Source organism: Ptychodera flava, chromosome 18 (assembly GCF_041260155.1).
Source record: "Ptychodera flava strain L36383 chromosome 18, AS_Pfla_20210202, whole genome shotgun sequence".
In the NCBI taxonomy this organism is placed as follows: domain Eukaryota; kingdom Metazoa; phylum Hemichordata; class Enteropneusta; family Ptychoderidae; genus Ptychodera; species Ptychodera flava.
In genome coordinates this window covers 11,478,492-11,547,756 of record NC_091945.1, presented here as the reverse complement: position 1 = coordinate 11,547,756, position 69,265 = coordinate 11,478,492, and the positions used below count along the sequence as shown (strand labels likewise).

Sequence of the window (69,265 nt, the reverse complement as noted above, 5' to 3'; positions counted from 1 at the left end):
TGCCCAGAAAATTTACTTTTTGAATTTCCAGGGAAAAAAACTGGAAAATTCGACCATTTTCGGACTGTTTATCCGCGCTGGCGGAGCCTTATTTTTTGCCTTGGGTATCCAAAACCGCCCTCACACGGTCGAGTACTCGCCTCTGCTTTCTTGAAAGGGACAACATTTTCTGACACTAACTCCTCACCTCACTTTACACATCCGTAGGAGCATGAAGCGCATTTTATCACGTGTATTTCAAATGTTAATCTCAAGTTAAACAATAATTTATGCATGTCGGAAAACGAGAACTCAGTGCGAGAGGGGCTTTATGAAAGCCAGCTTACTTACCCCAGATCTAGACAAGAAATATACATTTGTGTAAAAGTAACATACGTACAGAGAAAGGGAGAGGATAAGTTAGTGTTCTTTTACAATTTAGAAAACATGAAAAACAACTCATCTACTCTATTTGATGTCATGCTTGTAAATTACCAGATTGTTTTCTGACTAAGATGTATACAAATTAGCATTAATTTTGAAAAGTGCTTTTCACCAAAATGATTTTTGATATTGTTTTCCAACTTTTTGTAGGTCAATACCGATTTCATTTTTGTAAAATGCAATTTCTTGTCAAGCCCAATGTTGAACTCGTCAGCTCTTATGTGTGTAATATTCACTGTTATTGTTGATAAAAGAATTTCCGTCCTGACTAGAAATAATTCCAAACAACAACACTGCACATTGTGATGTTATACGGCAAGTTTATCACGTTATATTTCAACATCTGAGAATGAGAAACAACATTTGGTTTGGAGAACAAAAAAAAAGGATTTCACTGTCAAAGGGCATGGTTATTCTCCCTCTAAAAATTATGTCAGGGAGACATTCATCTCAATAAATGCAACAAATGAGACGCCGTATACGCCTTGCCGATTTTCCGAGAAGTGCAGCGGCGCGGATTCAAGTTGAATTTCAAATGACGGCGTCGGAGGGCCTAGTAGGGCGCCCTCACTCGACTTAATATTCAGACCACTCATTGCAACATAGGACGCGTAAGTGGTATGTGATAAATGTTGTGTATTAGGAATGAGAAAATCTTTCAAATCAAATGTACCCGGTCAATGCACTCCTCGGTTCGATCTAAAATATACATTGCGTGGTGTTTCATATCTGTTTCCTGCCACACTCAATGCAGTCATGTAAAGTACTTTTCTGCAATGGATGATCAGTTTCCTTGAAGTGCACACAGAAAAACATTTTCAAAATACCAATCATGATAAACGAATGTTGAAAAGTAAATTGTTACTCTAAGGGATGGACCATTAGACCTTGGGAGGGGGGGGTGTCACAATGAAATTGTGAAAAATTTTTTTTACTATTGTAATTTCTGAATTTTTTTTTTTCCAATTGAGATTAGCTGTGCAAATTTTTTTTTTTCAGAGTAAACTTTCAGATTTATAATTTTTTTTAGTTCGTCGCTGTCTGAAGATATAGAGGGCAAAGATGTGGTGCCAAGCACCACAAGCGGCCACGCAAGCGGTCACGGGGGGGGGGAGAGGTCAGGAGAGGTGTGTCCCCTGCTGCTGTTGGAGCTTTTGAAAATAGAGATTAAAATGGTGTTATTTGGTGGCACTTGGGAGTATTTTTGCGGGGGTGGTCAGGAGGGGGACTCCGTTGGAGCTTTTGAAAAATAGAGATTAAAATGGTGTTATTTGGTGGCACTTGGGGAGTATTTTTGCGGGGGGGTGGTCAGGATGGGGAGTCCCCCTCCTGCCGTTGGAGCTTTTGAAAAATAGAGATTAAAATGATGTTATTTGGTGGCACTTGGGGAGTATTTTTACGGGGGGAGGTCAGGAGGGGGGGTGTCCCCCCTCCTGCTGTTGGAGCTTTAGAAAAATAGAGATAAAAATGGTGTTATTTGTGGCACTTTGGGAGCATTTTTTTCGGATTACACATCTTCCTCTGAAACATGGTCTTCTTGCTCCTTAGTAGCTTCCTATGGTTTTGAAATTGACTATTTTGGTTTCCTGGCTTCCCTTTCTACTGCGTGGTGAAATGCCTACATTCACCCCACCAAACATCATGCATCTCATGATTTACAATTGATTTTGACAAGCTGAGAAGCTAAAATAAGCTAAATAATATAGTTAAATTTGCATATTTGTGTTTTTAGAGCAATTGTTGCCCTTTTTTTATCAAAACATCTATTTCTCTGTAGCAGCATGTCCAAATTGATTGGATGTGTATAGATGTGTTGAAATTTCAATATTTGTCTTTTTAGGGCAATTTATGCCATTCATGGTCAAAAATCTGTATTCTCTGAAAGGGCTTGTCCAATTTCTTTGAAATTTGCTACACAAAAACCATTATTCATGCAGATTATTCAGTATTTGCTATCGAGAAACTTTCAAAGTTCAACCCTTTTGTGTGTTTTTGTTGGGATTTGTTGGATAGATGGCATTCTACGTAGTGTATTGTTGAATGTTAAAACATGTGTAGCTGTTGTTTTTTGAGGCTGTTTTTTGAGAAAAAAGAATTGAAAATGCCTTTTTAAAAGCAAAATAATACATAATGACTTGATATGTTGTTTTATCATTGTTGACGTGTTTCTACTTGTTCACCCATTCTTGCATTCATCATTGCAATAAAATGCTGTGAAAAAAATGAAACTGATGTGGCCTGCATCTGTTTACCTTGATCTTAAAAGGCAAATACAACTTTCTATCTTGACAACCATACCATAGTTTCAATGTTTTACCTGCTTGGTTTGTACGCAGGAAACAAGTAGAAAACAGGCTCTATAATTTCATAATTTTCAAGTGATCAGAATACAAAAGTCCTGAAAAGATAAGATAATCGCAACTTCCAGTATAAGTGATACAGTCACTCTAAATGTATAAATTAAAATTAAAAATGTGCCGGGAGGATAAACTAAAAATACAGAAAGTTGCTTTCTGTCGGTAAAATCTAAAAAATTCAAAATTTTAAAGAATTTTGCAGATTTTTTTTTTTACACCTTTGTCTTCTTATTTATTTTTTTTTATTTTGCAAACTAGTTTGAAAATTTTTTTTTCCTAACTTTCTGCTCTGAAAATTTTTTTTTTCTGTTTTGACCACCCCCCTCCCAAGATCTAATGGTCCATCCCTAAGCTGAATGTTATGGCAGTCGTTAAACCTCGTTTTCAGTGTCGTCTGGGTGACACTCTTAACACATACAAACATACAAGTGGAATGGTAAGGGTCTCAGTAATCCACTTGTATTTGATCTCGTCGTCACCATGGCAGTAGCACCTTCTTTGATGTCTGTAATTTACTTAACTCCGGTATTTGGCCGATATCGAGAATGTGAAATAGTACTGTAAAATATTACAAGTATTGAAGAGTGGTCAGTGATGTTCAGTTGCTAAGTGCGGGAGGACTCCCTCGTCAACTATGTATATGTACCAGGAAGTATAAGAAATCCATGAACAACTTTGAACAAGCGGTGATATTGACCGACAGAATAGATTTAGCTGTATTAACAAAGTAATACATTAATAATACAATCAGGCAAGAGAAGGTAATGAAGGCGAATATACCCAAGTAATTACATTGCACGGGGAACGATGACGTCATTGTAGGTTAACACCTGGTAAACTGACGGCGATTCAAATGCCGATTCCCGGTTTCTTGAAAGAACCTGAGAAAAGAACTACCGTGGAGATGAAAGTGCAACTCTAAACTGCCACGTTGGAAACTTATCTGAACTCAACTTTGGGAACAGGTTGACCTACAATCGCTGTCGATGAACCGATATGGGCATAGCCCACGACATTCTATAACTCGCGATAGATAAACATTTATTGCGCAATTCTGCCCGCAGATATCCGCCACTTCCTGTCATTAGCAGTTTGTATAGCCATATTCCTAAGGCAAGTTCTTAAATTGATTCATTTTTAAACGCATCAGTGGACTTTCGGATTTCAGTCTAAGTCGATTTGAGTTAATCAAACTCTAGCCAGGTCAATGGCACCTGTGCTTTAATCGCAAAGGTAATAATTCTATGTTGATCCGTCATATTGCAAACCTTCAGTTCATGGATGCAATTTAAACTCTACACCACACCACCAATATCACTCGTGATTCCACCCATAATAGTCCATGAAGGGGTGAACATTCAGACATACAAGATGTGAAAAAGCCATACACCTTGAACTTCAACGAGTTGTAAAGTCGCAGAAGCCTCAATCCAAATTCTTTGCTTCGACTGTAAATGAATTAGCCTTCTTGATACAGATTACGATTTATTCAACTTGACAACATCCTTTTAGCACAGATATTTCCCCAACTGTAATTCTTGCGGTAATATTGGTTTTGTTTCGGTTTTGTTAGTTTTAAAACTCTGACGTCTACAAACACAAGTCAGTCAGTTAACGACTTTATTAAGTAAAATCAAGGAACAAAATAATCCCCAATATTTTACCTCAACCCTCCCGAACTTCAATATCACCACCACATCATATTCGAATTCCTAGTGACAATGAAAGGTCTTCCTATTTCTATCATCTCACATATGTTAAATGAATTATTGCATCAAGATAACGATAAAGGTAGCATATATGTCCACAGTCCCCCACACAAACACATACATACATACATACATACATACATACATACATACATACATACATACATACATACATACATACATACATACATACATACATACATACATACATACATGCATGCATGCATGCATGCATGCATGCATGCATACATACATACATACATACATACATACATACCTACCTCCCTACCTACCTACCTACCTACCTACCTACCTACCTACCTACCTATCTACCTGCCTGCCTGCCTGCCTGCATGCATGCATGCATGCATGCATGCATGCCTGCCTGCCTGCCTGCCTGCCTGCATACATACATACATACATACATACATACATACATACATACATACATACATACATACATACATACATACATACATACATACATACATACATACATACATACATACATACATACATACATACATACATACGTGTGTGTGTGTTGTGTGTGTGTGTGTGTGTGTGTCCCAATTATCATCCAAAAATTTGTGAGAGACTAATAGCTTGCCTAATCAACAGAATGTGATAGAAATAAAAGGTAAGGAGGCCCTAAGTTGCCTGCCCTAGGTTGCCTGCCCTGGGTTGCCTGCCTTTAAGGTAGAACGAGCATTGGGACAGATATTCAGGCTTTCAAAACTTTATCAATTCTATTCTGATCTCAAACCAGCAAGACCAGCCCTGTTTTCAAGTATGTGTCTTAGGACATGTGAGATGTGATGTTGATATATTTCTTGAGGAAAGTTTGAGCAAAAGTTGAAGTCTTATATTATTCTGATCTACCACTTGTGAATTCATTTTAAAGCTCTTGGTAAAAGAAAACGTTTCACCGTTTTCATTTTTCGAAAATCGATTTTACTTCTTAGAGTTAACAAAGGTATGGCAGCCATTTTGAATTTCAAATAAATGTCAAGCAATTTGTTTCTCTTGTGCTAAAGTTTGCACATGTAAAGACGCCTGATTTTCAATCTTGATTTGTTGAAATGTTCCTTGAGGAAAGTTTGAGCAAAAGTTTCAGTCTTTTACTTTCGAGGTGAGCGACTCATAATTGAAAGACTTAAATTTTCGCTCAAATCTTTGATACAGGGAATTTTAAATCACTCTCTTTCAAAATTAAGAATAAAAAATCAGGGGTCACCATGCAAAATTTTGTAATAGAAATAAATTGCGCGATGTTTACCAACTCTTTTAAATTCAAAATGATCACCATCCATGTAGGAAAAACTTAAATTTTCGATTTTATCAACACTAAGCCAGTGAAAACATTTTTTCTTTGTGACATCAATGATAGTTACCTCTCTTGACTCGCTTCACAATTGTATTCAAGCAAAAAGCTACATCTGGCAAGGAACAATTAAATGTACAAGATATATACCTGGAATGAGTTACAGATTAACTGGTTTGAGTTACAGATACATTCGTATGAGTCACAGACAGAATAGCTTATGTACGTGCGCCCGATATTCTCTGTCACTGGACTGCTGGTTTCAGCAACTTCAAATAATTTATCCCTTGCTGTCTGTGTCATCGTCTTTGAGGGCGCCCTTGAGTCGACGACTGGTAAAGGTGATCTTATGGATGGGGGCGCTGTTTTGCTACCAAATAACCGAGCTTGTTAGTCAAACTATCGAAGCTGACTTCCTCCATTAACACTCTGAATTTTTCATATAGATATGTCTTTGTCTATACGCGACAGCTGCTGAAGTTTTTTACTCTGCTGTGTATTAATAATCAAACAGACCAGATAATTCGCAAAAGAAAAGTTTGTTATAAGTTTAATTTACTTCACAGTGGCTACCAACTTTCTCATATTTTGAACCACCGAAGTATTCCTCTGGTGGTCTAGCCGTGGATCGCCTCCTTGGAAGGTTCTTTACGGACTCGGGCTAATTATAATCAGTGATAATGGCTACTATAAAATCCGGGATATCATGGGAAAAACAATTTCGAAGTCAAACGTGGGAGGGCGTCCACGTCACCCTAGAATGTGCGAGATGAGACAAGGAGTCCTTTGCAATAAGTTGGCATACGACGGGATTGTAACACTCACTTGATACAGTGTAAAATTACAGGGAACTTGGCTATCTGGTTGCTGTTGTTTATATTGTTAGTTAATTTGTCGTTGCTATTGTTTAGTCAAATTTTCAAATGCTAGTAACGGAACACCATGACACTTCAGCTTCGCTAACCAAGGATGTTTTATTCGGGCAGGCACCCTCCCGCAAAACACTATTGGGGAGGCCATGCGCCGACCTAACCAAGCCGTGCGGAACGGACGAATGAGGCCCAATACTAGTGCATCCGTAGGGTGTCAGCAGCGGGGAGGTATATATCGAGCACAGGGCATCCCTTCCTAGAGGAAATTGTAACTGACGAGTCAGTATGCCCTCTAAACAGACTCAACCATGGAAACATTTGTTCATTTATATATAGTTTATTTCACTCTGTATATAATTATGATAATAATAATATAAGGACTATACAACACAAATAATGGTGATGGTCTTAACACAATATTTTCAAATTTGATCGCTTTTCACAGGTAAATAGAATTTCACGTAAATTCATCTAAAGATGAGGCATTTGTTAGTAATACTGATGCAGCAAAAATTTGACCTTACAACCATCGTGACAAATCGTGGAAAGTTGACTTGAATTCTAGCCTTCCAAAAGAAACATTTTTAAGACGACTGTAAATCTCAAAAAGCGCATGTGCAGGACGGTATAATGACGAAAGACAAATTCGGAACGTCGGAGTTGAAAACTTACGGCCGCACAGTCATAAAGATTTCGTGCACTCTCAACCATTAAAGTATATTTGGTATCAATACAGACATCTCCATCCATGGAGTGGCTGTTGGACTAGACGTGACTGGAGGTATATCGGATAAGTTATGCTCACAAACGGAGGTGGATGCGCAGAAACGTACAATAACGATAATTCTTCAAATTCCACATAATTTTTGGACTGCCCTACAGTATTTACGGCTACGCTACAGCTACACACGATTGAGACTAACTTGAAATTATTTTTCGCCCAATCGAATGGTTCCAATGTTCTTTTAACTGGTCAATTATGTTATGTAAAGGTAAAATTCTTGAAGGCATTCGTTCATGTTGAAAGCAATAAATTAAAAACCCGATGATGACCAACAACCCATGGAAGATGCCACAGATTACATGTACATCGGTTGTTTTGCTCTTGAAAAAATAAAACGTTGAAATTATTTCACAAACTCTTCGCAGATTTCTAGCGACCAAGAATAAATTGTCGACGTTTACACTTGGCTTTGTAATCAAAATAGATGTCTTTGACCAATAAGCCCCCAACAACTCACAATGAATGAAATTCATATCTCAATTATAAGAAAACAAATGTGTGTCGACCAATGGTACATAGCATATCGCCATTGTAATAACAATTGACACACTTTTACAAATTCTACGCAAAGATTGTCATTCTGTAATATTTAAAATATAAAATATTTTGATTTCTGCATAAATTAATATAAGGAACTTTGGTTTTATTAATCATCAACTTGGACGCATGTGCGCTACTTTATTTGGGAAAAAATGAACCTCAGATGAGATTACAGTATATCGGACACAGTTGTAAGCAATTGAGCAGATCAACTTTTACATGCGAGTTGACTTCTGAAAAAAAATTCTTTGTAAGTCCTTTAAGGACGGTAGCGATTTTAAACTGAAACACACATTATTATAAATTATCTGAAACATCATTGGTTCAGGTAAATGAAAATACTTTAGTAAATTGAAAGTTTGCAATAAATAAGAAGCGCCAAAAGTGGCTATGTTGTTTTCGTAGGTGGCTACTTTTCTTATCTCTCCTGAGGAAATATTACAGATGGTGGACTTCACCACTCGGAGTAAATGTACGATGGTATAGCATTTGGCGGGTGTTTTACGTGTGATTTAACTTCTCTGACATTTCTCGATGATTTTTGTGATTTTCCCTGGGATCCACCCATAGAGGGCGCGCTGACTTTCCGATGCCGTGTCGGTGTTGGACTGCCGGGCGGGCTTTTGGTGTGACTCGGTGGCATGCTGGGTAGCCGAGACGGTAGACTGATTTTCCTCTGTGGAGCTGTCGGGCTGCCTTGTCGCGGACTTCTTGGCGGACTCTTCGGAGTGCTACTGGGGGATGTGGGTACTACATGGCGCGATCCCACACCCACTTTTCGCTGGCGCGATGTTTCGGATTTTGGCGATGTCGAGAGTGAACCCGATCTCGGTGGCGAGGACGAAAGTTTCGATTGATTAGGCGGACTCCTGCTACAAGGACTTTGATTCACAGGTGGTAGTTTCACAGTTCCAGTTGTCCAAGCGCGAGCTCTGCCCTCGAAGCTAACGTCTTCGTTGCCAGGCAACGACTTGCTCAAAGGATTGTTCATGCGACGCTTAGTATCGTCAAGATCGGCTAAATTCGGAAGGGAGCCGGCATGTTGTCGTAGCTGCTCGTAGTACTCGTTCATTTCTTGTTCTTCGGTTTCTTCGGCGTCGGGTTGTTCGGTTAATCTCTGCATGACTTGCCGTCCCATCTGGAAAGTCACCCGGCGGGTGCACTGTATCTGTTCAGCGTTCATACCGTTCCTACTCACGACGAAAAAGCCATAGTCTTTTCTCGGGTCAGAAATCGGATGGCAACGAGTCGAGAGCGGCGTGCTGCGGGATGAGTTCGTGTAGTCCGATAATATTTTCCTGCCGCGCGCTTCGCGCGCTCTTCTCAGTTCGGTCTTCTTCTGGGCGATCGGTGATAAAATAAGAATGTCCGGAGTGTGGCAACGTCCACTCTCCATCGCATACTCCTCTGCTGTGCCGTAGTCAACCATGTCCCTTATTGTTAAGTCCGCATGGCCCATGGTTACTAGCACTCTTGAAATGTCATTGTAACCCATCTTTGCAGCTTCTAGAAGTGGTGTCACGCCTGTTAAGAGTTAAAAAGAAAGACAACAGAACTTACTACAGGTAACAAATGATATTGCCGTCAAAGTAGTGTGCGTCAGGTTTATGTGTACTGATCGTGTCAACTGATGATGATGATGATGATGATGATGATGATGATGATGATGATGATGATTACGATGGTTGCGGTTCCGGGATGTGTTCAAAGTGGCGGTCATTGAAAACAGACGATGGCGTCACGATGCTACAGACAGTGATACAATCATGAGCTATGAAACGTACCACAGTCGCCAAAAATTACATTTTAGGAACACTTACCCAGGTTATTTGCAAGGTCCACTTTGAGTCCAAACTTCTTGAAACAGTTTATAATTGCAATCACGACAGAGGTGTTTCCCGTTTGTGTGGCGGCCATCAGGGGAGTATTGCCCTCATTGTCCTGAATGTTCGGGTCAATGTCGATATCTTCCGAAAATACCCGAACAAGGTCCTCGTGCTCCATTGAACAGGCATGGTGCAGTGCTGTCTTGCCCTGGTTGTCCTGACTGTTGATGTCCAGCCGTGGTTCTTGAATCATCTGTCTCGCGAGTTCTCGTCTGTTCTTCGGCGTGATTTCGGTGTAACACAACTTCATAATGGGTATCATGTTCTCCTGTTTGGGGTCTTCGTAGTTCAGATCCACCCCTGACAGTTTCAGCGCCGTCCGCATCTGCGTGAAGCTGTTGCTTTTGAACGCTTCGGTCATGTGATAATTAGCCTCTTTAGACTTATTCTTCTGCATGACTGCTGATCTTTCGTCTCGCACCATTTGGACAATCTATCAGAAAGTACGCCTCACAAGAGATACGGCTCGAAAATTCAATTCAGATGTCTGGTTATGTTATGGTCAGAGACAGGCGTTGCTCAAAAGGTTTGCTCAAATTCTTGTTTTCTGTAGGGTATATCTGCGTTGTCACGGAGTTATCCTAAGGTTTACCTGCAAGGAACAAATAGAACAAATCGATTATTCATCAAATTGTAAAACGCTCTGCTTTTAATAAGTTACTATACCACACTTGTGTGTGCTGTTCAAGCGCTCAGACGTGCGTAACAAAACTACACATTGAAAGAAATATCTTTACAAAGTCAGAAGTCTGTCTAACTGAAGCCTAGAAGGCGCCCTGGTGGTGCGCATGCACAATGACTATTAAAACCTTGAGAAATTGTCTCTACTGTGGTTTGGTATATAGAGACGCGTTGACAAGAATTCCGTTCCAGCCCATTGCTATACCGTGGCGTGTCCTCTCAGCCGAACTGCCGTTGATCGAAACACTTCACATTTCCCGATACATAAAATTTGGGTACGGTATCTAACTGAGTTGTTCAAGGGGAATCTGTATCGCGAACGCACAGTCTACTTGCCTGTTGTCTCAAAAATTGTGAACGTGACGATGAACACATCAACTGCCGGAGCCCACATAAAAAAGAGTGTATCAAATACACGGAAATGGCGACCTGGCCCTCAAAATGTCCCTGAAGATTTAACCGCGGAAGTACATGTGTAAGTCCCCTTTCGTACGATACATGTATTTCCGACGAGCCGTCAAAGTTCAACTTCCTCGGACACGACTCACTCTCGGTCCCAGCGGTCTAACTTACCGCAGAATTCAAAGGCGGTAACCGACCCTGGTAACCAATAGCTGCTTGTGCAGTCGAGCTCTTCCCCAGCCCACAACGACCGAACGGCTTAGTACTAGACTGTGTTGTAGCGGTGAAAGTGGCCGACTATTAATGGCCCTACAAGCCGCGTGCAAAAAGAAAACATGTTTTGACCGCAAAATCCGATCAGATAAATACCCTATCCCCTGGCTCGTGTTTCAGCTCATTGCGTGACCTCTATTGTTCTGAGGTCACCGACGACACGCAACCAGCCCACTTTGATAGGGTAATTTCACGCCCCTGCGTCCTCATCGACGAATTGACTACCGTTTCCCCACAAGAAGTTTGAACTTCAGGGCAGATAAGGTACATGGTACAAATGCAATGTCTATATTTTAAGTGTAAACTGCAGAGTGGTACGTCAGGGCAGTACGCGCTCGAAATCGAAGTTTAAGAACTAATGCCTTCGTCAAGTTCTATGATAACTTTAGGGGAAAGAATGAAAATCGGCGAGCTCGAATCTTCGGACAAGCGAGCTTAAATTTAGGAAAATTTAAAGTTCAAATGGCGTCGGCCTCTTGACTCAATAGGGAAACATACATTTTGAATTTCAACAACTATAAGAATATGAATATGTTATTTTCTGGACACGTTTTAAAAACGAGGTCAGACAGCGTAGCATTGTTAGATTTTAAATTCTGGACGTTTCTCCCGAGGCTGATTCTGTAATTAGGAGCCAGCGAGAAGAAGTGTTTCGAAAACAATGCTAGGGGCATAGGCTTTCCGATTTACGATTGACATGTTTATACTGCAAAGGTTTCAGCATACACCAGAAGATCAGCGCAACAAATCACTGCACATGCGTCATTCTGCTTGCGAAGCGTGTTTTGTTGGCGATAACCGCATCACTTATCTGAAAAGCGAGTGGTACCAGAAGGCAGTCACAGAAAAAAAATTGACAGAGGAAGATCACATTTCGTACAAACACTTGTACGAACAGCTGGGCAGAGGTAGCAGTGGCCAATTATCCGTATCTGAATGACGTACATGTTATTGCGGGATCTATGTAAACACACTTATTACACAAACGCTTTCTTTGATAAGGACAGAGTGCGGCTTTTATCGGGTTTAATTTCAAGGGGTGAAAATAGTCAACTATCTTCAGATCGATTAAGTTGACAGGAACAAAACATCGTGATTTGCGTGCTGTAGCTTCAATCAATTCACGCAAACGGCGTCCATCTGCTGTCTTGTATGTGGCGACGTCACACAAGAGTTCAAAGTGACAAGAAGCTGTTACAAGATCAGGGGACAGCACAGGATTGTATGCCGTAGAGAGTAAATTTGTAAATGCGCCTTCATTACATCCGGGATATTAAGACAACTGGTGAACAACGTAGAGTGTGGTCCAGTGTCAAAAATTAATAGAGTTGAAATGGAACATGATTGTGGATATTTTACAAGACGCCCTCTAGTTGGCTTTGGTCGAAATACTCTGTTCTATTTCTATGGAATGAAATTAATAAATGCCTTATTAATGTGTCAATTGACAAGAAAATTAATCGATATTTTCATTTTATCAAATAGAATATTTACATACTATTCTCACTTTAATGAAGTGTGCTATAGATCATTAATCAAGCAAGTTTTGTTACAAGCATTTTAAGACGGGAAAATATTTCATCGATAAAGGCTGCCTTGCTCTGCGATCCAATAAGATGCTCTCTTTCAACTAAAGATGCTGTGGACCAGCAGTCACACTGAGCAAATCGTGTGACTCCTTCGCGACACTTTGCAATGTAAGCAAGGTTTTGCGTCACAGATTACACATCAGAATCGATGTAAAACACGGGGGCGCCATTGCTTCGCGTCGAAGGAAAACCATACACACCGTCCATTGTAACGACGAGTTGTGTATCAATGTTTTGACAGATCCTCATTGCTTGGTGATACTTAAAGTTCGTCTCTCAAGTCTACTCTACAAATAAACATGTTCGGGAATCGATTCGATTCGAGACAGTAAGAGCATAACAAACAGTGTCGCGTCTCTACATTCGCATATGATCTTGACCCATTCGTGAAAACAAACACTAGCCAGTTTGAACTAGAGAGGCAGAACGTGCATAGACGCCGGGGTTGTCTGTTCCATCAATGCGCCATTATCTATGCTCAGTCACAAAGCCTGATCGATCCCTTTTGTCAGAAACCTAATAAAACACCGTGATTGAGTTCGTAACTTGGGGGCAGGAGAGATGCTTTGTAATTCAAACAGACTGGCATCCTTTGTCTCAGCATTTCAGATGCTATGCCATACTTTGTGAAGTACCTGAGAATTCATGTATTTTCAAACCACTGCACAGGCTAACTGTGCATGTGACAATTCCTTTTCAATTACAAATCATATCATTTTCTGCATAACTGCCGAAATAAGTGCTTTTGGTTTGAACTTTAACCCTAAAGATTTAATTAACCATCGCTACTGTACTGGTCTACATGGAAACTTCGCGCACAAAAAGTCGACGCGACAATTTCCTTAAAAATGACAGAATTTGTCCGCCCGACAGTATGTCCAAGAACGCGCAGGCACACTGAGTCACATTGTCACTGGTATTCTACGCTAACTAAGTGCCTTAATGACGCCTAACAAATCCTTTGAACACCCTGACATCCGGGACACTGCCAGCGGTATAACGCAATAAACCATTGTCTTCCCACAATTGAGATATCTTGATTTATATTTTTTGCGAGGGTTCTCAAGTAGGGACCAGGCATCTCTAAGTCAACAAGCAACGAGTGTAAATCTAGTATGATATAAACGCCCATTAATTTGGGAATACCACGGCCGTTGGGTTTGGAACTGTACCATAGTGGCATGTCAGATGGCACTACAAGCTAAATGAATCCAGCTGGACAAAAGCGAAGGGTCCATGCACTTTTAATGAGTCTTTCCATTATTCTTTCTGAATAATGACAAAAAGTTTATATTTCTCGCCAGGGGGGAATACCCATTATTTAAACAACCAAAGCATGCTGCAAATTGCTCTTATTCAAAATATATTTCTACCCAAGACGAATTATTAATTAAATTTATCCACATATAATCGCGTTATGAATATTCCTACCGACCAAAGATGCACGAAGTGAAAAGATGGGAAAGCTCTTCGCAATATATGCAGTTTGAGTTTTCAAAACGTTACGACCGCTGTCGCTCTAAAGTCAATATTTTGACAGTATATCCTCGATCAAACTGTCCCACTGTACCAGTCAGTGTGAGGCAAACGGTCTGTTCCACTATCACCAGCAGGGATTAAGTCAGGTGTTTGTGCGAAATAGAGGGATAAATAAATCGTAGGTACTATTATTATTTTTTCAAATTGATTAAAACAACGTAGGCCTGAAAAATTACCTCCCCACGGCAAGAAACCTGATTTCTTCTCTTGACTATTTGAAAAACATGAGGGCATAACTCTGATGCATGATGGGTAGTCACGTCCTTAGGTCACACTGTTGCTTGTTTTCGCGAAAAGCCGAAAATGCATCCAAATAATCGGATTATCGGGTGCAAACTGTTTTTCCGCAGGTCGAGGAAAACAGCTCTAATCCTTTCATCGGGTGAGAAATATTTTCCATGCATTGTTCATATCAACAGAGCCACGCAACATTAAAGTCGTTTGTTTACGTCGAGCCTTGGAGATTTATTAAAGTTTATGCAACATGCCAGGATCACTTGGAAATTGAAGCATACAGATTAGATTGGATGCAAATGAAAAATCCAACGATTCTGATTCCAAGGCCTGTTTGTAATAGTTATAGCAATGCTGTGGTCGCGAGGTCTGCAAATAGGATCATAACAGGACAATTGAACTGTAATTTCCTCGTAAAAATCGATTAGTTTATTTTCTGTTAAATTGGTTTTTTCGTCGGTTGCGTGTTTTTGGATAAAGTGATAAAAATCCACGAAGCGTATTTTTTTTTCGGAATCGTCACGAATTAACATCGTCTGCAAAACTTGACACCGTGGCATTGTCAGGTTCAACTTGTTGTATTGAATGATAACTGAAAGTCAGGGAATATTGATTTGTTCGGTGTGACTTTAAACAATAGCAAGACCAAGTGTCAGCTGGTGTTGGGTGTTCATTCATTCTATGGTAAACAAGCACAGACCCAAACATTCCCGTCAATCATCGCCTTTCCTGCAAATCAACTGTATGGTCTTGTTTTTCGAAGTGGATTAGTTGGGCTGCTGGCTCCGTCACAAACATCAACACGTCACTCGACGAAAACACGTGTTGAAAATATGCCACCTTCGTCAGATCTGAGCGAAGGGATTTTGCGAATTATGTTGTGTACCAACTATTGGTATCAAGGCAGTTATGACCGACACGAGTTTCTCGACACCTGTCTCTTCAAGGAATCCAACGCAAAGCCAAGTTAATCCTTGAATACGCATATGAGCGATATAGCCATTGTTATTTGGCGCCCTGCCAACACCCTTGAGCATAATAAATTGTTATAATACATGTTTACAACCAAAATAAAGCTTAAACTTGGCAGACTACCCTAAATCAATCAAGATTATCGTTACCAACATTGGGCGCGATATTTTTCGCCCGTTATCGTTTGCTTCGAAACTGGTGCAATTATTAAGCCCATTTTAAAATCGAAATAGCATTTGAACAGCTATTATAACCTGACAAGTTTTTTTTCTCAAAATTTTGCCGCGTGTTTGATCTACTTTCAAAGTTCCTCTAGGTTGTCATCTGCACAGGTAGATAATGCTGTAGATATTAGATGCTTACGTGCGTTGCAGTGTGTCCATGATGGGCTATCTAATTTCACTGAAAGCGTGGCGTGCCGCTGATTGTCGCTATCGCAGTCTCGTAGTTTCAAAGTTCAACAAGGTCGTCGATTGCATTTACAATCGATTAAAAGCTGTGACTAGCGAAGAATTTGAGATAAAGGTCGATCTCTTATCAGACGAGATTTGATTTTTATGGCGCGGCAACACCGACCGAGAAGCGGTCAGTACCGGACCGTGGTATGGGACTTTTGGAACATTGCCATATTGTGAGAAAAAGTCCCACACACTAACTTCACTGTTTAAGGTCCTGTGATTACTACCAGGGAATACTTCGACCAAAAGATATAGCCCGCCAACGGTAAATGTGATCGGGTTGTACAGGATTAGTGGGTGGAACTGGGGGTACGAAGACCTGAAGGGCTTTGCTCCTTGCGAAATACACGTACATCTGTCGAATCAAAATGGCCGGACAAGTTGTAACTTTTTTGCAACTCTATAGCCAGCGAACGTATTTACTTTTGAGCTGTAATACAAACTGTCCGTGCGAGCAGCGCTACATATCTCACACCTTAGACAGCCACTAAGACAGTCGTGGTATGGTAGTTGTATGTGCTTACACTTGAAGCCCCGAGCTTCTTTGACCCAAATTAACGAGTAGCGTACAAAAGTCGCCTTACCTGCGATTGTAGATCGATTTGCCTGATCCGCGAACGTCTACTGCGTTCCGAGTTCCGTGCTGAGCATATTCGCTGAGAATGGCTAAAATCCTTTACAGTTTGACTTTAAATAACACGTTCGCTTCTTGCGTCAGTTATACTGTGAACAGTTACTCCGAACCGCGGGACGAGAGTCTACAAGGTATTGTTCACCGGTGATCGTATTGTTTGCTTCTGTCGGGCGCAGTGGCACGTAATGGCATTGTTATATCCATCGACTTGTTAGCTGTATCATGAAGAACAAACAAACCCGATGACGTCAAACTCGGCGGGGTGTACGGTCGCGAGTTGGTCACCTGACTCAAAAGCGCTACGCGGAAAGGACATTTTGTGATGTAACGCAACCATCCTTTCACTCATTTTGCAATCATTTCACCGAAGTCGTAATGGGTATTTTAATCCAGTTCAATTAAATATCTAAGGTCGTACAAACCAGAGCACACCGGACCAGACTGTCACTATAGCCTGTATTTGGGTCGACAGCATGGACGGCACGGTATCTCCATCGTTTATTTTTATTCAGACCAGAGCTCTTACTTTTTATGTTTTTGCTATTATAGTATTCATATTTGTTTTTGTATTGTTTTTGTTTTGTTTTTTAAAGTACAGTTTCTCCAAAAATTACGTCAACATCAGCGAAATGTAGTGTGCTCGTCTCGTCAACCAACCAGTCGTGATGCTCAGCCTGTATTTGACGATTAGATTTTGTCTTAAATAAATTTAACGCGCCAAAAATGATCATTTGCATTTCGTAAAACAGTGCATCGTGTTGACATAGCTGATATTTTGATATTTCACGATGCTCTAAGAAAAAGGTAAGACGATAAATCATATTTTTGGAACAAAATCACTCAAACATCACCAAAAGTTAGTCATTCTAGGAATTTTGTGACTACTAACTTACATATTTGAGAATGTGTCTCCTGTAAGTCCAAACGGCGCTTTTCTGACATACACTTTTACTCACTCTACGATATGTTTCGTCTGCACTTACTCTACCCATGAGCACAATCGGCATCAGAAATTTATAATTTAAATGATTTTTCTTTTTTCAAAAAACAAGAGCACTACCCTCAAAGCGGAAATCAATATTACAGCGGAAACGAGGATGTTCTCTCGGTCATTAACCTCGGAAACTGTCACTGCCAAGTAAAGTTTTTCAGTTTGAGCGAATGTAGGTAGGCCGACAAGTTGAACTTTGGCCCACATTCCGCACTGAAGTGATTATATCGATTGTTTTCATCGGGAATGACGTTGTTTGCGATGGTTTGATAATCAAGCAATGAACTTCAAAACATGGTACATGACGCAACTGGGTCAATGTGGGCGAATCTGGGGAGACCAAAGTAGCTCTATTTGGGGTTATAGTTTGTCCCATTCCATGGCAAATGTCAGTTTTGGTTTTTCATTTGACTTTCGCGATCTTGTCCTGCACGAGAAAATGGGTGTGCGAAGAACCCACGTTGTCTTGTTTACAAATACGCTTTGTCAAAACCGATCGATACCATTGGTCACGAGCGTTGGTTGCTCAACACAATATCGATCGTGTTCCGATGAAACTACGTCATAGGCCACGTTCACTGCGGCAGAACTATTGTTTGCGTTTTACTGCTGTGTCGACGCCCTTTCACCTATAGCAAAACAATGGAGAATGAATGTAACGTTGCAATTGTAAAAGAACCGTGGATCCTCTTCGTGAATCGAACACCACGCCCGATTATTTCCTTGTGCGGGTAAATTCAGCAGTATTCGCTATAATCATTATCATTCTTTGTCCGAACAAATCGGGCCAATTAGCCACCAGATTTGGCTTTATGTGTCCAGCAAGGGCGCAAATCCTATATTATAGCTTATAAACCAGTTTATACTGGTTCGTTTAACGTTTATGATATTTATTTACTACATTCGTTTACATAATCGTTAAATTCACAATAGTTTTCTCTCCTAAACTATCTTTTTTCTAGGGTCTATGTCTAAACGAAGGGTACGAGTTTTCTGTTAATTTTTCTTTTTATCAGGGCATGAGTCGTTCAGCCGCCAAAGACACGTTCATCGTAAAATCACGATCGATCACCCAGATATTTGAAAGCATTCGCGTCTATTTTTGGCAAATTCAATGAAAACTTTCCCGCCAAATAAAAAACAAACATTAAATAGCGAAGTTGAGTTAATGTCGAACTGGCTCGCAGATATCGCGTCCGAAAGTGCAAACTCGGTCGAAGACCGTTTTCGACTTGACGTCGATAGTTTTGCGATTTTTTGTTTCTTTCTTTAAAAACTGCTTTTGTCCCCATCATAATGCTTTTTACCGTACTTTTTTTAATAGCGCATTTAGAAATGTCGAGTCTTAAGTCTGGCCCAACCCGTATTTCTTTCAGTACCGAGTCGTCACCATTCATTACATTCATGAACGAAAAGAGGCTGGTTCCCGCGCAAATCTTTATTGACCGCCAAAGGTCAACCGCGTGAACTCACACTTACGGTGAATATGCTGGTCTATCAAAATGCTAAGAATTGAGCACGCAAGTGTCAAATATTTAGCTTTATTTTGGACGGGAATGTTTGTCCGGTCTGCCGAGCGTTCAGTCGAGATTCGGTGGCTATTCATGAACGGGGCTTGGCGATGTAAAGTGCCGAAAGCATTGCTCAGTTAAGTCCAGCATACGATGAGTATGTGCCATTGTCTGTCGAACAGGTGTGTGCAGTGTGTAAGGGATCAATACCAGCCCACAGTCAAAGCTAGGTGGGGTCATCGTCTTACTATTTCAGCGATTGAATACCAACGTTATGACGCTCCCTAGTTATTCAACTCTGTCAAGTTCACGTGATCAAAACTTTATTCGGACTTTCTTACTATACCGATGAATTGTTATGATATAATTTGGTTGTGAGAGAAGACTGATAACAGTTTAATATAAGCCTTCTTCACCTAAACACTAGAAATTAGTCCACACCTTGTAAAATAAGTTGATGGACAGTGTCACCTATGTGTGTTGTGGAACATGACTTTCGCATGTTCGACAACGGAAGCACGAGACTACCCTCAGAACACTATCTGATATTAGTAATAAACGCGGCAATAAAGCTTCAGTATTGTGACGACGAGTCGGGAAACTATCGTTCGTAGAAATAACAAAAGCGAAATAATAGTGCGTTCAGGATTGTAAATCTACTAGCTAATTCATTTGAACACGTAAATGCACTGTTTTTTATGGTTAAGTTGGAAGTTTGACGGATTGATAAACATACACAGAGATAGAGACGGAGAGACATGCAAGCAAATGGGTTCATTGATAACAGACACAGACAGACGGATACACAGACAGACAGACAAATGGATAGATAGAGATAGATAGATAGATAGATAGATAGATAGATAGATAGATAGATAGATAGATAGATAGATAGATAGATAGATAAAGAGATAAAGAGATAGATAGATATAGATAGGGAGTTGGATAGTGTTGACAGGAATGGCATACGTTTTTCACTTACCAAATGTTTAGGATTATCATTACAGGCAGCGTTGTGAAATAGGTCGAGCCTTGTTGTACACTGGTTATGTACGCTACACTGTACGATTTTATATAAGACCTCACCGGATGACTCACCGCAATGTCCCTGACCAACCACCCCCATGGTGAAATAAACCAGGCCAAACGGTAGCCTGTCTATTTGCCTTTTAAGTTCATTCTTATGCGGGGTTTTGTTGGCCCAGCTATGTACATTTCAAATCAAGGTTACGTCTTCAAGGAATGTTTTGATGTCTTCCCGGCAAGGAAATCGTTCAAAATGTTGATCAGGTGACAAACTTAGCGACGTAAATACTCCGGCTATTGTATAACCCGCTGTAATGTCGCTCCGACACGTCTGGATAACCGTAAAATGTAATTGTTTCCAAATTCGTGTGTTGCGCTCAATGGGCCCGAGTGCATTAGATATTCATTGTTGGACGGTAATAGCCCGCTACGTTTCTCGGGTGTTTGTTTTGGGAGGGTGCAACGAACGTACAAGCGATGCTTTCAAGTCAAATTTATTATTTCAAATCGCCCTCTACTTCCCTGACAACGATACGTCACCGGGTCGGGCAGTACGTGTGGTTGTTTGAATCGTGTATGGGATTAGGCCAACTCCGTGGGAATAAACACACATTAGACATATCCCCTTCCTGACGTCGGTGCTATTTTCCATTAAAAAATAAATAAAATATATTGAAGAAGACAAAATATTAACGAATTATCTAATTTTGTTGGTGATTGTTCAGTTTACAGACAGTGTCATGGAAGATATAACTGGTCACCATAACCAGTAAAAACAATTTCGGGTGTTTCGAAAATTTGATATCAGAATAGTTGAAGAATCAAGCTGATTAAAATAGACACTGTGTATATATTATGAGCTTCCTATTCACGATGTATTTTATTTTTATTTGTTTATGTTTTATCTATTTACACTTTACTGAGCGGCCGAGTAACCATACAGTAATTTCAGTAAGCTTAATTTTCATCGGGGCTCATTCAAAAAGAAATCTGAATAACTACAGATCACAGAAATACGCACAAGAAGAAAGAAACTACGGGGAACATTCCTTCTGATTGACTCTTTCAAGTTACATTTGAAGATATATAAGCTTAGACTAGTACTTTGTTTGATATCTGCAGGTAAAGCGTTCCACACTTTAAACCCTCGGAAGTGATAAACCTACGTTGAGCAACTTTTGAAATACATCTTGGTACATAATAGTCCTGGCGATACGCAGACCGTGTTTATATTCGTAATTATTATGTTGTCGTTCTTGTTATTATTTCGGCCTGTCCTTAGAACGACAGTTCAGTCTTGTAAGTAAACATATCAACCTCTTCTATATTGCGAGTAGTACGGGTAGTACAGTTCAACTTCCAAGAATGACATACGGTCGCACGTTCAATCCGATAAATTAACTCTAAACCAATACAGTTTAGACAGCTACGTTTACAAATGCCCCACACTCCTGTCAGCACATCTCGAATTAATCACGCTGCCGATGGATGGGTTTGTTGAACAAATTTTCCACTTCATCTGAAGCCGATGTCACGATTTTAATCAAAATAATGGGTTGACTTTGCAAACCGGCGCCACAACAGCGAGTTTACCTTACAGATTACATAGAGAACACTCTTTTGACGTTGAAATTAAGAACGCAACTAAAGCAAAAATATTTATCATGAAATATAATTATGAAAACAGTTCAAGATGTCAAAGGTCGTTGAACGTTTATTCACCGAAGCCGTGCTTTGTTATAAGTGTCATTCCAATAACGGTATTAGCCACCCCCCCCCCCTCTCTCTCTCTCTCTCTCTCTCTCTCTCTCTCTCTCTCTCTCTCTCTCTCTCTCTCTCTCTCTCTCTCATATCGCTAGTACATGCTAGCTCTTCATCTCTGTATCTCTCCGCCCATACGTATGTCTGTCTCTCTGTGTCCAAACGTCAGCTCGACACCAGTTATCATGCGTGTCCAAACCGGTTTGTTTCTGTGTCCCAATCTCCTTACACCACTGGTCCAAGCTCAGCCACTACGTTATGTGTCACATTCCCGATCTCATATGGGATCATTTGAGGTCTGGCACACGTAATTATTATATTTTCACTGATTTAGTGCTCAGTGGAGCACCTCATTAAGACATAAGAGCGAATATCGCCTAGAGATTAGACAGCTATCCCGGACAGAACACCTCAGTGTGTACCGTTATTACTACTTTAAGGTAACGAACTCTTGGTCAGTGACAGTCACGGTGTTGTTACAATGACGGGTGGTGAGTCTGTTTTTTGGCAGTTTTAATTGAAAATAATATGACGGTTTTCAGCTGTGTTTGTGGACCCTACTTCGCATAATTAAACCTCACCGAGCATGAAATCCGCATTATGGTACCCCTTAATGGCTTGTTTTCGAACGAGCACCCCAAACATTATTAGTTGTCGAGCGTACATTATTGGCGTCCACTGAGACGCTTAATACGTTGCTATAACGACGTCTTGCCAGGCGTCGGAAATGCAGTGAGGACGCATGTGAGAAATCTTTTTTTCAAGCTCTATACTTTTCAACTTGCATCTCCTTTATTAAAATTTACAGCTTTATTTTATTATTTTATCCCATATTCTCCCTTTTAGTAACTCGAGTATTTGTTAAAACATGTAAATTTTGCACGACGAACACGTACTGACGATCGATGTTATGTGAGTATACACTCAGAGAGATATATGAATATGTTACATGCATTAGGCATGAGAATATATGGAGCAAGATAGTATGACAGACACACAAACAGATAGATTGGTCGATGGACGAGGTGAAATGCGATTGAAATGAAACGGTAACAGATTAGTACCAAGAGGAATTCCAAGGAATAGGTATCTGACGCGCTCAAACGCTGACACAGATTTCACCCGTCATCGATCAAAAACAGAACGATGAGACCGTCAAAGGCAATATGCGTATACTTGGCAACCGTCATGATTTTTGTGGGTGGTTGATCTCTTCCCATTTGTTGCCAATGGCAACGAAACAGCGACGACAAACAAGAGGACAGGGGTGATGGACCTGTTATTGAATGTAAATAGTCCTCCGCGAACGCGAGTGACCGCACAACTGAAATTTTCTCATTTCTAGAGAATTTTCACTGTGACACCGTACCCTCTTATTGATGAAATCCTGATATCTTTTGTCGACATGTCATGGAGGCTAATATCTTTATATGACAGAGTCACACCCGTGCACCCCCTCCCCCCCAAAAATAACGATTCATTCGCGACAGGGGACTGCAATATCAAACGAAAACATTAGACGCCTAGCCCTACGTACCGTGCTGTGTGTTCCCGGCGTTATACGGCTATGGTGGGAGGCCGTACAATGCCGGGAAGACACAGCACGGTACGCAGGGCTATATAAGCAAAGATATATTATTGCAAGTCCACGAGGCACATACAGAACGGACTGCGGACTGATGCCTTGAGTACATTAGTTGTACCGTTTCCATTTTTTTCTGTTTGTATCTACCCAAATCATTTTGAAATGTTCAACTTCTCAAAACATCCTGTACAGGAGTAATAATGTGATCTGTTTTTGTGTGAACTAGAATTTATTGGTCACCAATAACGTTGTGCTATATGAAGACTAGTATTTTACGGAATAGATGAAGCAAATGTGCGCGTGCTCAAGAACAAAATCTCTGAAAATATTAGCAGTAAACAGTCAGTGCACGTGTCTGTTGTCGGACAAAAAATGATTTCTCGTGTTTTTGTCATCGTAAAGAGGCTGAGGTAATGACACGAGTGCGTCCAGGTACGACGATGCCCAGTGTCACACTTGGGAGATGCTGAACGCGCTGAAAGGGACTTCAGACGCGCTGGGACGGATCATACAGAGACTGGCAAAACACATACCCTGTTCAATAAAAACCTGAAAGTTTGGCTTGCCAATAGTCATACGAGGTACGCTGGCTTCGGGTCAAGCCACGTTACCATGACAACAGAGACACACACCATTTTCTGTTTTCGGTTATTTAAAATTCAACAATTGGTCTCTTCTCCTGGTGCAATTATTCGCCATCAAACAAAAGGCAATGAATATAGACCGGGTACAACGGTTTGGGAAAAGAAATCTAAAAATACACACATGCATTGTGAGAGACTTCTTTTTAATTCGAAAGCTGACAATAGCAATACAAAGGAGTTATATCCTCGGGATATTTATAACCCCTTAGTGTGAAAGGTCAGGCGTCTTTGGAACCATGGGACAAAACAACTCAGTTACATACTCCGGTACAACTCCGTATTATTTTTAACTGCTGTCGATATTGCTGATATCGATATCGATAGAATTCAGCTGTCAGAGTCCGTAGTCCGAGGGTTGGGACGATTTAATCGATATTGTGATTAAAATTTAAGTTAAATGCAGTGTTCAAGATCTTTATGATTATAAATGGACTGTGGCCATGTGTCGGGTGACCTCACTTGGTAAATCTTTACAAGTTTTGCAAAATTTCAGACGAAATTTGACAAACTTCATGGAAGCCTTTAGACAGATAAGATCAAAGATTGCCGAGAAAGGGCATTGTCCAGGCAAGGCCGTTCGCTGTTGCATCGTGGGACAAGGATTAACTTTACCACAGTCCCTCTATAGAGGGACTGTGACTTTACCCTCGACACAAATCAACGACCTGTTACTCCAAGGTGACAATCCACAAAAAAATAACCAGAGATCTATTGTTTACTTTATTAAGTTTTACTTTTCTGCGATTCTATTTCTTTTTTCCGCTTTTGAGTCACGATACGATACCATATGTACGTCTGCATGTATTATAAAAACATGTGAACATAGATTTGTGAGTTTTTTCGTGGAAGTCACGAGTGTCGGTGAACCACTGGCAAAATGTTTTCTTTTTAATATTTCGAAAAATAATAAAGCAAAGATATCAAACAATACAAATGCTGTACTATTTTGACCATTGACACTATCCAAGACTTGAAATGCAGATGACGTCACAGATCTCCGTCGATACGGATCAGTCTGTCTTTCTGTTAATTTCCTGTCTCTGAAACTGTCACTAACGTTATTTACAGTATCTATTTTTTATTCTGTCCCTCCCTCCATCCCTCCCTCCCTCCCTCCATCCCCTCTCTCTCTCTCTCTCTCTCTCTCTCTCTCTCTCTCTCTCTCTCTCTCTCTCTCTCTCTCTCTCTCCTCTCTCTCTCTCTCTCTCTCTCTCTCTCTCTCTCAGTGACCCGAAACTTTGAATCTACTTAATATCGTCAGCAAAGATTTGGGCTACGTCGACCTCCGGCTATCGACCGGCAGAACTGTCCTACAGTTGACATATCATTGATCAGAGAGACACAGATGAACACTGAGAAAAATAAAGTGATTGATAATGAGAAATAATCTGGAAACGCAAACAGTGTATTGCCATGTTGCTAAGTCACATACAGGGACTCTGAAATTTGCACGCCGTCGTCAAGGTAACTCTTTCGGCGGCGAATAGATGATTGATTCCCACCGGACGTGGGTTTGACACAACACATGATGGAAATAAATTTCATCTAACCAACGAAGGTTTAAAAGTATGTGCCCGGTGGCCGCTGTTTGACCCTCCGGCTGAAGGGTTGCTTTTTATCTCAGGTTAACACTCGGGATTTGGCACAGAATATGACCTAGTTGGTGACCTAGATTCTGCACCTTGCTGTTGGACACTGCGCAACCATGCCAGTGAATACAGCGCTAACAGTAAGTGACAACCCCTCCCCCTTCACGTTTGACCCAATTTTTGCAACAGGTACATTCAAACTGACTGTGAGTGACAAACCCTTGAATCGACAACTGCGTATATTGAGGGCCTTACAAGGGCCACATCTCATACTTGAAGTAACTTTTCTTTCTAAATTTAACCTTCGCAACGGCCATTTCAACAGTTGTTAAGAAGTTCTTGTGGCGATTGTTTTAACAAAGTAAGTCATAATTCTCGCAGTCTACGATAACTCTGAAATCGAATGCCACTTAAAAGTTTATCGAATTTTCTCGAATTCTTTCCCTCCGAACGACAATTCAATATTTTCCCTGGTTTTACACGCATTCAATATTTTCCTTGCGAAATACCTCATTTCCGGTAGAAACGCCTAGCTACTATTCCTTTTCTGTGTGTGGTAACCGACTGACAAAGGTTCACCTTGTTATCATTTGGAGAATAACTCGGTGGTTGACGAGTGTGTGTGCGCACGTGCATGTTCCAACGTTTCGGTAAATGGCGCGGCGCCTCTGCTGGTGAAGATAACAATTTTTATTCGGTAATGGAGGATATTGACGAGTATCGATGGACACGCCACTCCCTCCATTAAAGGAACATCTTGCGTTGTTGGACGCTTATTACTTTCCGAATACAAAGTCGCTCTGCATAATGGTTGAAAAACATAGCAGATCGATCATTCCAAATAAATATTTCGATCATTTCCAAATCCAATTGTATTGTAGTTAAAATGATTCACTGATCATCTCAAAATGAATATCCTCTAAAAGAAATGAGCTAAAAGAATTTATGAATTCTTTGGCGCGTTCTGTCAGATTTTGAGCGCTACATTCCATCGGGTCATAAATAGCAGCGTATTTAAAGACCGCGCGCCAACAACAACACTCTTCGCAAATCGGCGACAGAATTTATCATTACCAACTGTATGGTCAACCATAGACAGTAGAGGGGGGAAGTCTTCCCCCTCTACTGTCTATGGGTCAACAAGTGTCCGTTGAAGCATCGTCGTAAACTACACACCCCTTTACGGCAACAGCTTGGCGCTACCCTCTGAGACTTTTGCGTAGGTCCGCAGAGCGGAAATCATACTCTGGCTGGCGAGAATGCCGTGGCAGATGCCAACACGTAAGCTAATGTTGCGGCGCGAATGGTAAATCAGTTTCCTGGTAAGCTTGCGTCGCGAGATCAGACAAGAAGGCATTTTTCGAATATTTACAGCCTTTTCGCGGATACGAATTAAAGCTTTGAGGATGGGCGATGGCGTTTCGATATCCTGTGTTTCCTACGCAGCACTAGAAAGATCGACTGTCGATCTTCAGTGGCGCTTTGATTGAAGTCAGTAGGCTTATAGCGCGTTACATTTTGGTGCGTCTTATCCCCGAGAACGCGCGAAATGGCACGGCGCGAAAAGTTCCGAAGCGTCACAAATAAGATCTGTGAGCACCGTGGAACACAGAACATGCACGTCAAAGTTCTGGGAGCATGTCGGCAACGTTTAACATTGAGTCCAAGCATTCATAGCGAAATCATACTGATTAAATTCTTAAAATGTTATCGATAAGTGTAGTATTTTAGACAAGTGTAGGAATATATAAGGAAGTTGAATCTCCATACCTGAGATGTAGGGACTAACTGTGGTTGATTGTAAACACACTCTAGAATTTGTTTCTCATATATAATACTACTGCGCAAAGGGCCCGTGCAGTTTTCTAGGCAGTACATATTTACGTAACTGTTTAAGTTTACATTGTTTACGTCGGACAGTAATACATACAAAACAAAAATGATAATGATTTTATAAGGTGAAAATTAGAATGAGGATTAAAAAGGAAGACCAGACCATTGAGTTAGCTCACTACTTACTATTTTACGCGTCTCTGCACTTGAAACGATAACTTTCTGGATTCTGTGTAGTATTTTGTAGAGATGTACTTCGTATCAGCGGGGGATTAAGAATGATATCACTTTCTACTCGCAGTTCCTTTTACCAAACTGACGTTTTATTTTTAGCGCTCTTTTTACAAAGCCTTCTTTTGTTGCCGGTTTCGACACGCACTTTAAATTACAAGTCGAGCGGCGCATATGTGGATGATGTAAAGAAGAGGGGCTTTACGTCAACTTCAGACATACCGAAGACTACGTGACAAGATTGCGACATAGCCAAGGGACCATGTGATGCTTTGTTTACATCACGTGACACATAGCCACGCGGACACACCCGTCCATAAGTTATTTGAGAAATATGAGGTACTAGTAAACCAGAGAGAAGAAAATTGCATTTTCCGTAATTTTTCGATCTTATTTACGTTTCTTTTGATTGTTTTTCGTCTGCTTGTTTTCTTAAGACGCTAAAAATATTAATTGTGATGTTGGCTGAAGAAGGGAATGTAGTAGTGTGCGTATACAAAATATGTATCGAGATCTATCAGTGGGAGTATATACGGGTATGCCTCTATAGGTGCTACGTGTATGTCTCTCGTCTGTTGCCTGCTCGTTATCGTCTAACTCGTTATCCTGTACTCCTCTTTCATATGTTAGCAAACTGCTTCTCTTTGAAGGCTTAGCATACGTTGACAAAAGGAAATCAACAGCACATTTTACTGTCCGGAGAATACCACTCAGTAAAATTGATTAAATATAATTGCAGACTCTTGTAACATGGGGGTCATTTGAGGAAAACTTCAGTACAGACAAAATTATGGAAGCCCGAAAGTATGGAATTCAAACGAGGATTTTGTGAAATATGAAGGAATGCAACTCTGGTTGCTCGATCGGTCACGGTGTAGTTCACAGCTTGACGACTCGAACAATCGATAATATTTTTTTGAAACATTGCCAAATCTCAACACGCGCAGTCTTGGCAAACGGCCAGGAGTAAATTGTTGAAGTGGTTCTGAAGTACTGAACGGGAAATCACATGTGTTCTGTCCTGTCGTTTGAGGGGATTCCCATGTTGGCGCTGAGCCCGTCAAACATTCACCAAAAATTTAAAATATTTTATGAACAGGGTGATTCGGTTAAATATACACATCAAGGTCAGTTTTATTTAGTTGACGTTGTAAATGATTGGCCCAGCCCGCGAGGCTGGATCGGTGTGGGTGTACGTTTCTTGCTGGCCGGTTGACAAATTCATTCGGCAAGGGGGAATGGGCAGACAAGGACGCCATCTACGGCACAATATAAGTTCTGATATCTACGCACGGAGTATAACTTTTTTCTACGTAGACAAACACGACACGGAGTGTTAAAATTTCAAAAAATTATTTCTTTTCGCGTCGCAGAAGACAAACTCTTAGTGAAGAATTTGAACGTTCTAACGTTGCACCCATTGTCTAAGCAATACAAGACAACCATTTTCAACCACTGCAATTCCTTGAAACGGTCACTAGGGCCTCCCCCTCCGAAGTTGCACTACTGTACACCAACCACTTTGTTACTATGACTTGCCTTGGGCGTATAGTAGAGTATTTCAACCACAGGAACAACAGTTATTTTCCAATTTCTTTTTTAAAGATGACAGTTCCAGTTTGTCGAATGCGGGCTAACTTTTTTACATGACAATCAAATAAAGTAAAAAGGCCAGTTGATATCTTATATGGGACTAGAGTGATGGACCCTGCTGACGAAGTCGTATTTTGCAAGTGCAACGACCAGACGTTTTAGAATTTTGGCGATGTTTAGGTCGGTGATCATTTCCACGCACATCACACATAACCAAGAGGGCCGACGTAAGGCTCGAAATTAGCTGTAGTCCCCGCGTCCACAGACTACCAACTTTTCCCTGGGGCTACCAAAATTCATGAAATGGCAGCCAACACGGACTACAAAAGACCGGGACATAAAATTCAGTCAGTACTTGGCGTGCGATGTCCGGCCCGTCACTTTGGAACGAGCTATTGGAATTGCAGTCAAATCCAGTTGGACACAGTGAGGCCAGACTATGACTATGTTATGCAAATTACAAAGACAACCAAGCGGTGAATCTTTGCATAAAGTTTCAATATCTCAACTAATGTACTTGGATGACAGGCACAGGAAATGATGGCCAATGAAAACGCATTTTCATTGCATTTTGATCATAATGTTTCAATCACAGACAACATGCGTCCTTCCTGCAGAAAGCCCATGGTCCATTTTAACCCTGCTACAGTAATGTCCAGTCTCGACACACTGAGAAGGTCGTGGTCGTTGTCATGACGACTGTCAAAATTGGCATACAACTCTGAGAATGAAACGAGTTGTCAACAGGTCACCAAACTTTTGAGTATCACCGTTGTCCATTAGGCAAAAAAAAAAGATCGTTTCTGCTCACCGCATGCATCATTTCAGAACCTTTGTGTCGTGGCTTTTTGGAGGTTACATACTCATCAGTACAACTATCCCTGTTTGCATGTCCAAAAATGCTAAAGTATTATGCAGCCAGTGATGAAAGACAGTAACTGTTGCATCAATAGAGCCAAACCAGCGTTGTTAAGAATTAAAACAAGGAAAAAAAGAAAACCGCGTCGCCGCATCACTTTTGCTGAATGTCAAGGACCAGAAACATTTTAGGGGGCCTTATACCCCTTTCCTTTGAGTATTAGGTGTACAAGTATTCAAATCAAATGACTAGAATTTCACTTGATGTGAAGAATCTTGAAAAATGGTTTTTCTTGTCTGGTTAATGAAAAGCAATATCCGTAAACTAAAATATGCACGGGCTACCAGCCATTGTCACTGGGCTACCAACGTCAGAAAATGGTCGCCCAAGTAGACTACCAGGGAAAAAAGTTAATTTCGAGCCCTGCTGACGTCATGACATCAAAGTTAACTATACATACAGCATGAAAATGACATACATTACAAAAACCTGCTCACATCACAATTCTTCCACCAGAAAATGAGATTATGTAAGTTCTATTTGTACTTGTTGATGGTTGGTTATGATGAATTTCTTTAAAAGATCTTGTTCGACCAATACATGCTGATGTAATGCTAAACTCTGCGCGGATGCTGCAACCAATGTAACTGACGTCTTGCCCTACAAATCTCCGCCGACATGTCGTTCTGGGTCCAGTCTGTCTTTCTGTTAATTTCTTGTCTCTGTAACTGTCACTAAACTTATTTAGGTTTAAATAAAGAAACCTTCATTGAAGACGGAAACACTGGTTGAGCACACTTTTTTCTTCTATCAAATTTATTAGTAGTTTGTGTTTTCTACTCTCTCCCTCTATCCCTTCTCCCCCTCTCTCTCTCTCTCTCTCTCTCTCTCTCTCTCTCTCTCTCTCCTCTCTCTCTCTCTCTCTCTCTCTCTCTCTCTCTCTCTCTCTCTCTCTCTCTCTCTCTCTCTCTCTGCTTCACAACTTCTGCACTATGCATAACTGGTTTGTTGATACGGAGGAGTGACGAGCTAGTTCCATTCAGAGCACAGTTATCCTAGCAACCAGCCTGAGTGACATGAAGAGCTTCAAAGTTCAGCCAAAGTTCGAACAGATTGTTATCCAAAGACGTAAAGTGACATAAAACACACCAAATACGACAATATCCATGTAAAAAGACTTTACTGCCTTACAGGTGTGGGCTGAAGTGTGCGTAAAAATTAAAAAAAAAACAACCTACGAGCTGTGCACATGAGTCAAAAACACGGATGCCGTTCCTTTATATAGCAGAACCGCAGTGCAACACAGCCAGCATAAAATGGGACAAGGCCATACTGGGATCAGCTTTTGAACCCAGCTATCCCTGCGTAACAAAGGAATTCAACCATTTTGCGGTCGGTGTAGTTTTGCATAGGTGAAAGAAACATGCACAGATAGTCACCAACACTACTTAACGATCGATTCGGAGCGGAGTCCGGTTTCCAGCGCCGTGGTTTGATTTCGTTTAAAAATAACCGCGCTATTGTTCTTGTTTAAGTATTACTAACTGCATTACACCCGTTTCTAGTGGTGACGAAATGCTTTGAAGATTTCGTTGATGAAAATATAGGTAAATTGTTTAAATATATCATGGCCAATATCAATGTGACGGTTTGCCACACTCTTCGATTTTTCAGAAAAGAAAAGCAAGCATAATGGTCGTAAATTACTGCATCAAGCTCATACCATTTAATGATAAAATACCTGGTTATTAGTGAGACGAAAGTGGGACGCCTACCTGGAGATTAAACGCTCGTATACATCGCCGACATTTTAGTGGCCCAAACGCCGAGGTCTTGACATTTTTCACACAGGAGCGAGATGATCCCAAAGGCATACGTGGAAACGCTGGCAGAGGCTTTCCGGCAGCGTAGACGTCAACTTTCGGAACGTCGCAAAGTGTCTTGAGCGGTTTTCGAATCAATACACAAACACAGTTGTATGCCGTGTGTCTCGCAGCGCGGTTGTCGGCCAGAGTTTGAACTGGCATCCGGCCAACCAAACGCCCAATCACACGGCCCCCGTCTCGCTTACCGACAAACTATACTGGGGTCACTCTTGTCAAACCGGTGTCCGAAAGCCTAAACAAATTGCATTCAAAAGTAACAATTGGAGTCGGTGTTGACAAAAGCGACGTGTTCCCCATAAAGTTTTTAATAAGCGGTGGCTCATGTTTCCTATCGTGAGGTGTCGATATCGTTTTCCACGACTGAACAAACTCGCGATATTTGTACAGCTAACGAGAACGAACCTGCAGACAAATTAACGAGTGATAAATCAAGTATGAATCGACTTCTACTGCAAGGTGTGGTGAACTGAAGTTTTGCTGTTCGGATAATTTGAGTTCTTGCTGTGGTTGCTTTACCCATAGGAGACCGTATCGACGACATACGGGGAAAAAGCTATTACATGCGATAACAAAGCATATTTTTACTATTACTTTACTACAAAACCAGACAATACATTAGAGCGTTCCCATCCCTAAAATATATCGGCATACAGAGTAACTGTATCTTTCGGTGATTTTTTTCTGTATTTTTGTTTTGTATATCAACAACAGTTTCTTGTTCATGTGCACATGTAAACTGTACTGTTATTGTTGACAAGTGAATTCTGGTTCGGTCCAGAATTCAAATGTAAACAATAACAGTGCACTGTACATGTACAGACGCTGTGTTCACAAGCTAAATTGTGGGTGTTTCTACATGTTTTGGGGAGTAGAACAAGAAACGTGCTGTTGACATACAAAACAAAGCTAGAGAAAAAATCATCAAAAGTTACTACTGGCTATATAATGAAAATCTACTTCGCGAGAAATGAAAACGCGCCTGCTTGGTTACGGTAACCATGCATGGTTCCACGTCGTAACCTTCAAATAATAAAACTTTTCTCTTTTGGAAAATACCAGACTTTGTCTTTGGAACAGATGGTTAGAGTAGGAGTTATCTTGATCCCAATTAACTTTCCTGGTGACTTATAAAAGCCTTTACAAGTGATATATCACCTGTCAGAGATTCTATTGCCAGATAATTAAATCAGCCATGTGGCTTTTAACTAAGGGAACAATGTCGCAGTTTTGATATTTTGTCATGGTTACGGTAAGATGAATTTCCTACCTGCAAATGACCTTGAACTAAACTAATGTTGATTCATGATATGACGCGTGTCAACAATCACATCGTCGCACTTCAATGCTGTTGGCTTTCAACCCATTTCGCCGCAATGGGTTCGTCCAATCCAATTGTTTTCTATAGTAAAGATGAACCTCTGCAGAAGGCAACGGGGTGGGAGGGTTAAGTTACTTACAGTAGCCTTTACCTTATTAGCATACACTCCTAAGTGATATTTAATATTGTGGCATTTTTTTCTTTATCTGTTCTAAGTGCCAGCGGATTGCAAACTCTACTTGCCTCAGCCAATCTTTCATCTGTTTGATTCCCTTGATAGATGCATCCATATAACTACAATGATGAGCATTTCCCGCGTGTACAAATCAAGTAATGACTATCTATTATAAATATCAATGTCTATTAGCTATGATCGTGCACTACATGGCCCAAAGACAGCGCTTGTTCTTTAATTATTTTGTTGCCGGGTCATCTGGAGGATATTTGGGTACATCTTGTTCCGACTGATTTAAGCAACGCACGCATGCGTTATTTTAGGAGTGTTCCTCTGTATTACATCACAAACAACAACGGTGAGAATGCCCTGGAATTATAAGTGCGTCAACGATTGTGCATTCCTTCATACATAGTTATGCTACCTTCATCACACCTTGCGACCTCGCTGGAGTAAAATTTAATTAAACAAAACTGAAGGACATTTTCCAGGTTATGTTAATCTGTTTATTTGTATATTTCCTGTTTCGAAAACTTCACTTCAAACGTCCTTGAGAATTTAAAACTTCTCAAGCTGCAAAAGTGCAGTATAGTTTATATATGCCTGTCATGAAAGTGCGTTCACCTAAAGACGCCATCTTGGAAAAGTTAACAATATTTTTTGCTTAGTTTGTTCGCCTTTCTTGTTTTTTCTATTTCTTTTATTTTCGGTGAACTGTTTCAAAGTCAAGAATGATGTTGATGAAATAAGAGGATTGTCCGGTTTCTGAAACTTGTCTGTATAGAAGAAGATACTATCGCATTATCGCTGTAATTTTTGGTGTAAAAGTTCGTGACGTACAGTTAGGGAGCAATATCATAGTTTTAATATGAACAAACGCCTCAAACTTTAAAAAGTTTGAAAGATTTCAGCTCAGATTTTCGCATCAAGAATTTAAAACAAATCCATTCAAAATCACGAGATAAAAATTGAGATCGGTTTGTTATTTCCTAGATTTACCATATCAAATTCTCAAACCAAGTTAAAATCGACTGTCAATGGCGTTGATCGCATTTTTCTTTAATTAAAGTTCCATTAGCTGTATCTTCTTGCGATTTTTCCGTTAGTTTTGATTGAAATGATCACTGGCTCATGTTGAATAGCCTGTCAAATAACAGAGAATCGCATATTATTCGGAAACATTACGTGCCCTACAACTAAATAACATGTGATTTTACAACGAAAATTTCAATTTTTGTCCGGACAGAAATACAAACTCTGTTGACACGCGGATTGCAACGTAGGCATTCTTCTGCACCTGCGCGAGCCATTTACAGCAATTTCAAAATAAATATTCATTACTTATGCCCAGCACTTACGTCGTAGTCCATTGTCCGATCACGTTGCGTCGCCAGATGTCTGGCAATCCTCGACGCAATGTTGTTTTGATCCCGCAATAAACGTGAACTTGTACATCTGGCGTGATCGCGGCGTCACCATATCTGCGTTCTCCCAAGCACGCTGAGCATGCCAGACGTCAACAAATGAGCTCGGAAGGGCAACACGTTTGAACAAAAATTAGCAGTTTTGTGTGGCTATAACATCACTAATCATGTTTGTTTCTTCGTAAAACAACATTTTGCAACAAATATGAGCCTCCAACATGGAATTTTCCGAGGTAAAAAATGGTCAAAAGTTACAAATAATGGCCCTTTAATATGCAAATAAATTTTCGTCTGCATTTTCCGACGAAAATAAAACCTGCTGGTGTTTACAATCGATAATAAAAGTCGTATTAATTTAAGGCTCAGACTACAAGCTGCAATAACAGCCGCGCATATAAAATTTGTCCGAATTTCAAGTAGTAGCGTCCGATGTCGCGCGCGTGCAGTTATTCTTCGTAACAAACCAGAAATCACTATACCTTGGGTATACGCTTTGTTCCATGAAGTAAGGGAGGGTTCAGTTATTATGACTGGGAGTGGGTTGCAAAAATACTTGTGCCCTTGTCAAAACTAGTGAAACCCCCTACCAGATCAAACAAATGGTTAGGTGTTAATGGACCAACGGGCGACTTTGAGCACACCACGTCCTGGTATTACCGAATGCAAACAATAATACGTTCAGTTTCAAGTACGCCACATTTGTGAAAATGGCGTCATGAGTTTGTGTTCTATGAATTATTGATCACATTTCCGTCATAAGGGACTGTTCAGTTTCTTCGGCCAGGTGGGGAGGCGATGGATTCATTGGGGAGTCACCCTATTTTTGACTTTGGTGATGGGGGTCACCATGTGTTTGTAATGCCTAATTGGCCGGGCGGTCAGTGTGTTTTTGAATTTCGAAATGGAATCTTGCTTAATATGCATCGTGCTAGCCACGGATTTAATCATTCGATTGCATTTTCTCTCTTTGATATTAATGATTGACATCCATTCGTGTACAACAGTTCTGGACATCTCTTATGCATAGAAAGTGTGAAATACATTTACAGCTCATTCAAAATACTTATTTTCCACCCTTTTGTTTACCCTTGTCGCGCGCGGAGGGGTCACCCTGTTTTGGAAATTTGGAATGGGGGTCACCCTGTTTTCGAAAGCTTGAATAGGGGGGCTCAGCCACTTTTTGACGTCGGCAAAAAATAATCCACCGCCCCCCTCCCCCTCAGATCAAAGAAACTAACCTGTCCCTAAATTGAACCAAGCAGACGCTAGGCTTCTGTAGAGCGCCACCAGTGTTTGAAGTGTGAATACTTATAGTGCCCACATCGTCTTTTTTACCCTCTCTCATCATTCTGACCATAAAAGCAGGGTTTACGTCGCATATCTTCCTGTACTCTCTCACAGTCTCGTTGGTTGGAGGGAGTGTGGTTGAAAGTTATTTAACCCACCAGCATTCGTCTGTTATAGAAACCTGTACCAGTATATGTAATGTACGTTATTATTGTTGACATTTAAACCGAACTCTAGACTTCAAGTCATCGATATAAGTTTGGTTACATGTACGCGCAACAGGAGGTATTACATTGGAACAAGTTGAAGACCGCGGTCGTTCCCAAATGCCCAACCCTTCACCCAAGTTTCCAATGCACATGTCCAACTCTACCACAGAAAACAAAGAAGTCAGATTCTAACTTTGTTGGCGACTTCAGGAAAACCATTAAACCATGCATATACAGGACAGTAATACTGAAGGAAATATGAACAGTGAATCAACGACTTCATCATCAGCCGTGTTCTTGTTTCACCACTAAGTGAATAAATTCTTTGAAAACAATACCTCTTGTTAACTGTTCTCCAATAATCTATATTAACTCAATATTTCATCATTTGTAGGAGAAGTCCTCTCGCCGCCTCTATTGCTGTGTCGAAAACAATCTGAGAAACAATGTTTTATCTAGCCATGATATAGCTCTCACAAATAATAAACTGACATCGGTTAAATGCAAAACAGCACAGCACACCACAACACAGCAAAGCACAACACAACACTGCACAACACAACACAACACAACACAATACAACACAATACAACACAACACAACATCACAATACAACACACAACACAACACAACAACACAACACACCACAACACAACACAACACAACACAACACAACGCAGCACAATACTATACAACATAACACAACACAACACAACACAACACAACACAACGCAGCACAATACAATACAACATAACGCATCACAACACAACACAACACAACACAACACAACACAACACAACACAACTCACAAAAAAGAACACAATACAACATAACACAACACAACACACGACAATACAATACAGTACAATACGATACCATACGATACAATACAATACAATACAATTCAAAATCATTTCGTTTTGTTTTGTTTTGTTTCCTTACAACAATGTTGATGTTACTTTGTGACAAGAGAGACTCTTAATACCGTCTTTTTTCGCTTTTACTTTTATTACGTTCCAAACGCACGTGACGCGTCCACTTCTATTTCTCATCTCTTTGTTGTATTGACATTATAACTTCTTCATTGGACGACTGGAAACTTGGAGACATCACACAGATTGTTTGTCGCCTTTCAAACTCTCAAAAAGTCACTCATACTCGTATCACAGGGAGTTTAGACATCCAGTTGTTGTTCTGTAATTTACGTCGTCATTTGCGAGTAAAATCGAATAATACTGATGTGTAGTTTCTGTTGTCGATATCGTTGCAAAACCCGTGTAAAGAAGCACAGTAATAATTGGAGTATGATGGCTGTAAGTGTCGGGCAAGTATTGAAGACAGTATACCGAACGTTACATTCCTCTCAATAAAAACACTCTTAAAGCTATTTAGTATTTAGTATATCAAGACAACCTATATGAGTATAATCTACATTGTTATTGTTGAAAATTGTATTCAAGTCCGGACTAGAATTCATTTGTAAACAATTAACAATGATCACTACTTATGCATATTTCAGCATGACAAACGGATTAGGGTTAGACACGGTAGTTGATGTACTGAATGTGAAGCAGAATACTGAAAAACTTGCCACAAGTTACAGCTTATGTCCCTTTAAAAAGTACGTATACGATGAATGAAATGAGGGTAATTGATCATCTTTACCGCATCTAAAGATTCTAATCTCTGTAAAAACATCATCAAGAAATCGAACTGTCACTTCTAATTTTGCATAGTCTGGTTCCCTGATCAATATCTGTCGCTGGCGGCGCTGCACTGTGCTCATAGCGAAGACAGCGGCAGTATGGGACAGGGAATCAGACTAGATATAGCAGGGCAGTTCATGTAACATCACCCGTGCTGATGTCAATTTATAGTTTACTCTTCACGCAATGTGAAAGAAAATTAATCCATTTATTTTTTTGTCCCCAGCTGTCGATAATATATCGTCATAGCGTCTTAATTTTTTCAGTTTGGCATACTGAGAGTTTCATATGCTATAATGTTGATGATTACATTCTCTTTTCAACGATATATGGACAAATCGAAAAAATGAAACGCTCTCTCTCTCTCTCTCTCTCTCTCCTCTCTCTCTCTCTCTCTCTCATGTGTGTTTGTGTTTGTGACTTCGGATATTCATTTAACTGATGCAGATGACGTAGCATAGCATATGCAAATAAATATTTCGGGTCCTTATATTTCACTTTTCGGCAAAATAAGGTTCTCTTTCTGCAGAATGATGATATATACAGAGGTGGGTCTATTATTTTGAATTATTGGTAGACTGCAAGAAACTGCCGTGTGAGGGCGCTCCGCGACCGCAAACAGCACTGGGCTTTGGATACTACACAGTTATCATGAACGGTACATGAACGTCTCATTCAAAACAAAAATGTGGTAAATCATATTTTGGCGGGAAGTGGCGTGAATGCCAGCTTTGTTTGAGTGCTGTCGCGACATGGAGTTTGAACTGTAATGAATAAGATGACGAGTGTTTTACTGAAATATCTTCCATTTTATTCGATTACTTTCCCTTCACAGTAGCTGAGATGACGTCAGGGATTTCCCCCTTTGCTTGAAGTCACTCTTCCTGGAAGGAGAGCTCCCAGGAAATTGCGGTGGGCGTGGGAGGGAAAACGGCTCAATTGTCTGTACTAACGGCGTTTCAAGTTACATTACCCCTCCTTGAACTAACGCATTGTACTTTTATTTCCGTATGCGTCAATCCACTTTATTTGAATGAGATGAATGTGTAACAAGATCCGAGTGTAATTTCGTTCGAACCAAAATTTGTATTTTTGTCGTGATAATATATCGACGAACACTTCATACCATATGACCGTGTTCATACCATGGGATTATACTATAGACAGCATAGCTACTGATTATGCACCAATTATAAATGACTCAGACAACATCATAAATAATGAATAATAATGAAAGCAAAGGGGGTTGTGGTGACGTTTGGTGAAGTCAGAAAACACAAAGGAAGTTAATTTGATCTCCCTTTGTTACTGTTAGGCAATTTGTATCAAATTAGTCTAGACCGGTGGTGTGCTCTATCCGAAGGACTGAATTCTTCCCCTTTAAGCTGTTCACGCTTCAATGATATTTTATTACTTATAGTATCAAGTTGATGGTGCTGAACTCAGTAATGACACTGACCTTGAGCTGAGGGGACCTTTGCAAAAGAATTGTCTCATATAATTGATACTGCTGATGATATCAGAAATAGAATAACACTTGTTGAGTCAAACTGAACGGACGTGAAAGTAAAATGTTTGTATTTTTGGCGCTCAAAACGAAAATCACTCTGCCTTATGCCATGTCCTTATCATGGGGGCGCCTATTAAGTTCACAGTATTCCAACTTTCCACTGGACATAACGAAAGTGTTACTCATTCATCTTCTAAGAAACTGTCAGTGGAGTACTGCTTGACCTTTTATTAGACTCTCTACCCCGCCACCGGTAAAAAAAACACCACTCGACCGCGATTATGAAAAGCCCGCCATGTACTGCATTTCCTTCGCGCCACAAAACGAGAAAGGGTGTCAATATCTACTGCTGTCCATGTGGATTCGTTCATCATATCCCCTTGTATCGGGTGAGTACCATTTTAGTTTAGTTACACTTGCACAGAGGTATGTTGTTAACGGCTACTAAGCGTACACACGCATTCAATCCAATGTTTACTGACATACACTGGTAGCGCGCCAAATTGAACATGGGTATGTCTCGAGTGTTCGGCTATCGGTAAAAGCCGAATACTACTGATACACATGTGGGGCCATTTATGTGGCCTCGCGCACAGTCGTTTGCATGTAGCATTCCTGGGGTAATCAATCATGACAAAAGGAAAAAAGCGAGAGAATGGTATCATAAAAGGGAAAGGTTTGGAACGATAATAGGACAACTAGAAACAACAAAATGAAAGATGATCGACGTGAATGAACACCTGGCGATCACAAATACCTTCAAATGTTCATTGGTCAAATGAGGGTGTTCCTTTGTTGGCCCAGAGCTACCACATATTAAAACACGCAAATAATATTAATAAATTATTGATGTTTTATGTTTATGTGAAAATTAATTTAAAAATGGATTTAATAAAAAATAATTCACATAATTTAAATATATAGGCCTAAAAAACATTAAACAAAAAAGAAACGTTTCCATTTTTTTAATTGTGAACAGAAACAAGACTTACAGTAAATTAGAAAGGAAAACAAAAAGATACTTATTTTTGAAAAGAAAAAATTGAAGCAAAAGAAATTGTTTTTTATTTGAAAACAAAACACTAAAAACAAAGCAAAGCTCATACGCACAAATATTTTATTTGAAACACAAATTTTATTTTCAAAAACATCAAATAAAAAAAATCAAATCATAGGTAAAATACAAAAAACCATAAAATTAAAATTAAAATTAAAATTAAAATTAGAAGTAAATTAGAAGTAAATTGAAAAATAGATTAGAGTAAAATTAAGGGGAGATTTAATTCAAAGGAAAATAAATACTAAATTAAATGCATTTTAACTATGCATGGCCGACAGCTGTCACTGTTGACGGAAACACAGATTTTTTACACCTGACGATGTAGCTGAGGTTTGAGAAGCTCCGTTTCGCGTTTGCTCGGCCGGATAGAACTCCATTGATACTATTCCGATGTAAAACACAGGCACTCCTAAATTTCGGAGTCTGCTGCCTTTAACATTACAATCGGAATATAGTTTTAGTAATAAAAATTTTCATAGAAATTGTAAAGGTGACATTCACGAATATTACTCGTTTACAACATATACACCACGGTGTCTGTAGCAACGCCCTACCCAGTCTATACGACTTCTCCTCGGTTACGATATCCGCCTACGCTTCCACTGGTTTCGGTTTCGGTGGAAGCGTGCCGTATGCCGTACTGCACGTATAGAGTTCCGGTGTCCTGACCCTATAGGACCACGCACCCAACACTCTGTGCGCCCTCCCGATTCATACGATCGTAAATCATCCTAAGTGTCACAAATGTAATTTCTGAGTGACAGACTTAAAAAGTTCAAGCGCCTCGTACTAGACTGCATGTCGACATCGACAGCGGTACCAGCGACAGGTTCGCGTCGGTAGACTGGGCGCTCCAGTAACCCACTGGTTTCGCGCGTTTGTTATATGTCATCGTCACCAATTAATTTCATTCGGACATTTTATTAATATTAGTACACTTTTCAACCAAACTAAGTCCCGATTGCGGAATTACAGACATGGGTCTATTAAACTTTTTTTTCATTTGTTGTACACCAAACTATCAGAGTAGACTGCAGAGGCAATGGACTGCATATTATAAGAAATCTCGCCTGTATCATCTACATGATCAAAGCGTTTATTGATGCATATATGCCACTTGCATAGGGCAATTCATATACATACCATAAAGTCCCATGAGAATCTCTGCATTGTATGCTGGTACTCTTTGGCAGACCAAAGCTATAGTTGAAATGCATTCTTTTATTTTACTCCAAATTTTATGGTAGTATATAGCCACCAAAAATATCTTTGTTCCTCAAAGCCTTTCAAATGTTGGCAACATTGCATCGTAGGCAGAGAGCGGATGTTATTTTATTTTCTAAAATACGTTATTTATTCACAAGTTGCAAGTGTACTTTGAGAACACCCCTAAAGAGATTTCATATACATTATTCAAATTTTAGCAAGACTGTCAGAGCTTGTGCGCTTTAGTAGTAGTGTGCGTTGGCATGGGTGCATGATAAAGAGAGTTAACATCAACTGTTAGACACCGTAGCAACACAAATATCAAGCAAGGATGGTTCTTTGCCGGGAAAATCATTGAATGGCCGGATGGTATACTGTAAACTGCACTTCTTCAAAACAAATACTAGATTTAATAGAATTTTTGGGCCACAAACAAACAAACAAACAAGTTTATTATTGCATTACAATTCTGTTGAAGAAGTATCGTCCACTTCCAGTATGACTTCCAGTGACTACAGTACCGGTGATATTAATAACACTTTGTCATAACCAGGTGATTAAACTTAAAGTGATAATCGGTTTTTGTAATTGTTTAAGACATTGTCTTTAATTTTGGTACCCTATTGTACCAACAAGAAAATAAATAACAGTTAGAAATTAGTTGATTAAAACTGAGTGACATTACAAAGTTACCTGTTCCTAACAAACGGCACGAATGTTGGTATGAAAACGATTTTTCAGTACTGATTTTAAGGATTTTGTGTATAACACAAAAAAATAAAGTTGGGGATCCGATGTTCTTCTATCACGTTATAAATATGGTCCTATTTGTGTAAATAGGCTGCATTAAAAAGCTGTATGTAGGACATTTCAACTGACGTGAACACAACCCAACAATTCCTTCTCACTGAAAACTGACACAAAAATGTAGATATAAGGCATATGTACGTGTAATAATTCAGATATAAGATTCAAACAAAAAAGCTGCCTGGTTGCCATAACAGATTTTATCTTAAAAATACCATGGTGTACATATGTATGGTATTGTGCGTTGTACATTTGCAGAGTCTTAATAAATTTTAGCTCTACTTTGGACTTAAAAAATACGCAAGTAATCTTGTGTTCGTGTCTATGCATATGTGATATATATTATGCGTCTATGCTGCCAGAATTTGAGATCACGAAATGTCAGCTCAGTAGTTTGTATAAGGGATGGACCATTAGATCTTGGGAGGGGGGTGGTCAAAAACAGAAAAAAAAAAATTTCAGAGCAGAAAGTTAGGGAAAAAAAAATTTTCAAACTAGTTTGCAAAATAAAAAAATAAATAAATAAGAAGACAAAGGTGTAAAAAAAAAATCTGCAAAATTCTTTAAAATTTTGATTTTTTTTTAGATTTTACCAACAGAAAGCAACTTTCTGTATTTTTAGTATATCCTCCCGGCACATTTTTAATTTTAATTTATACATTTAGAGTGACTGTATCACTTATACTGGAAGTTGTGATTATCTTATCTTTTCAGGACTTTTGTATTCTGATCACTTGAAAATTATGAAATTATAGAGCCTGTTTTCTACTTGTTTCTTGCGTACAAACCAAGCAGGTACACTAGGTAAAACATTGAAACTATGGTATGGTTGTCAAGACAGAAAGTTGTATTTGCCTTTTAAGATCAAGGTAAACAGATGCAGGCCACATCAGTTTCATTTTTTTCACAGCATTTTATTGCAATGATGAATGCAAGAATGGGTGAACAAGTAGAAACACGTCAATAATGATAAAAGAACATATCAAGTCATTATGTATTATTTTGCTTTTAAAAAGGCATTTTCAATTCTTTTTTCTCAAAAAACAGCCTCAAAAAACAACAGCTACACATGTTTTAACATTCAACAATACACTACGTAGAATGCCATCTATCCAACAAATCCCAACACAAAAACACACAAAAGGGTTGAACTTTGAAAGTTTCTCGATAGCAAATACTGAATAAATCTGCATGAATAATCGTTTTTGTGTAGCAAATTTCAAAGAAATTGGACAAGCCCTTTCAGAGAATACAGATTTTTTGACCATGAATGGCATAAATTGCCCTAAAAAGACAAATATTGAAATTTCAACACATCTATACACATCCAATCAATTTGGACATGCTGCTACAGAGAAATAGATGTTTTGATAAAAAAAGGGCAACAATTGCTCTAAAAACACAAATATGCAAATTTAACTATATTATTTAGCTTATTTTAGCTTCTCAGCTTGTCAAAATCAATTGTAAATCATGAGATGCGTGATGTTTGGTGGGGTGAATGTAGGCATTTCACCACGCAGTAGAAAGGAAAGCCAGGAAACCAAAATAGTCAATTTTCAAAACCATAGGAAGCTACTGAGGAGCAAGAAGACCATGTTTCAGAGGAAGATGTGTAATCCAAAAAAAATGCTCCCAAAGTGCCACCAAATAACACCATTTTTATCTCTATTTTTCTAAAGCTCCAACAGCAGGAGGGGGGACACCCCCTCCTGACCTCCCCCCGTAAAAATACTCCCCAAGTGCCACCAAATAACATCATTTTAATCTCTATTTTTCAAAAGCTCCAACGGCAGGAGGGGGACTCCCCATCCTGACCACCCCCCCCAAATATACTCCCCAAGTGCCACCAAATAACACCATTTTAATCTCTATTTTCAAAGCTCCAACGGCAGGAGGGGACCCCCCTCCTGACCTCCCCCCCGCAAAAATACTCCCCAAGTGTCACCAAAGAACACCTATTTTTCAAAAGCTCCAACAGCAGCAGGGGGACACACCTCTCCTAACCTCTCCCCCCCCCCCCGTGACCGCTTGCGTGGCCGCTTGTGGTGCTTGGCACCACATCTTTGCCCTCTATATCTTCAGACAGCGACGAACTAAAAAAAAATTATAAATCTGAAAATTTACTCTGAAAAAAAAAAATTTGCACAGCTAATCTCAATTGGAAAAAAAAAATTTCAGAAATTTACAATAGTAAAAAAAAAATTTTCACAATTTCATTGTGACCACCCCCCCCTCCCAAGGTCTAATGGTACATCCCTAAACCGATATTGCTAAACTTTGTACACACAACATTTTAAACAAACAGAGCAAGTAATTGTAAAACGCATGTTAGTCAAATACTGTGTGATATGTACACAGGTCTGCGGTATCTGACAGTTGTACAAATGCTTTCGTAACTAGCTCCAAAAGAATTTCAAGGCCGACTACCAGATAAGAAACCCAGATTCGAAACTAAATTTCATGAGATCTAGTTTGACATATTGTGCAATATTTTCAACCGCGGAAGTAGATTAAAGTCAGTGAGTCAGTATGTTTGAAAGGCAATCATCATTTAGGAGCAGTATTTGACCGTTTCGAATGTACCATTCTATGCAACTTCCATGAAATCAATTTTATTCTGATCGCAAAATTACAATCTATGAATGCAATATTTTGATTACAAATACGTCGTACCACTGAAAAATGCCGAAGAAAGCCCAATCTCTGAATGTTGACTAAGTTTGAAAAAAACAATCACAATTTGGGAATAGGATTTGAAGGTGATTCGATCTTTTTTACTTGGTTTGGTGAAATTGCATCCATGCTTTCCAATGTCAGAGTACTGAGATTACACTGATTGCAGGTTCCTGTTAGACTGATGTACAGACAGGAACAAAATCACTGATACACAACACCAGTAGTTCATAAGATACACGTAAGGGAAACGGGAACAAGGAGTGAAAGCAAACATGAGACATTAACTTAAGAGTTTGTGTCTATACTTTCACATAAGAATCAGTGAATGGACAGTCGACGTCTTTCTTACGTGATATCAGGAAGCTATCGCAGTTAAGTTCAGACAAAATGGCGTGTCTGTTTCTATCATATTTCTATAACTCTGTCTTGCTGGTATTGATTTTCAAAATTTCAATGTTTTCTCCATACATATAAGCGTCCTTGGGCGAGATGAATCCCGCGCATTTCGACTCAATTTCAACTATAACAAGGCAGTATTGCTGAAGGCAATGAGTACTTGGGCCGTGATAGAGTAATTTTGAGGACAATATATACTACTATTCAAATATGGTCTTGAATTTCCTCCTGTCAATGAGGCATTTGATTAACTGGTTATTAAACGAAGCAATGGCATGACAACGGCAAAATATGTCTAGCAACTTTTGTGGAGTTTGAGGCAGGGGTTCTTTATTTATAGCGGGAATTGCTTAAACTCCTTAAATATTCAAATTACAGCAAATTTCTTTTGTTCTCGATGGTAGATGTCTAATATTTAGATGGGCATATTTAGATTTCTACCCTATAGTTATCTCTATATACCAAAAATCGGACATCCAGCTCTATTGGCTTGCTCAGAATTAGATATGCGCATAATTAATGAGGTACAATATGTGGTGTCATAAGGTGTCCCATCATACCATTTATGAAGGGTGTAGCACTTGTGGTTACTGAGTTGTGGACAAATATATATATTTGAGGTCAAAGGTCATTGAGGTCACGTCACATTTTGTCATAATAATTGTATTGCTAAGTTATCCCTATATACCAAAAATCAGACCTCTAGTTCTATTGGCTCGCTCAAAATAAGATATGCACATAATTAATGAGGTACAATATATGGTGTCATAAGGTGTCCTTTCATACCAAATATGAAGGGTGTAGCACTTGTGGTTACTGAGTTGTGGACAAATATGTATATTTGAGGTCAAAGGTCATTGAGGTCACGTGAAGTTTTGTCAAACAAATTATATTGTTAACTTATCCCTTTATACTAGTACCAGAAATCAGACCTCTTGCTCTATTGGCTCGCTCATAATTAGATATGCACATAATTAATGGGGTACAATATGTGCGTCATAAGGTGTCCCATCATACCAAATATGAAAGGTTTAGCACTTGTGGTTACTGAGTTATGGACAATAATGTATATTTCAGGTCAAAGGTCACCAAGGTCACATGATATTTTGTCAAAATGTCTGAGATATCTGCGTGAACCGATGGATTCACTGATGGACTCACGGACGGATATGAGCCAATCTATAAGCCCCCTGGACTTTATCCGTGGGGACAAAAAAACTGTGTCACTGCATCCTTTAGGCAATATGAATACAATGAGAAACTAAATTTTTATTTTCTTGGCATCATACATGCGAGTCTATGGAGAACTGCCTTATACATGGGAGTCTATGGAGGTGTAAACTAAAAAGTCCTCTAACACGGCCAAATTTGATAGCATTGTGAAACAAATCGACGTGCATCTGTATGGGGTTGGGTACTAGGCGTGAACGGACGGACGGACGCACGGACATGACCAAACCTATAAGTCCCCTCGGACTTCGTCCATGGTGATTAAAAACAACGCAACAGTTATTACAGCTACACCGGCGGTAGGTTCATATCCAGAGCCCGGTACGGTCTGCCGCCGTCGCTTGAAAACAATCTCATGCACCCGGCCATATGGGCAGCTGGCCGGATGACTTCCCGGAGAAGGCGAGCCGTCACGTTCAAGCTCAGGATTATTTGTCGATCAAATTTAAATAAATTTACCTTACCTAGATGAAATTTTGTCTATAGGCTGAAATTTCGCCGAAGTTTGACAAAATTACATCGATTTTTCAGGTTCATATGCGACATTTTTGAGTTTTGAGTGCAGACAGAAATAAGTTTTGAGGCAACATGGCTGCGACCCCATGTTGACCCCTAGCCCTGCGTACGATGCTATGTGCTACAGCTAACACACAGCATCGTACGCAGGGCCATAAGCGAGAGTTGCCGACATCGACGGTTATTTACGAGAAGTGAATAAAAGGCTGTCATTTTTGGAAGCGATCGAGTAGCTGAGGTAGGCTGGGATACGACTTGGGCCCAAGAACGCTGAATTTCGGCAGTAATTTGGCTTTTTACGTCAAGTTTCAAAATGGATTTGAAGTCACCGACCCAACGTACGGGTCTTTGCAGGGCTGTGGTGTGCGGGGCGGTTAGCTGTAGCGGAACACACAGCATCGTACGCAGGGCTAGTTGACCCCAAGTGAAAATGTGTTCGCGATCAAATCTTCCTATATTTTTTTCAGAATTTTCAACAAAATCATTGCTTCTTACATCTTTTGTAAAATATAAAATACTAAAATAAAACTGCGATGTGCCATGTCTCCAGATTTCTAAAATATCGTTCGTTGACCGTTCGACGCAAACTTGTGACGCAGTTGAAATTCAATACTGACCGCCAAATAAGTCTAGACATCCTCCAAATTATCCAACCATTCGCATTGGAGTTCAGCTCGCTTAGAGTATCATAACATTTTTCGGCCTTCTTTTAGATCGACCCTAATATCTCCCATTTAGGAAATAAATACACAAGCTACCTCGACAAAACTTCGTGCACCATCCAAGACCAAACGCACTACAAATCTGTCTTGACGTCATCATCTCCTTACATGGTAATCGGCATACCGTATTTTTTAGCAAAGGGGACACAGAATACGTCGGAGTATTCAGTTTCAAAACGTATTACATTGTGTGATGTTGTCAAAAAAAGTCATGTTACTGCAGTGGTATAAATTACAAAACACAAAAGTTCAAATCAGTTTATTTTGGACTGGCTTTACCCAACATTTCATATTGTTTCTTATGCCAGATTTGACCACGTGCTTACTGGCGACCCCTTTTCATGCAAATTTTGTGTCAAATGATGTGTTCCCGTGGAAAACAAACGTACGATTTCTAATGAAGGAGGCGAAATTTGCCCTCAAACTCGAAACCACCCCTATGGGGTGTACCTAGCTATTTTGAACGAGCTTCTCGAATCTGCAGCTCTATTTCGAAATGATGGTCTGGTTTTCTCAGCTCAAGGATAAGTTTCTCCATCGCTGTGGGCATTACTATTCTCAACCGGGGGTACAGTTTCCAGTCGTAATGTTTTTCATTGTGTCCGGGATATAAAACCTTTCCTTTTCAAACTTTCTCTTTGATTAACACTAATCCACATCTTGTCAGTGATTAAACATGTTTCAAGTTTAAATGTTAAATTCTGGTCTCGAGCCCTCCTGTTCGACCAAACCGAAATTACCCCTCCCACTTTGGCTCGTCCAGTGGGTGTAGCAAGGGTCGTGCCATCGCCTAGGAAACGGAGGGTGCATTAATTGTTGCATTTCGATGCACATTTTGATTATATTCAGAAGATTTTGTGGCAAAAACTCAGATAGAGAAGCATTTATATTCACATCTCACTTATTCAAGACTGGCTGATAGCAGCACTTCCATTCAGTTAACATCATTACGCCATTTATTATGCCAAGAAAGATGAAGCCAATACATTTTGCCCTCCCTGGTCTCAGCCAGAAATGGTTATACCTTACAGTTTTTTCCCACGGAATGAAAACAAATGTACTTGGGCTGAGGCCCAAGTACAACAATACTGACACCAACGAATACTAGCACGGGACCGAGAACATTGTGTCGATCACAAGTTCACATGCTGAAGTATCCACCAAGAAACTAATTCCTGTCGAGGAGACAATCTGTGTACTACATGGATCGTGTCATTGCACAGCAAGATCTTCAAAATACGATGAAAATGACCACGAGTCATGGTATCATCTTTTGGTGTTTTTATGACTCATACACGAGCCATTGCATCAGATTGCATAATACATTCAGAGTCAACCTGATCGAAACCCGCCCTACTTTAAACGGCCTGTCGTCACCTCCCCTGCAATATATATGTGGCATTTCGTCAGCCTTAAATTCACTTGCTTTAATAATTAATAGCTTAAAAACATGCAACCATGGATTTAAAACATGCAACCGACAGCCATATTCTGAAACTTATTTCAAAATTTGCATTCCTTTGCGGGATCCCGCCGCACATCAGTGAACGTGGTAACAAGTTCCCAAGTCCCATGACAGTAACTTATATATTGCAGGATGCATAAACAGATATTATTACTTTGTACTTGAAGTGATTTGTATAATATATATATATTATATATATATATATATATATATATATATATATATATATATATATATATATATATATATGCAGAGAGACAGACAGATAGACAGACAGACAGAAACAGACATAATCAGAAAGATACAGAGACAGAAAAGAGAGATCACCTGAAAGAATACGGCTGTCATATTTAAATTATCCCAATTTTTATATTAGCTAAAAAATGTATTGTGTGTCATATAATCAACCATTGTATTAACACTTTCACCGTCAACTAGATTACATTATGGGAGGCTTGAATATACTGAGGAACTGATAAAATGATGGTACGAATTACATGAAAGGGCTCCAGCCATTTTTTGGTGACAAGAGAATATTGCTTGTTTAAGAGATGTACGAACATATTTATCTATATTATACTAGTGACCTTTCGTCCACTGCAGAATATTTAGGTATTTATGCATACAGTCTGCATACAATAATTTGCAGTGTTCTCAAGCAGAAACATGAAACCAAAGGTACGTGTTACGTTGCTACACTGTGATCAGTAGTACCATGTGGGACCCCATTTCTATACATCCACACTGCATGACATGTCAACATCAAGTGTTTGACTGGCTATGAGTTAAGGGATAGAAGTATATTCTCCCTCTGGCCTGAGTCACACAAATGATACATTCTGATGTGCTCTCAATAAACAGATGTATCTTAAGAGACTACCAGTGACAGGTAAAAGGCAAATAAGACTTTATATGACCAATGAACGTGCGTCAATGATATTATACAACATTCAAGCATGTTCATTTTAAGCTAAATTGACAGACCATCAGTTAAATTTTGCCGGCTACTTGTCAAGGCTATTTCACCTACTGTAAATTACTGAGCCCCAATTTCTTGTCTAGTGCGTAGTCGATCTTAGTTTTGCAAATCCCTGCAGTACAGTGTGGGACTAAACGTAAATCCCCCAAAAGGGAAAGTTTCCTGGGGTCTATGGACTGAAATATTTTAACATCAAGCCTCTCATTTTTCTATTCCTTCAATACCTTTGGAAGGTCGGATAGTATAGTTTATCTCCACGGCCAGTATCCTTATGGGCATGTTCCTCACCACATGCAAACAAAATTTGCGTTTCCCAGTTTTCATGGTATCAGAATGTATAAAATTGCTCCATAGATGCTTGGGTGACTCTAGTCATACGGTGTTGGGAAACCAAAACACGTTCAAAAGTAACAATTAAGGTCGGTGTTGAAAAAAGCGACGTGTTGCGTTTTCAGTAAGTGATGGTGAAGTTTTGATATTGCTTCCCACGACTGAACAAACTCGCGCTATTTGTACATCTAACTATAAATTATAGCGTGGTAAATCAAGTATGAATCAACTTAATTCTTCAGACAAAGTCAGTTTGTAAAGTGGTTGCTTTAACTGGAGGGGACTCTGCCGACGACTTAAAGCAAACAGCTGTTTCTTTCGATATAATGAGTGTATTTTCAATATTTTTGTTCTACAACACATGACTTGTACATATTCTTATTCGCGCCCTGAAATGTGTCGAAATACATATCAGCTTAAACAACAACACACGTTATGTAAATATATAATGCAGTCGTTGAGAAACCAACTCTCAACACGCAATTTTATCGTTGATAAATAATATTCGTGACCGGACTTACATTCGGACTTACAGCAGCATTAAATTTAACAACCACATTAAGGATATAAGAAGTTCAATTATTATTATATCAACGTAATATAGTGAGTGCAAGAAGCACTTTATTTTACTTATACTTTACTAAGTTACTTATAGCCTCTGCCGTTACCTCATTAGAATAAAAACTTGAAAGATACCATACATTATAATTCATCTTTTTTCTTCATCTGTTTCAACCAATCAGCGGATGTCAAACATTTTCGTGTCGGCCAAATCTTTCATCTAAGCTTTGATTCCCTTGGTAGATGTATTCATGTGTCTCTAAAGTATTGATGGTCATTTCCAAAGCGTTTAAATCAAATGACAACGAAATCGTTATCAAAAAATTATTTCATGACTAAAATCTTGCACTATTATTATGGTCTAAAGACATCGTCTGTCCTTTTACATACCAATATTTTGTCGTCAAGGTCACCAAGGTCACCCAATGTCACGGATTTCAGCAACCCGTGTATGAATTTAAAGCGGAGAGTTGCTCTGTATTACATTTATTTATTATTTATTCATTTATTTATTTATTTATTTATTTATTTATTTATTTATTTATTTACTCATGAACCAACAGGTTGGCCCAATAACAGGTTCGTTTGAAATAAAATATAACACAAAATAAATAAAAAATGAAACAAAAAGACAAACAGGATATTTCACATAAGAAAAAAGTCAGCAGAACCACAAACAGACCAAAATCCTGAAAAACTATAACAATTATGCAATAAACAGGATCTTGCAAAATTCATGTCGGAAATTAGTGTAGTTATTAAAAACACGATTGGAACTAATTTGGGATAATTGGATGAAGTAAGGTCAGTTTAATCTGCAAATGTAAGCTCATCTGCTTTTCCTTTTACGTTATACACTTGTTTTCATGAGTAATTTGTAATATTGCAACATTCAACTATACGGTACCAAACACTTTTGAGAAATTTTAAAAGATCCAATATCCCAATTATCCCAAATTAGTTTCAATTGTATTTAAAAATATCATAATTTTGCTTGTGACAGTGCTGGCGCTGATCTAAAATGAAAAGCGCGGCGCAAGGTAAAAAAGGAACGTTAAAATTAAGCACATCTGGTACACTACAATAAGAGTGCAGGGTTTTAAAAACAAACAGACTGTCTAAAACATTCGATAGTTTTCGAGTTTAGGATAAATTACTCTACATATCTTTTGAACAAGCCTGCGATGAGTTGATGCAAATATATTTGACGATTAAATATGGGGAGACCAGATGGGGTAATTTTCAACATGGCTTCTGACATAGAAAACTTTGATACTGTTAAATATTTACAAGTACGCTTGATACATCCATGCATTTTAAAAGCCTTTGAAACCACATCATTACTGTGCATACCCCAGGTAAGTTTGCCTGTTAAAAATACACCAAGGTCTTTTACAAAGACCTTGTTGTGTTTTAATTACATCAAACATTAATAATGAGAATGTTCTGGAATTACAACTGCGTCAATGATTCTGTGTTGCTCCCTTCCTACATAGTTATGCTAACCTTCGAATTCATTACACTCCGCTACCTCGCCAACTGTAAAATTTAATCAAAAGCGAGGGACATTTTCTAGGCTATGTTTGTTGTTTGCATATTTGTTTCTAAAACGTCAGTTCAAACGCCCTGGTAAATTTCAAACTTTTTCAGCTGCGAAAGTGCCGTGCAGTTCTCTCTGTGATAACAGTATCTTGACCAACAACGCAGTCTTCTGGAGGTGTAAGGTAGGTTTTTTGTTATCAGTTCTAGTTTTCTTCTTTTCTTTTTTTCCAATTTTGAAGTAAATAGTGCCAATGAAGTACCAGGATGTCTTGAAGACCTTGAATATTGTATAGAAGATGGCACTGTACCATAATAACATCAGCGCTGTAATATATGTGTCGTATCATTAGAAAGAAGCTTGAACTGACGACGAGTAATGATGTAGAACTTGAACTTGTTTACTTAATACGGAACCATGGCTAGGCCTCAGGGCTGGGCCGCTGATACACGAGTCAGCCTGTCAGTGTCTCTGCCTGAGTTAGTCCTGTCTCCTCTGTTCGTGCTGTGTGTGTATGTGTCTATTTATACAGTATCTTGCGGCGCCATAAAGAATACAATAAGATGACATACAATACTTTGATTTCTACTGACGTCAGAAAAGACACAAAAGTACAAATTATCACTTGCCCGTGTGTATCAAACCCACGCCATGAATAAATTAAAACGGTAATAACAGCTCAATATTACGATCGATTGAACAATAGAACATGGCGGTAGGACGCATAATACCTCGATGAGAAACATAGTTACTGGGTGAATTTTTGATTGTGTAACGAGTGAGACCATGTTGTCGATATCGTGCTGGTATTTCGTGGCGCCAGTATAGTTAGAGTCCAAATCGAGAGGAGTTACGCGGGATTTAACAAGTCCATGGACGCTATGTATCGAGAGCGCGAAAGACTAATTTTTAGCGCCAATTTGAAAGATTATGACATGTGTAAAGGTTGATGATTTAGAATTGGAATGTCTAACCTGTGTACACGCGTCTCAAATTTTACAAAGTTTGAGAGATCTCGGTGCACATGTAACCCTTGGAAATTCAGAACAAATACAATTTAAAATCACTGGAGAAAAATTAAGATCTCTGTGATATTTTCCGTTTTGGAAAGCCAGACTGCACATTGTATTTGATCCACATTTGATATGGACATTCCTTGTCGGAGAAATCGGACAAAACATAATTTGTGTCATTTTCCTACATACATGGTCAGGATATATCAAATGGAGAGAGAGAGAGAGAGAGAGAGAGAGAGAGAGAGAGACAGAGAGAGAGAGAGAGAGAGAGAGGGACAGACACAGACAGGCAAACAGAGAGACACAGACAGACAGACAGACAGACAGACAGACAGACAGAGACAAAGAGACAGAGAATCAAGTGTAAATTCCTACATTGCCTCTGTGGGTTAGATTAAGTAACTAATATCCCTTAAAGAACCAAGTTTCATGTCCAACGTAGCAAAGGAAACCAACCTTGCAACATTCCTGTATGAATACGAAAACGTAAAATCCTTGCTTTTCCCAAGACCATGGGATAAAAGAAACCGGGAGCCGAGAGAAGAAGATATTCTACGTCACAATGGGCGACAACGATGTTCTATAGTATTAGGCCTTCTGACACAAGCAATAAGAAAGCTCCATTCGAGTGCCAATAGGCCCACTACGTGCACACTTATTTATTTATTTGTTGCAAAGCATGGGCTCACTAAAAACAATAGGAGCAGCATTTTTAGTTTGTGTATGAAGCCCGGAGTTGGTGTCAGACGAAGTATATTTATCGTATATCGTAATATCCAGGCACTTTTATCACACACATAACCGTATGCTTCAGTTTTGCAGCTTACGAAGTTTGAAATTTTCAAGGGCGTCTGTACTGATGGTCTAGATTGAAAAAAAAATACAAACAAACAGACATAACCTGGAAAAATCAGCGACATTAGGAACAAAATATGCCAAACAATCCGTCAGACGACCTTGACGACAATATATTGGTATTTAAAAGGACAGACGATGTCTTTATACTATAATATATTAGTGCATGATTTTAGCCATAAGTTATTCTCTATTATATTATGCAAATATATTGATGACGCAAATATTGCCGCAACTCCAAACAGCCTGTCGCCGGATGGATAGCTTTCTGCGCGAGCAGAGCATCTCACAGCACGTTCATGTACAGCATCTCTGTCCCTTCCTTGTGGAGGGACCGTGACAGCATGTACGACCCTGCTTGTTGCATCTACGCCGTGCTATTCGACTTGTAACTTAGCAATACAAACTTCCGCAAATATTTGCAATGTCGTGGTCATTGTCAGTATATCAATATTGATACCTGGCAGGATAGGTGTTAAAGCTGTGTATCAAATTACAGTTATTTATTTGATGATTTAATGCTTACAAACATTGAATCTATATCGATTTAAACTCACCCAGTCAGGTTTCCCCCGGCAGCAAAAGGCACCCATATTGATGCAAGAAAATAGACGGACAGCTTGAAGCCAGGTGCAGTGTTATAAATATACGAGTATGTGTGTTTGGTGACCAGCCAGATCCAAGGCAGTGAATACACCAGGGTGTTGATATAGAAACTTTTGAAAATTTGGCATTAAAGTGGCGCGATTTGGTGACACTTTGAACGACTATTACATGTGAATATTTTTGCATACCCCCGCATTTTGTCTATCACCTTTTGCATAACCCCATCCCGTTTATGATTTTTCGGGTGATCCAACTCATCCCATTCTTCCGGCCATATAAATATTGTTGACTCCCTAGAGAAAGAACTCACATGAAAGACTCTCTCTGTGTTGTTACAGTTTTCTGACCGCGTTATCATGAGTTCATAAAAAATTATAGCAAAGACGCTTGTAAATTTCCACGATATTTATAATCTCGCAAGTAAATCCATTTTTTTTATGAAAAAGTTTACAATCGATTCGTTGTAATGAGTGAATTAACATGGTCAGAAATACTAGTCTGATGTGCGAGGTTATGTGGAGGTTATGTCGATTATGTAATGGTCATAAGGTGATTGCCCCCCCCCCCCTCCGCCCGACGTAATTACTGAGGAAAATGTTTTTTCCCGGGTCAGGAATATCCATGACGTAAACTGCCCTCTGGTGTGAGTTGAAAGAAGTCAAAACGTATAATGGGGTATTTTCGAAGATAGTATATTCTCACTTTCATGAGTAGGGGAATCACAAGCACTATTAAGCATTTTTATTGCCAAGAGATATCATCAAGCTGTTTATTCTCAGCTTTGTAAATTTGCAGGTCATAGGTCAAAATATGGTGAATATGGTGAAATAGGGCGTCAGGCAAGGCGACTATTGATACCGTACATCCATTCAACCGTGTGAAACATGCAATAGAAGAGTAAAGGGCGAAGGTCTATAGCAATGGAAAAGTATTCATGCTGAAGCTTACAGTCAAAATGCTAGCATACGCTGGGTTGGGTTTTAAATAATACGCAGCAAAACGGAAAAAAATTATAGCAAAACTAATCCTATCGACTTCCATCAGTGTGAATGGTTAGGCCCATCAAAGTATTGTACAAATGCAACATCAAGTCTTCAGAGACGTTTGGTATTTCACACACTTAAACTTAAATATTGAAGTAGACTACACAATTTGCAAGGAATTCAGGTTTTCAGAACATGTACGGGGGAGAGTTAAGATACTTTGTAACATGAAGATGTGGTATAGAGAGCCGGGACTCTGTCGAAGCATAGTTTTTCCTATTTGCTCAAAACTGACAAATTCATGTTAAAGCACCAACATCTTCGTCTTTATGCAAATCTCTCTCTCTCGAAGTTACATTAATTAATCAGCCTGTTAATTACATGTAATGTTGTATCTTCTCCATGACCTTTGTAGCTAGTGAGTCACAGTCGCGTGTGGTTCGACACACGACGGCCGGGGTAGCTGCATGTGTATCGCTGTAGTGAGTCACCGCAAAGGTCCCTCGACGTTTTACTCAGAAAGCGTACGGAGGGACTTCCCCTCGTATAGCGGAAACGCTGACAGTGTACATTCATAGAGCTATAAAAGCCAACTAATCTGTCATGTGCTTCATATCGTTTCAGATTCAACTAAAATGCACAAGTTACTACAATTGCTGTTGTTGGTTCTTCTGTCGTCTATCCAAATCTCAGGTAAGTATCATAAATCTTACCTACAAAGCGCACCCGCAGAGACCCAGTACAGCGTAGCTTTTCTGCGATCGCTGTATATATTTCTATTCTAATCACAGGGAAGGCCAGAAGTCTGGTTGTTGTTGTTGTCCCTGTGTAAGTGTAGGGAGACAGTGTACGTTTGGAGAGAGTTGCATCGGGTCCAATAATGATAGCGTCCTTGTAGTGTTTCTTATAACATCTGCATTACGTTGAAACAACAACAACACAATAGTTATGTCCGTTGAATTTTATTGGTCAACAATAACAACAACACGACTAATATAAACAAACAATACAAAAAACAACAACTACTAGATTTCTGGGTTCCCTGTGTTCTAATGCTATACAGGGAGATTTCGCCGTGTATCTGCACCACATGCAACAGCGCGATAACCTCTAAAGATCGTGCCCCATCGCCCCCTCTCACTGGAACTCCAAACATCCTGTCACCAGATTCGCAAAGTAATACTTAATTTACTTCTACGAAAGCAAAGCCTCTACAGAACAAACACGTGCATGCTAGACGCTGGTTGTTGAACTGCCATCTACGCGGCGCTATTCGACTTGTAACTAATACGGTACAAGCTTTCATAAATTTGAGGAATGTCATTGTCATTGCCAACATGTCATTATAGGTTATCGTGCCACTGAGTGTACCTGTATATTACAGAACAATTCATGGGCATGTTGTCGCTTGCGGTAATATTATAAATTTGCCATTCTTACGTCATCACCAGCTGAATGTAAGGACCTGTTGATCTCTGTATCACGGTCACTTGTGGTTAAGGACAAGGCGTACAGCCCCTGTGACCCAGAAAACTTTTTTTACGGGACCACTTGCCACATCACCGTATAGATGGTGATGGGGAGAAGAAAGGCGATGATGATGATGAGGAGGAGGAGGAGGAGGAGGAGGGGCAGTACAAATGATGATGATGATAATGATGATGATGATGATGATGATGATGATGATGATGATGATGATGATGATAACAAAATCTGTGATAAATCTAATTACTATGAAAAGAATGAAGCTGAATAACACAACAAAACCTGATGTAGACCTACTGGGAGTTTTTGTGGACGTATTCAGAGCATATAGAAAGCACACAACTTGATTTCATGAACCTTGATATCGATACAATTCATAATTGCAAGGAGAATGACAAGAGACTGGCGTGTGATTTGAATACTCTGAAATTTGGTGTGCAGCTTCCTATGGTTGATCATACGTCCCCAGTTTGATGAAAATAAGCTGACTTGTATGTTTGAAGCTTTTAATTTTTTGGTAAAAATACCCAGTACCCAGCTTGTCAACATTGACGGTACATATCATATGTCCTGATTTGTTAGTTTTGATGATCAATTCAGGTCCGGACTTAAATTGTCAGCAACAATGCATGTCACGCACTGACATGTCGCATTCACAAACCAAAATCTGGGTATTTCAAAAGTGCTATAGGAAGTACAGTAGAAGACTGTGGTTGATACATTGAATAAACAAAGAAGAAAAATTGTCAAAACTTACAGGTTTCTGCCGCTTTAAATAGCAATGCTTTTGTACGAAAGTGTCATAAATCCTCGACTTTTGGAAGGCGGAGGCTTCTCCTTTCACATCACACCACAGGGGAGTTCACGTCATGGATTTTCCCAATCCTGGAAAGATACTTTTCCTTAGCAATCACATTGGGGTTGTGAGAGAAAGGAGCAATAGCCTTGACAAGTATCATGACCTTTACATGACCTCCCACAATACACCACTATTTCTGTTTGAGTGAATTATTTGGATGAACTGAATTTTGTAACAAGATTCGACTTCCAACGTTTCTCAACAAAGATTTGCATTGATGATGTAAGTTAGCACATATCTGTTAAAGATTCAGTCTGTTATGTGTGTCTTGTACTGGTATGCATTTTCTTTCATAAAATTTCATCCAGTTTTACTGTCACTGACTCAAAATTATATCTATTTAGCAACACGAGTTGTTTTTAAAACTGTTGAAAAGTTCATCTCACTGTTATTGTCATTGCGATTTTTTGTCACAATTACTACTGAAGCCTTTTTATTCTTTGTCATTGCTCTTTTTCTACCTAAACATTCGAAACGGGTTTTCAGATGTTGGCGACATAAATGAGTGTCTAGCATAGCAATGGAGATCTATAAGGATAGATAGATGGTTCTTTTCGCCAACTCTACCATGGTAACACCCCTTTCACATACGTTTCAAAACGACTTTGTTGTATCGAGTCTTGGTTAAAGATTCAAGTAAATTACATCACCCTACAATAGCATTTCCATTCATTTCTGCATGCAAGTTTATAAAACTACACTCCTCCACCTACGCACAGGTAATCCTTTACTTTAAAATGTGACGTATTGACAGTTTCATGGCATCATGTGATGATGTCGATGGAAAGGGAAATTCCCCTCATGAATATTAATTAGCTTACGCATCAACAGAAACAAACATGAGAAAGGGATTCCCCCAGTGAACGGTGTCATATTCAGCAAAGGCTTAAACTATCCATTTGTGAACACTCGGCAGATCAGTTAGCTGTCATTTCCTTTGCCTCTTATCTGAAAATGTACTTTAAGTTTCAATACCTTGTTTGGGGGATTCTTTCATCGGCTCTCGACATTGTGCAAGCTGTGACGGGTAAGTACTGTAATTAGTGTAAACCTGATATGAACAAAGTTTCACATGGCGCTACAACTGCACAGAAGCTCTCGATGTCTTTGTATAGTGTACGAAAATCGCAATCACCTCACGGTGAATGAGAATGGAGTATGTATCGCTTTACAAACTCCTAGCCCTGGATCCATTGGCGGAACGCTTTGCTGTTTCTACACGCGGACGCTTCGCTTCATGTGGAGAGAGAATGAAGCGTCAGAGCGTAAAAACAGTTAGTTGTGCGTGGCAGGGTTGTGTGTTTCCGGCTATAGCCCCCCACCATGTGCGTGAACTACAGATGCCTATAGCCGGTAACACACAGCTCTGTCAAGCTCCACCAAAAACACACTCCGCTATCCGTGGCTGACTGCCTCCATTTCGACCAACACCGAACATCGATCGACTATTCGGGCAGTGCACCTTCGTTGGAAAAGCGCGACCACAGTCCCCTGTGGTCTATTCCGCTCTGCGTCTATGCGCCCTATAGACTTGTGTACATATGCCTACGAAGAAGACATATGTACACATGTCTGTGGGGCGCATAGTCCAAGAGCGGAATAGATCACAAGTGACTGTGGCGCGACCAGCCCAAAGTAGCTCAAAGATTTGCAAAGGTTCATTGTCAATCTCTACAACCATAAACGGCAACGGGACACCATGACCCCCGCCGCAGCTGCTAGCTGTACAGAATCCTGCCCGTGGCCGGCCACAATATGCACGTTGCGGCGAGCAAGCGTGCGCGTTGTCCGTGAGAATTTACACAGCAGTCTTTATGGCGAGGCGTGAGAGGTCAGAAACAAAGGAACACTCAAAGTTAACTATTTATAGAATCTTAAAACGTGTACAGAAAAAAGTAAAAACACCGTTATGCCATTTAAATTAGTCATTTTCTGATAAAGTTCTTCGTGATACATTTTTGTAAACATTTTAGTTTGAAAATAAATTTTACTGTATTCCACACCTCTGTGGAATTAGCGCCTCGGCATACGCAATGCATGGTAAAGTAGAACAGTAATGCAATAAGCGTCACCTGATGTTATGTCACTGAAATTATCTGTATCAGTTTTATTGAAAACCTTTTCACTGATGTTCAAGATCTTGATAGGAATATCAGGGCTCTCCATGAGGGGATATTAAGGGTGGGCTAGCCCTGAGGTTTTTTGACTCATCTAGTATTATTCTCATTACTGCACAAAAGAATTCATCATATGTATACGTAAGTGTGTCTGGGTATGTATCTCTAGTGATGTGTAGGTATGTATGTATGTTAGTACACAGACAAATAGAAAGACTGTCTCTCTTGTCTGTGGTTAGTAAAAGGGGGCTAGTAGACCTAACAGTCGGTGTATTGCACGTAATCAGGGCCAAAATTAGCATCTAACATTTTGAGCCAACCTCAATCAATGTCGATACAAGCACAGGGTAAAGGAGGCAGTCCCCTGGGGTGGGGGAGGGGTGGGGTTCTTTGTGCACGGGTTTATTTTATTGTATTAATTTGACTTTGATATTTCAAATAAAGATTTAGACTCCAACCCGTCTGACTGCTTTGTTCCGCAAACGTTGCCAACTTGCTAATGGGCTGTCCGTTTCAGCGGATTAATTGATTAAAGTCAACACCACAGCCGTCCCACACGCAGTGAAATAAAAAGTTCTTATTTTACTGCGTGTGGGATTGCAAAATTAAAAATCTGCCAAAAACGTGGCCATACCTTTTCCTTGACTCTTATGTTATATGTTGACCATCACATATAAGTAGATAAGTTGTTTATGTATTGGAGAGTTTGGTATTAAATTTCCAAAATATCGCTTAGTTCAAATAATATTTCTTTCCCATCATTTGGTTCACAACAGGTAGTTCAGTATGGCGTGAAATACCAACCGATGTGTGTGCAGAGGAAAATGGACACGCCACATTGACATGCAGTGGAGATGGACAATATGAGATATCATGGAGAAAGCAGACTGCAAATGGCTGGGAAAGTATATCATCTGGGAATTCAATCTTATACGGAGTTTGCAACACCTGTCAGATCACAGGAAATCATAATGTTGGTCAGTATAACCTTAAAATTGACCCTGTATCGCTCCACAACGCTGGTAAATACAGATGTGAACTGTTTGCAGCTCGTCCATACCACCATCAAGCAAGAATTGTCATTACATGTAAGTAACCCACTTCATCTAACCCTTATTTCTTTTTACATTACATGTATTTGTAAGTGATGTGAATGAAAATAGTCACATATTTCACCATGCAATGAAATTTTTTGCTGAAACCAATAGTCCAACAAATAAATATGTAAAACTTTCGATTCGAAGTTTGAATTACCAATTGTAAATTATTTCATCATTCCTCAAGAACGGTATTCCGTCATTTGTCATATGTGTGTACATTTTGTAGAGGGATAAGCCCAGCCTGAGATGTGTATTATATGTATGATAATTCTTTTCGGGGATATTTGGACTCAAGCTTTTAAAATTCATTTGTGATGTACTAAAGTCCTTGTAGTCAGAAACGTGTTCATAGTCTTAGTTTTTCGAAAAAAATGGAGTTTTCCCATAGCGTTAATACAGAGATAGCGGCCATTTTGAATTTCAAATCTCGGTAAATGTGAGGCAGTTTGTTTCTCAGGACCAAGTTTTGCACGGTGACCCCCCCCCCCCCTGATTTTTTATACTTAATTTCTTAATTTGGTAAGAGAATGGTTGAAAGTTTCATTTAGGAAAGTTTGAGCAATTAAAGTTTCAGTCCTTCACTTTTGAAGTGCGTACTACCTTTACAGAGGTTAAAATACAGAATGCCAAGTAGGCCATATTAACTCAACTTACTCTTAAAATTATCGTTTGTCATCGATTTACCAGATCCTTGCAGAGACGCTGAAATAAAAGTGATCCATGGAGGAACGCATCAGTCTGAAAGCACATATACAACCGAAGAGGGCGCTGAGATGACTCTACAGTGCATTGCTACGGGTTGCGAGGCTCCATGTCAGAATATAACTTGGTACAAAGACGACACTCTAATACCATCAGATTCTGACAACTCCAGCGAGATCACAATCTCTGTCTCTCGTGATGATCATGGCAAGCGGATTTCCTGCAAAGTTGGAAACAAAGCGACACAAACGTACCGTGAGGACCACATTACCTTGGTTGTTCAATGTAAGTCTATGAACACTGATATTTTCGTGACTACACATACAATATGCACTAAATGCACACTAAAATTCTGTTGTCAACAATAATATTGGATATTACATGCATACCCGGTACGTGATGTCGAAGCTTAACACGTTCAACACTGGGCATTTTGATATAATATTGGGAGTAGAACAAGTACACTTGAGATAAAGTTTTTTTGGCTCTTGTTGTAATGATTATATGAACAGTGGAAAGAAACAAACAACTTCGCAACATATTTGCCCGATGTATTTCACCAAGACCATGGGTTGACATACATTTGCATCACTAATACTATTTTGATGGTACGTTATCGGTAAAGGCAAACAAATTGTTCTGAACTTGGTTACACGACTGGCCATACCAGCGATGTGCAGTGTATTATCGCTATGAATATGAAACTAAACGTGATATAGAAACTGTATCAAACTTACGGGGTTTTTAACAAAGTTGAATTTTCATCTAATCGTTTTTCTTAGAAATGCTAATATTAAACTGAGCCTCGCCTACAAACCAATAAAATGATATCAACATTGCATTACATTGCAGCTGAAGAAGCATTGTCCACTTACAGTACAAAGACATCACATGATAGACCGGCCATTGCAACCCAGCACGAGTCAGAGTTCCATATTGGTAAGTTTGTCGTTACCGATTAATTCAACTTCTTTTACAAAAATTTACAAGAACAGAAATACCTTGAATTTTAGGGCTCTTTTCATAGGCAAGATTGGATGGTATTTTTTGGTATGCAAAATGCAATAAGATACAGCTCACGAAGCTTTAAAAGGAAGAACTATTTATGGATCAATATGGTGTGGCTATGATTTACATCAAAATCTCTCCTGTGCTTCAAAAGACTTCCAATTTGCGGTAGATTATTGCATGAAGCTGGGAGTGGCAGCCATCTTGTTTGTTGATAGTAAAAGGTTGCCAAGTCAACGGGTGTCATTTGTGCACCATCACAATGTCACACCTCACGACTACTGCCTTCATGCAGGTACACCGTGCTGCGAGACCCTTACAATGTGTGCTCGAACTCGTTCTCAAATTTATTTTTTTTATTTTTATTTTATTTTATTTTATTTATTAATCTCGAACCAACAGGTTGCCCCAATAACAGGTTCGTTTGAAAATAAAAATATAATACAAAAACGAAAAATATATAACAGTTACAACGTAAACAAACAGATAGAAGAATTCACTTAAGAAAAAGCCAAAAACAGCAACACAGCGAAAGATACACAGAAAAACATCCAGATAAAAGTAATCATTCAGAAAAAAGGATCTTACATAATCCACGAAAATTACTGAAGTTATTAAAAATATCTAAATTTTGCTTGTTACAGATAGAATTAAAATATGTCTGAGATCGTGATAAAAATGAGTGTTTCAAGATATTCGTACGTGCTGACACTGGTCTAAAAAGAACAGCACGACGTAATGTAAAAGCAGGAACGTTAAAATGAATCTGTGCAAGGACATCTGGTACACTATAAACTGAGTGAAGGATTTTATAAAGAAAAAGAGTGTCTAAAAATTTTCGCCTGTTCTCCAATGTGGGAAGGCGAAATTCATAACATAGGTTACTATACAGAGCCCTTGAGTAAGCCATCGATGAACGGAAACAAAGATACTTGATAAATTTTATTTGGACTCTTTCTAATTTCCTTATTAAATATAATTGATGCAATTGATGAGGGGACCAGATGGGTGAGCAGTATTCAACGTGGCTTCTGACGTAGGAGACATACAATGTTTTTAAAACTTTGATGCTATTAAAATATTTACAAGAACGCTTGATAAATCCAAGCATTTTAAAAGCCTTTGAAACACATGGTTAATGTGCATACTCCAGTTAAGTTTACTTGTTAAAAATACACCAAGGGGATTCAATAGAGCTATCATTTGATAACAGCACAAGATTCAACATACTATTATTTCTAGAGCAACAGGAATATTCTTCTCCCTTGAAATAAGTCCTTCAAATTATGATGTTTTCAACATAGACAGTAGGTGGAGAACATCTGGCATTTGGTTGTTAAAAACTGTGGTGACGTTCAACGTGCGCGATTGAATATTTTGGCTAACTCGTCACGTCTTGCAATAAACATCACCAGAATGGCGCTATATGGGAATCTTTTCATGATATTTATAATTATTAACCAATCTTTGCTTTCATAACAACTTAATATTTTCTTTTCTTGTAAATTTCAGGTAACGGTGGTTCTGTACAGGAAGGGTCATTACACAAGGTCCTACTGATACTAATGTCGATTGCAGCTCTCGTAAACACAAGTTAGTAGAGAACAAAGCTAGGCTGTGCAAGTACAAAACGTACATGAAAGCATAGGCAACGCATGTCGCCTGATCGTCGCAGCCCAAGGTCTGGAAGAAAAGTGCGCTGTGCATCAAGAGATTGACCGGGGAAATTGCGTTCCCTAACTTTTAGTAAGAAGACTTTATCAATGATGCTTCGCTGAATAGTGACACGCCATGGCGGCCTTACGAGATGGTATCATGAAATTCGATGATGTCTATAGAGTACAGTATTTCGCTCAGTGCCTGTCAGGTGGCACGTCTGAACAAAAGTTAACAGAGACAAATATGAAAAACTATTGTCTGAAAAAAAGGTATTTTGTATGTCTGTATCTATGTATATATGAATATACTGTAAATATTCATGTATACTACAAAAATTGGAGATTGACAAGTGCCAGCTCAATATTTTTGATATTGGCTAAATTTAGAATTTGCACCAACAAGTCAACATATATAAGCAAATACTGCAAGTAGTTGTAACATGCATGTTATAAAGTAATTTTATAATTGGCACTCAGGTCTGTGATATTTGTACATGTTGTTAAATTGCTTTCATGAGAGTAGGGATACAAAAAACGCTATCAAGGCTGATTTCCAAACAAACCAGATTGGAAACTCAAAGACCATGGTATGCAGCACAGGCGCGTGCAGTGTTCAGTGCTAAGTTAGAGCGCCTTCCACGGCCATGCATGCGAGGCCAAGGCCGAGGCCGACGTGCAGCCGACGTTGAAAGGAGAGTCCTGTGGTATATAGAACTTTGACACTCAGTGCAATATGTGCTACCTAGTACCTCTGCAAAATGTTGAAGAAAGTCAAACCTCATAATGTTAACTTGGTTTGAAAGTCACAGGTTGGGAACGGTGTTTGAATGTGTAGCATATCCTTACGATGATATTGTTACGAATTCAATTTTGCTCTGATCACACAATTACAATTTGTGAATTCAATTTTGTTGCTTGGTATGGTGATCTTTCCTGCATGCCCTGTATAGTGTCAGCGTACTGATGCTACAGTGGAACCCTAGTTACATGTAAGTTTCATGTACGACCGGGAACAGAATCATTGGTACTTGTACCAATAGTTCCTAATGTTACACAGAGACGCATGCGCGAAACTGGAGCAAATAGAGAAAGGAAATATAACACGATTGGAACTAATTTGGATAATTGGATCTTCATATTTTTCAAATTAATCAAAAAATGTTCGATGCCCTGTAGCTGAATGTTGCAATATTACAAATTATTCACAAAACAAGAGTATAACTTAAAAAGTAAAGCAGAAGAGATTACATTTGCAGATTAAATCGACATTACCATCCAATTATCCCAAAGTAGAAATTACAAATGACCTCAAAGAGGGATAAAACTGCAGCAAGTGTGAAGGAATACAGTAAAAAATTGGCCGACTAGCGGGAAATACAGTGCTCGTTAAAATAAAGAGCAAAGTTAAAACAAATACAGTAAAAGACTAACCGACCAGCGGAAGATAAACACTTGCAAAGCAGAGACTAAGTCTCTGCTTTGCAAGTGTTTTACTGTATCCCAAAGTAGTCTCAATCGTGTTAAAAGCTTTAAACCCCATTCCTTTCTCTTTGAAAGTGGAAGGTTGGATCACTAAGTTATATTTATTTAAATTATATCATAAAGTTAGATCATTAAGGTATATCACTTTATTAACAAGAAATTTTAAATCAGGAATTTCTATCGATTGGCTTATGTGTAAGCTTATTTATTTTGACATTACTGAGATCAACATTCTGTTGTGCTGTAATCTAAACGACTGACGACTTTAACCTCCCCCCCCCCGACCTCCCTCCCCGAACGCTGAATCTGTGTGCTTAATCTCATGACGATTACTAAATCTGAATCATGTCGATATGTCAGGTCTCGAGAGAGGGATTAACTTCACCTTGTTTTCCTTGACCTGAAATAATTATTGTTTTCCTTGAGTAACGCACAACTTTGTGCTCTAGTCATTAGCAATGACCGGGGCTCTTTGCTCGTCGACAGATCCGCTCATCATGTTTTGACAATCTTTATATTGCCGACAGTCAGTCATTAGAATATACAGACTTTGACACGATTTGAGGTTTATAATTTCTGAACTCTGATTCTTTAATGTTTTTAGTGGTTAGTGGTATATTAAAAATGGAGCCCTCTGTGAATACTTTAGGGGAAAGATTTTGTTTTTTCTACGCCTTTTAATTTTGACATTTTGCGATCTTTAGAAATAAGGGGCGACATTGTCCAACCTTCTGGAGTGAATTTCTTTCCCAGTCATTAGATTTCAGGAATTCAAAATACCAAACTTGTCTTTCAATTTTAATATGTTATTATAGCAATTGAGTTTCTCATTTTATGCTCAGTGGTGTTTCCTAGAAATTTATGTCTTTTGATTTTCAATCAGGAGGCGAGACAGATAGCCTGAGTACTTATATACACATTCTTAGGGATGGTAATGGGAGAGGTAGAGCAAGATTTTACTGTTTCCTGGGATAACTTATCATTATCTTATTTTCTTATAGTTTATGGCCATTACAACTTCTAAATGTTTGCAACAGTTTAGGCCTGTGTTGACATCTGATAGGGTTTTTGAAAATTTCATTGAGTCATTGGCGAAACAAAAATGTTTCTAATTTTGCTTTAGAGTGTGATTCCTCCTCACCGCTTCACGTCTTGTTACGCCAAAACTGCTTTGGCAAGCTACAACCTTATTTCATTCCATATTTTGAATCGTCGATTTTGTGGTAAGAAAATTCATAGTTCACAGAGCACAACTTTGTACGTCTGTTTAAAATATTTTACCCATTTATAGATGTGTTTCCAAATCCAAATAAATGCAATGCTTATCCATCAGATTGTATAAGTCAAGACTTTCCAATGTCTTCCTTTTTAAAAAAAAAACTATAAACAATATAGAACCTTGCTCTTTTTAACTTTCAATCCAGTCTATTAAATCGACTTTGATTTCTAATATTGTGTCTGTTGTATTTTTTTCTGAAATAACCGATACTCTGAGTGCCTGGAGAGATCCTTGCCCAGGTAGGTATCCCCGTACCCCTCTGATCAGTATCAATAGAGACCACTCTAGAACCATGACAAGTTTGTCAGAGCAATAATCTGGTTTGTCATTCAAAAAAAAAATCAACATTTTGCGAAGCCTTTTAGAAATTCATAAGTTTTTGAGGAAAGATATGGCAATTTTGTTTCCCTGTACCGTTTATGGAGACTGAATACTTTTTCATTGTATTTGAACATTGACTAGCTGTCCTTGTGGCGCTCATAAGGCTACTGGGCCACAGCAAAAAAAAAAAAAAAAACTCTCGCTGCTATCTCTAAATTTTACACTGGATACCAAACCACCATAATAAAAATATTTCTTTTCAGCAGATTTCTTTGTTTCAGGCTCGAAATTGTGAATATCCAAATGTACAAGGTGAAAACATATCTTGAATTGCAAAAATTCTATAAAAAAACCTTGTGGAAAATTGTTACAAACACGATTGGAACTAATTTGGGATAATTGGATCTTCATATTTTTCAAATTTCTCAAAAGTGTTTGGTGCCCTATAGCTGAATGTTGCAATATTACAAACGACAGAACGTTTCTT

The 69,265-nt window shown here is 39.3% G+C and overlaps 2 protein-coding genes across 9 annotated transcripts; one reads left to right on the top strand and one right to left on the bottom strand.

The window, feature by feature from the left end:
- Positions 1-7,002: 7,002 nt before the first annotated feature.
- LOC139116838 (B-cell lymphoma 3 protein-like) lies at positions 7,003-32,654 on the bottom strand. 6 transcript variants are annotated; one of them, XM_070679540.1, is made up of 3 exons: positions 32,076-32,654; positions 9,830-10,487; positions 7,003-9,533 (listed from the first exon to the last, which is right to left on the bottom strand). In XM_070679540.1, exons 2-3 carry the CDS (start codon positions 10,317-10,319, stop codon positions 8,464-8,466), a joined length of 1,560 nt encoding a protein of 519 aa, XP_070535641.1. In that variant the 5' UTR covers positions 10,320-10,487; positions 32,076-32,654; the 3' UTR covers positions 7,003-8,463. The 6 variants fall into 6 exon arrangements, with proteins under 6 accessions (XP_070535641.1, XP_070535640.1, XP_070535638.1 ...); XM_070679539.1 differs by lacking the exon at positions 32,076-32,654 and adding an exon at positions 27,804-27,975; XM_070679537.1 differs by lacking the exon at positions 32,076-32,654 and adding an exon at positions 20,162-20,626.
- A 7,373-nt stretch (positions 32,655-40,027) lies between these two features.
- Positions 40,028-68,628, top strand: LOC139116842 (neural cell adhesion molecule 2-like). 3 transcript variants are annotated; one of them, XR_011548399.1, is made up of 7 exons: positions 40,028-40,205; positions 57,392-57,460; positions 62,005-62,316; positions 63,016-63,315; positions 63,883-63,969; positions 65,551-66,985; positions 67,203-68,628. XR_011548399.1 is itself a non-coding variant. In XM_070679543.1 (6 exons), the coding sequence occupies exons 1-6, from the start codon at positions 40,112-40,114 to the stop codon at positions 65,634-65,636; spliced, it is 948 nt and encodes a 315-aa protein (XP_070535644.1). In that variant the 5' UTR covers positions 40,028-40,111; the 3' UTR covers positions 65,637-68,628. The 3 variants fall into 3 exon arrangements, 2 of the variants coding, with proteins under 2 accessions (XP_070535644.1, XP_070535646.1); XM_070679543.1 differs by having other exon boundaries at positions 65,551-68,628; XM_070679545.1 differs by lacking the exons at positions 40,028-40,205; positions 57,392-57,460 and adding an exon at positions 59,984-60,138 and having other exon boundaries at positions 65,551-68,628.
- Positions 68,629-69,265: the final 637 nt, after the last annotated feature.

Coding starts and splice junctions, on each gene's coding strand:
- LOC139116838 (XM_070679540.1), bottom strand. CDS start 10,319: ATGGTGCGAGACGAAAGATCAGCAGTCATGCAGAAGAATAAGTCTAAA. Junction 9,534..9,829: donor GGACCTTGCAAATAACCTGG/GTAAGTGTTCCT, acceptor AACTCTTAACAG/GCGTGACACCACTTCTAGAA.
- LOC139116842 (XM_070679543.1), top strand. CDS start 40,112: ATGTACTGCATTTCCTTCGCGCCACAAAACGAGAAAGGGTGTCAATAT. Junction 57,461..62,004: donor GTCGTCTATCCAAATCTCAG/GTAAGTATCATA, acceptor GGTTCACAACAG/GTAGTTCAGTATGGCGTGAA. Junction 63,316..63,882: donor CATTACCTTGGTTGTTCAAT/GTAAGTCTATGA, acceptor ATTACATTGCAG/CTGAAGAAGCATTGTCCACT.